The sequence below is a fragment of the Rutidosis leptorrhynchoides genome, chromosome 2 (genome assembly GCF_046630445.1).
Source record: "Rutidosis leptorrhynchoides isolate AG116_Rl617_1_P2 chromosome 2, CSIRO_AGI_Rlap_v1, whole genome shotgun sequence".
Taxonomy (NCBI): Eukaryota; Viridiplantae; Streptophyta; class Magnoliopsida; order Asterales; family Asteraceae; genus Rutidosis; species Rutidosis leptorrhynchoides.
The window spans coordinates 415,754,199-415,826,287 of record NC_092334.1 but is presented as its reverse complement, the minus strand read 5'-3'; the positions used below and the strand labels follow the sequence as shown (position 1 = coordinate 415,826,287).

Genomic DNA, 72,089 nt, shown 5'->3' with positions numbered 1-72,089 from the left:
TCATATAGATATAGAACATGTGTTTAGTTGATTTTAAAAGTCAAGTTAGAAGGATTAACTTTTGTTTGCGAACAAGTTTAGAATTAACTAAACTATGTTCTAGTGATTACAAGTTTAAACCTTCGAATAAGATAGCTTTATATGTATGAATCGAATGATGTTATGAACATCATTACTACCTTAAGTTCCTTGGATGAACCTACTGGAAAAGAGAAAAATGGATCTAGCTTCAATGGATCCTTGGATGGCTCAAAGTTCTTGAAGCAAAATCATGACACGAAAACAAGTTCAAGTAAGATCATCACTTGAAATAAGATTGTTATAGTTATAGAAATTGAACCAAAGTTTGAATATGATTATTACCTTGTATTAGAATGATAACCTACTGTAAGAAACAAAGATTTCTTGAGGTTGGATGATCACCTTACAAGATTGGAAGTGAGCTAGCAAACTTGAAAGTATTCTTGATTTTATGAAACTAGAACTTTTGGAATTTATGAAGAACACTTAGAACTTGAAGATAGAACTTGAGAGAGTTCAATTAGATGAAGAAAATTGAAGAATGAAAGTGTTTGTAGGTGTTTTTGGTCGTTGGTGTATGGATTAGATATAAAGGATATGTAATTTTGTTTTCATGTAAATAAGTCATGAATGATTACTCATATTTTTGTAATCTTATGAGATATTTCATGCTAGTTGCCAAATGATGGTTCCCACATGTGTTAGGTGACTCACATGGGCTGCTAAGAGCTGATCATTGGAGTGTATATACCAATAGTACATACATCTAAAAGCTGTGTATTGTACGAGTACGAATACGGGTGCATACGAGTAGAATTGTTGATGAAACTGAACGAGAATGTAATTGTAAGCATTTTTGTTAAGTAGAAGTATTTTGATAAGTGTATTGAAGTCTTTCAAAAGTGTATAAATACATATTAAAACACTACATGTATATACATTTTAACTGAGTCGTTAAGTCATCGTTAGTCGTTACATGTAAGTGTTGTTTTGAAACCTTTAGGTTAACGATCTTGTTAAATGTTGTTAACCCAATGTTTATAATATCAAAAGAGATTTTAAATTATTATATTATCATGATATTATGATGTACGAATATCTCTTAATATGATATATATACATTAAATGTCGTTACAACGATAAACGTTACATATATGTCTCGTTTCAAAATCATTAAGTTAGTAGTCTTGTTTTTACATATGTAGTTCATTGTTAATATAATTAATGATATGTTTACTTATCATAATATCATGTTAACTATATATATAACCATATATATGTCATCATATAGTTTTTTTACAAGTTTTAACGTTCGTGAATCACCGGTCAACTTGGGTGGTCAATTGTCTATATGAAACCTATTTCAATTAATCAAGTCTTAACAAGTTTGATTGCTTAACATGTTGGAAACATTTAATCATGTAAACATCAATCTCAATTAATATATATAAACATGGAAAAGTTCGGGTCACTACAAAGAGGAGGAGCACTCACCTCACACACACTCTAGTGTTCTTGGTGGAAAGCCTCAACTACAAATGAACAAGGAAAACTCTATTTATAGTGTCTGTCATCTGTCATATCACACGTACGGTTGAGGTCTCAACCGTACGGCTGACAGTTATCACTCGTACGAGTGACTTCAGTCACTCGCGTGACAGACCTATATTACACGTTTGGTCACATATGCTCCTGCTGTAGTGACCCGAACTTTTCCATGTTTATATATATTAATTGAGATTGATATTTACATGATTAAATGTTTCCAACATGTTAAGCAATCAAACTTGTTAAGACTTGATTAATTGAAATAGGTTTCATATAGACAATTGACCACCCAAGTTGACCGGTGATTCACGAACGTTAAAACTTGTAAAAACTATATGATGACATATATATGGTTATATATATAGTTAATATGATATTATGATAAGTAAACATATCATTAATTATATTAACAATGAACTACATATGTAAAAACAAGACTACTAACTTAATGATTTTGAAACGAGACATATATGTAACGATTATCGTTGTAACGACATTTAATGTATATATATCATATTAAGAGATATTCGTACATCATTATATCATGATAATATAATAATTTAAAATCTCTTTTGATATTATAAACATTGGGTTAACAACATTTAACAAGATCGTTAACCAAAAGGTTTCAAAACAACATTTACATGTAACGACTAACGATGACTTAACGACTCAGTTAAAATGTATATACATGTAGTGTTTTAATATGTATTCATACACTTTTTAAAGACTTCAAGACACTTATCAAAATACTTCTACTTAACAAAAATGCTTACAATTACATCCTCGTTCAGTTTCATCAACAATTCTACTCGTATGCACCCGTATTCGTACTCGTACAATACACAGCTTTTAGATGTATGTACTATTGGTATATACACTCCAATGATCAGCTCTTAGCAGCCCATGTGAGTCACCTAACACATGTGGGAACCATCATTTGGCAACTAGCAAGAAATATCTCATAAAATTACAAAAATATGAGTAATCATTCATGACTTATTTACATGAAAACAAAATTACATATCCTTTATATCTAATCCATACACCAACGACCAAAAACACCTACAAACACTTTCATTCTTCAATTTTCTTCATCTAATTGATCTCTCTCAAGTTCTATCTTCAAGTTCTAAGTGTTCTTCATATATTCTACAAGTTCTAGTTACATAAAATCAAGAATACTTTCAAGTTTGCTAGCTCACTTCCAATCTTGTAAGGTGATCATCCAACCTCAAGAAATCTTTGTTTATTACAGTAGGTTATCATTCTAATACAAGGTAATAATCATATTCAAACTTTGGTTCAATTTCTATAACTATAACAATCTTATTTCAAGTGATGATCTTACTTGAACTTGTTTTCGTGTCATGATTTTGCTTCATGAACTTCGAGCCATCCAAGGATCCGTTGAAGCTAGATCCATTTTTCTCTTTTCCAGTAGGTTTATCCAAGGAACTTAAGGTAGTAATGATGTTCATAACATCATTCGATTCATACATATAAAGCTATCTTATTCGAAGGTTTAAACTTGTAATCACTAGAACATAGTTTAGTTAATTCTAAACTTGTTCGCAAATAAAAGTTAATCCTTCTAACTTGACTTTTAAAATCAACTAAACACATGTTCTATATCTATATGATATGCTAACTTAATGATTTAAAACCTGGAAACACGAAAAACACCGTAAAACCGGATTTACGCCGTCGTAGTAACACCGCGGGCTGTTTTGGGTTAGTTAATTAAAAACTATGATAAACTTTGATTTAAAAGTTGTTATTCTGAGAAAATGATTTTTATTATGAACATGAAACTATATCCAAAAATTATGGTTAAACTCAAAGTGGAAGTATGTTTTCTAAAATGGTCATCTAGACGTCGTTCTTTCGACTGAAATGACTACCTTTACAAAAATGACTTGTAACTTATTTTTCCTACTATAAACCTATACTTTTATGTTTAGATTCATAAAATAGAGTTCAATATGAAACCATAGCAATTTGATTCACTCAAAACGGATTTAAAATGAAGAAGTTATGGGTAAAACAAGATTGGATAATTTTTCTCATTTTAGCTACGTGAAAATTGGTAACAAATCTATTCCAACCATAACTTAATCAACTTGTATTGTATATTATGTAATCTTGAGATACCATAGACACGTATACAATGTTTCGACCTATCATGTCGACACATCTATATATATTTCGGAACAACCATAGACACTATATATGTGAATGTTGGAGTTAGCTATACAGGGTTGAGGTTGATTCCAAAATATATATAGTTTGAGTTGTGATCAATACTGAGATACGTATACACTGGGTCGTGGATTGATTCAAGATAATATTTATCGATTTATTTCTGTACATCTAACTGTGGACAACTAGTTGTAGGTTACTAACGAGGACAGCTGACTTAATAAACTTAAAACATCAAAATATATTAAAAGTGTTGTAAATATATTTTGAACATACTTTGATATATATGTATATATTGTTATAGGTTAGTGAATCAGCCAGTGGCCAAGTCTTACTTCCCGACGAAGTAAAAATCTGTGAAAGTGAGTTATAGTCCCACTTTTAAAATCTAATATTTTTGGGATGAGAATACATGCAGGTTTTATAAATGATTTACAAAATAGACACAAGTACGTGAAACTACATTCTATGGTTGAATTATCGAAATCGAATATGCCCCTTTTTATTAAGTCTGGTAATCTAAGAATTAGGGAACAGACACCCTAATTGACGCGAATCCTAAAGATAGATCTATTGGGCTTAACAAACCCCATCCAAAGTACCGGATGCTTTAGTACTTCGAAATTTATATCATATCCGAAGGGTGTCCCGGAATGATGGGGATATTCTTATATATGCATCTTGTTAATGTCGGTTACCAGGTGTTCACCATATGAATGATTTTTATCTCTATGTATGGGATGTGTATTGAAATATGAAATCTTGTGGTCTATTATTATGATTTGATATATATAGGTTAAACCTATAACTCACCAACATTTTTGTTGACGTTTTAAGCATGTTTATTCTCAGGTGATTATTAAGAGCTTCCGCTATCGCATACTTAAATAAGGACGAGATTTGGAGTCCATGCTTGTATGATATTGTGTAAAAACTGCATTCAAGAAACTTATTTTGTTGTAACATATTTGTATTGTAAACCATTATGTAATGGTCGTGTGTAAACAGGATATTTTAGATTATCATTATTTGATAATCTACGTAAAGCTTTTTAAACCTTTATTGATGAAATAAAGGTTATGGTTTGTTTTAAAATGAATGCAGTCTTTGAAAAACGTCTCATATAGAGGTCAAAACCTCGCAACGAAATCAATTAATATGGAACGTTTTTAATCAATAAGAACGGGACATTTCAGTTGGTATCCGAGCGTTGGTCTTAGAGAACCAGAATTTTGCATTAGTGTGTCTTATCGAGTTTGTTAGGATGCATTAGTGAGTCTGGACTTCGACCGTGTTTACTTGAAAAATGATTGCTTAACAAATTTTGTTGGAAACTATATATTTTTAACATGTGAATATTATGTGATATATTAATCTCTTAACACGTTTGATATTATGTGATAGATGTCTACCTCTAGAACAAGTCCCATTGACTCACCTAATAATAATGAAGAGTCAAATGTAAATTGGAATGATTCGTGGACTGATTCACAAGTTCCCGAAGAGGAACCGGAAGAAGAGTCGGAACCGGAAGAAGAATCGGAACCGGAAGAAGAATCGGAACCGAATGAAGAAATAGAACCGGTGGGGGAAATAATAAAACGATTAAGTAAAAGAAAATCATCAACCAACCGACCAAGGTTAATTATGGTCAATGGTGTTTCCGCCAAGGAAGCAAAATATTGGGAGGATTACCAATTCTCCGATGAATCAGATTCCGACGAGAATTCCAATGATGTTATAGAAATTACCCCAACTGAATTTAAAAAGGCAAAAGAAAATAATAAGGGAAAGGGCATAAAAATAGAGAAATCTAATTCCAACCCCGATGAACTTTATATGTATCGTCAACCCCCGAAGTTCTTAAGTTGTAACAATGACCCGGGAACCTCTAAACCACCAGGTTTTTCTAAACCAATGTGGACAACGATGGCTCGTATTAGGGGAACATCATATATCCCTAGAAACTTGGCAAAACGAACCAAAACCGAAGAAGAAGAAACGAGCGAGTCGGAATAAGATAGTTGTATTCGTGTGGTGTAATATATGTAATATAGTGTTCTTATGCTTTATGATATATGTAAAAATTGCTTGTATTAATAAGTATTTTTTTATGAATCTAACTCTTGTCTATTTTACAGTTTAAAAACACAAAATGGATAGACAACCCAATATTTTAAGAGACCTACCCGGAGACATGATTGATGAAATCTTGTCTAGAGTCGGCCAGAATTCCTCGGCACAACTATTTAAGGCGAGATCAGTTTGTAAGACATTCGAAGAACGTTCCAAGAATGTCTTGGTTTATAAGAGACTTTCGTTTGAAAGATGGGGGATATCACAATGGGAAACCCATAAGTTACGATGTGTTTACTTTGACGCATATATTGCGGGGAACCCAATTGCTATTTTACGCAACGGGTTAAGAAATTATTTTGACTCAATATATCCGAATATTGGACTTCGTGATTTAGAAAAAGCGGCTAACATGCAACATAAAGAAGCATGTTATGCTTACGGATTAGTAATGTTCGCTTCTCACCAAAGTGAGAACAAGAACATCGGGCTACAACTATTAAACAAAACGTTTCCACAAGTGACGGAGTCGGTAATTGGGGTAAGAAATGAGGTTTTTAGATTATTACGGGACTGTTGGACATTACGTAACCCTCGTCCCTTTGACGACGTTACAACACGCTGTCTTATCAACGGCCATAACGGTTATGTTGCACAAGACCAAGGATGGGAAGTAGTCCTAGTAAAACCAGAATGCATGACTTGTTTCTGGACGTATGAATTACGTGTCTTTATTGCCTTTGCTGAACGACTTGTGTACTAGCTAGAATTATCTTCACAACTATCTTGTATCAAAGTTATTGTGTGCTATATTTCATGCTTTATGTAAAATAAGCGGTATTGTAAGTTTGTAAAATATTGTATAAAAGTTTGAACGCGAAATATTATTATAATCAGTTTTTCATATAGAATTGTAGTAGTTGAATTGTATATTAGCTACTAAGTATGAACTTAACGGGTAGGTACTACCCGAATTTAAACTTATAAAACGCTAATATGAAGAAAAAGCTTTTATAAATGAGTTCATATTATGCTACGAAATACTATTAACTACTCTTAATATTCTGTATGATTAACTTGTTCCATTTAACTATTTTTAAGGAAATGGCACCGACTACTCGACACACCGTGAATATGAATGAAGAGGAATTCCGTACTTTTCTAGCTTCAAACATAGCCGCAGTACAGGCTGCGCTACATACCAACAATAACCTTGGATCTAGCAGTACAGGAAATCGTGTAGGATGCACCTACAAAGAATTCACTGCCTGCAAACCTTTGGAATTTGATGGAACCGAAGGACCGATCGGATTGAAACGGTGGACCGAGAAGGTCGAATCGGTGTTTGCCATAAGTAAGTGTACTGAAGAGGACAAAGTAAAGTGCGCTACGCATACCTTCACAGGTTCTGCGTTAACATGGTGGAATACCTATCTAGAGCAAGTGGGATAAGACGATGCGTACGCACTACCGTGGTCAGCATTCAAGCACTTGATGAACGAGAAGTACCGTCCCAGAACCGAGGTCAATAAGCTCAAGACAGAACTTAGAGGGTTACGAACCCAAGGATTTGATATTACCACGTACGAAAGACGATTCACAGAATTGTGCCTATTGTGTCCGGGAGCATTCGAAGATGAGGAAGAGAAGATCGACGCGTTTGTGAAAGGATTACCGGAAAGAATCCAAGAAGATATAAGTTCACACGAGCCCGCCTCCATACAACAGGCATGTAGAATGGCTCACAAACTCGTGAACCAGATTGAAGAAAGAATTAAAGAACAGACTGCTGAAGAGGCCAATGTGAAGCAAGTCAAAAGAAAGTGGGAGGAAAACGGTGATAAGAATCACCAATACAACAACAACAGCAATTACAACAATAATCGCAACAATTATCCCAACAATCGCAACATCAATCGCAACTACAACAAACGGCCCAACAACAACAACAACAACAACAACAACAACAACTACAACAATCATCCCAACAACAATAATAACCGCAACAACAACAACAATCAGAAGCAGCTATGCCAAAGGTGTGAAAAGAATCACTCGGGGTTCTGTACCAAATTTTGCAACAAGTGTAAAAGAAATGGTCATAGCGCGGTGAAGTGTGAGGTCTACGGACCAGGGGTTAATAGAACGAAAGGAACAAATGGTGTCGGAACGAGTAATGGCGGAGCAAGTAGTGTCGGAGCAAGTTATGCCAATGTAGTTTGTTATAAATGTGGAAAACCGGGCCACATTATTAGAAATTGCCCGAACCAGGAGAACACGAATGGACAAGGCCGTGGAAGAGTTTTCAATATTAATGCGGCAGAGGCACAGGAAGACCCGGAGCTTGTTACGGGTACGTTTCTTATTGACAATAAATCTGCTTACGTTTTATTTGATTCGGGTGCGGATAGAAGCTATATGAGTAGAGATTTTTGTGCTAAATTAAGTTTTCCATTGACGCCTTTGGATAGTAAATTTTTACTCGAATTAGCAAATGGTAAATTAATTTCAGCAGATAATATATGTCAGAATCGAGAAATTAAACTGGTTAGCGAAACATTTATGATTGATTTGATACCAGTAGAGTTAGGGAGTTTTAATGTGATAATCGGTATGGAATGGTTGAAAGAAGTGAAAGCAGAGATCGTCTGTTACAAAAATGCAATTCGCATTATACGAGAAAAAGGAAAACCCTTAATGGTGTACGGAGAAAAGGGCAACACGAAGCTACATCTTATTAGTAATTTGAAGGCACAAAAACTAATAAGAAAAGGTTGCTATGCTGTTCTAGCACACGTCGAGAAAGTACAAACTGAAGAAAAGAGCATCAATGATGTTCCCATTGCAAAAGAATTTCCCGATGTATTTCCGAAAGAATTACCGGGATTACCCCCACATCGATCCGTTGAATTTCAAATAGATCTTGTACCAGGAGCTGCACCAATAGCTCGTGCTCCTTACAGACTCGCACCCAGCGAGATGAAAGAACTGCAAAGCCAATTACAAGAACTTTTAGAGCGTGGTTTCATTCGACCAAGCACATCACCATGGGGAGCTCCTGTTTTGTTTGTCAAGAAGAAAGATGGTACATTCAGGTTGTGTATCGACTACCGAGAGTTGAACAAACTTACCATCAAGAACCGCTACCCACTACCGAGAATCGACGACTTATTTGATCAACTACAAGGCTCGTCTGTTTATTCAAAGATTGACTTACGTTCCGGGTATCATCAAATGCGGGTGAAAGAAGATGATATTCCAAAGACTGCTTTCAGAACACGTTACGGTCATTACGAGTTTATGGTCATGCCATTTGGTTTAACTAATGCACCAGCTGTGTTCATGGACCTTATGAACCGAGTGTGTGGACCATACCTTGACAAGTTTGTCATTGTTTTCATTGATGACATACTTATTTACTCAAAGAATGATCAAGAACACGGTGAACATTTGAGAAAGGTGTTAGAAGTATTGAGGAAGGAAGAATTGTATGCTAAGTTTTCAAAGTGTGCATTTTGGTTGGAAGAAGTTCAATTCCTCGGTCACATAGTGAACAAAGAAGGTATTAAGGTGGATCCGGCAAAGATAGAAACTGTTGAAAAGTGGGAAACCCCGAAAACTCCGAAACACATACGCCAGTTTTTAGGACTAGCTGGTTACTACAGAAGGTTCATCCAAGACTTTTCCAGAATAGCAAAACCCTTGACTGCATTAACGCATAAAGGGACGAAATTTGAATGGAATGATGAACAAGAGAAAGCGTTTCAGTTATTGAAGAAAAAGCTAACTACGGCACCTATATTGTCATTGCCTGAAGGGAATGATGATTTTGTGATTTATTGTGACGCATCAAAGCAAGGTCTCGGTTGTGTATTAATGCAACGAACGAAGGTGATTGCTTATGCGTCTAGACAATTGAAGATTCACGAACAAAATTATACGACGCATGATTTGGAATTAGGCGCAGTTGTTTTTGCATTAAAGACTTGGAGGCACTACTTATATGGGGTCAAAAGTATTATATATACCGACCACAAAAGTCTTCAACACATATTTAATCAGAAACAACTGAATATGAGGCAGCGTAGGTGGATTGAATTATTGAATGATTACGACTTTGAGATTCGTTACCACCCAGGGAAGGCAAATGTGGTAGCCGATGCCTTGAGCAGGAAGGACAGAGAACCCATTCGAGTAAAATCTATGAATATAATGATTCACAATAACCTTACTACTCAAATAAAGGAGGCGCAACAAGGAGTTTTAAAAGAGAGAAATTTAAAGGATGAAATACCCAAAGGATCGGAGAAGCATCTTAATATTCGGGAAGACGGAACCCGGTATAGGGCTGAAAGGATTTGGGTACCAAAATTTGGAGATATGAGAGAAATGGTACTTAGAGAAGCTCATAAAACCAGATACTCAATACATCCTGGAACGGGGAAGATGTACAAGGATCTCAAGAAACATTTTTGGTGGCCGGGTATGAAAGCCGATGTTGCTAAATACGTAGGAGAATGTTTGACGTGTTCTAAGGTCAAAGCTGAGCATCAGAAACCATCAGGTCTACTTCAATAACCCGAAATCCCGGAATGGAAATGGGAAAACATTACCATGGATTTCATCACTAAATTGCCAAGGACTGCAAGTGGTTTTGATACTATTTGGGTAATAGTTGATCGTCTCACCAAATCAGCACACTTCCTACCAATAAGAGAAGATGACAAGATGGAGAAGTTAGCACGACTGTATTTGAAGGAAGTCATCTCCAGACATGGAATACCAATCTCTATTATCTCTGATAGGGATGGCAGATTTATTTCAAGATTCTGGCAGACATTACAGCAAGCATTAGGAACTCGTCTAGACATGAGTACTGCCTATCATCCACAAACTGATGGGCAGAGCGAAAGGACGATACAAACGCTTGAAGACATGCTACGAGCATGTGTTATTGATTTCGGAAACAGTTGGGATCGACATCTACCGTTAGCAGAATTTTCCTACAACAACAGCTACCATTCAAGCATTGAGATGGCACCGTTTGAAGCACTTTATGGTAGAAAGTGCAGGTCTCCGATTTGTTGGAGTGAAGTGGGGGACAGACAGATTACGGGTCCGGAGATTATACAAGAAACTACCGAGAAGATCATCCAAATTCAACAACGGTTAAAAACCGCCCAAAGTCGACAAAAGAGCTACGCTGACATTAAAAGAAAAGATATAGAATTTGAAATTGGAGAGATGGTCATGCTTAAAGTTGCACCTTGGAAAGGCGTTGTTCGATTTGGTAAACGAGGGAAATTAAATCCAAGGTATATTGGACCATTCAAGATTATTGATCGTGTCGGACCAGTAGCTTACCGACTAGAGTTACCTCAACAACTCGCGGCTGTACATAACACTTTCCACGTCTCGAATTTGAAGAAATGTTTTGCTAAAGAAGATCTCACTATTCCGTTAGATGAAATCCAAATCAACGAAAAACTTCAATTCATCGAAGAACCCGTCGAAATAATGGATCGTGAGGCTAAAAGACTTAAGCAAAACAAGATAGCAATTGTTAAGGTTCGATGGAATGCTCGTAGAGGACCCGAGTTCACCTGGGAGCGTGAAGATCAGATGAAGAAGAAATACCCACATCTATTTCCAGAAGATTCGTCAACACCTTCAACAGCTTAAAATTTCGGGACGAAATTTATTTAACGGGTAGGTACTGTAGTGACCCGAACTTTTCCATGTTTATATATATTAATTGAGATTGATATTTACATGATTAAATGTTTCCAACATGTTAAGCAATCAAACTTGTTAAGACTTGATTAATTGAAATAGGTTTCATATAGACAATTGACCACCCAAGTTGACCGGTGATTCACGAACGTTAAAACTTGTAAAAACTATATGATGACATATATATGGTTATATATATAGTTAACATGATATTATGATAAGTAAACATATCATTAATTATATTAACAATGAACTACATATGTAAAAACAAGACTACTAACTTAATGATTTTGAAACGAGACATATATGTAACGATTATCGTTGTAACGACATTTAATGTATATATATCATATTAAGAGATATTCGTACATCATTATATCATGATAATATAATAATTTAAAATCTCTTTTGATATTATAAACATTGGGTTAACAACATTTAACAAGATCGTTAACCTAAAGGTTTCAAAACAACATTTACATGTAACGACTAACGATGACTTAACGACTCAGTTAAAATGTATATACATGTAGTGTTTTAATATGTATTCATACACTTTTGAAAGACTTCAAGACACTTATCAAAATACTTCTACTTAACAAAAATGCTTACAATTACATCCTCGTTCAGTTTCATCAACAATTCTACTCGTATGCACCCGTATTCGTACTCGTACAATACACAGCTTTTAGATGTATGTACTATTGGTATATACACTCCAATGATCAGATCTTAGCAGCCCATGTGAGTCACCTAACACATGTGGGAACCATCATTTGGCAACTAGCAAGAAATATCTCATAAAATTACAAAAATATGAGTAATCATTCATGACTTATTTACATGAAAACAAAATTACATATCCTTTATATCTAATCCATACACCAACGACCAAAAACACCTACAAACACTTTCATTCTTCAATTTTCTTCATCTAATTGATCTCTCTCAAGTTCTATCTTCAAGTTCTAAGTGTTCTTCATATATTCTACAAGTTCTAGTTACATAAAATCAAGAATACTTTCAAGTTTGCTAGCTCACTTCCAATCTTGTAAGGTGATCATCCAACCTCAAGAAATCTTTGTTTCTTACAGTAGGTTATCATTCTAATACAAGGTAATAATCATATTCAAACTTTGGTTCAATTTCTATAACTATAACAATCTTATTTCAAGTGATGATCTTACTTGAACTTGTTTTCGTGTCATGATTTTGCTTCATGAACTTCGAGCCATCCAAGGATCCGTTGAAGCTAGATCCATTTTTCTATTTTCCAGTAGGTTTATCCAAGGAACTTAAGGTAGTAATGATGTTCATAACATCATTCGATTCATACATATAAAGCTATCTTATTCGAAGGTTTAAACTTGTAATCACTAGAACATAGTTTAGTTAATTCTAAACTTGTTCGCAAATAAAAGTTAATCCTTCTAACTTGACTTTTAAAATCAACTAAACACATGTTCTATATCTATATGATATGCTAACTTAATGATTTAAAACCTGGAAACACGAAAAACACCGTAAAACCGGATTTACGCCGTCGTAGTAACACCGCGGGCTGTTTTGGGTTAGTTAATTAAAAACTATGATAAACTTTGATTTAAAAGTTGTTATTCTGAGAAAATGATTTTTATTATGAACATGAAACTATATCCAAAAATTATGGTTAAACTCAAAGTGGAAGTATGTTTTCTAAAATGGTCATCTAGACGTCATTCTTTCGACTGAAATGACTACCTTTACAAAAATGACTTGTAACTTATTTTTCCGACTATAAACCTATACTTTTCTATTTAGATTCATAAAATAGAGTTCAATATGAAACCATAGCAATTTGATTCACTCAAAACGGATTTAAAATGAAGAAGTTATGGGTAAAACAAGATTGGATAATTTTTCTCATTTTAGCTACGTGAAAATTGGTAACAAATCTATTCCAACCATAACTTAATCAACTTGTATTGTATATTATGTAATCTTGAGATACCATAGACACGTATACAATGTTTCGACCTATCATGTCGACACATCTATATATATTTCGGAACAACCATAGACACTCTATATGTGAATGTTGGAGTTAGCTATACAGGGTTGAGGTTGATTCCAAAATATATATAGTTTGAGTTGTGATCAATACTGAGATACGTATACACTGGGTCGTGGATTGATTCAAGATAATATTTATCGATTTATTTCTGTACATCTAACTGTGGACAACTAGTTGTAGGTTACTAACGAGGACAGCTGACTTAATAAACTTAAAACATCAAAATATATTAAAAGTGTTGTAAATATATTTTGAACATACTTTGATATATATGTATATATTGTTATAGGTTAGTGAATCAGCCAGTGGCCAAGTCTTACTTCCCGACGAAGTAAAAATCTGTGAAAGTGAGTTATAGTCCCACTTTTAAAATCTAATATTTTTGGGATGAGAATACATGCAGGTTTTATAAATGATTTACAAAATAGACACAAGTACGTAAAACTACATTCTATGGTTGAATTATCGAAATCGAATATGCCCCTTTTTATTAAGTCTGGTAATCTAAGAATTAGGGAACAGACACCCTAATTGACGTGAATCCTAAAGATAGATCTATTGGGCTTAACAAACCCCATCCAAAGTACCGGATGCTTTAGTACTTCGAAATTTATATCATATCCGAAGGGTGTCCCGGAATGATGGGGATATTCTTATATATGCATCTTGTTAATGTCGGTTACCAGGTGTTCACCATATGAATGATTTTTATCTCTATGTATGGGATGTGTATTGAAATATGAAATCTTGTGGTCTATTATTATGATTTGATATATATAGGTTAAACCTATAACTCACCAACATTTTTGTTGACGTTTTAAGCATGTTTATTCTCAGGTGATTATTAAGAGCTTCCGCTGTCGCATACTTAAATAAGGACGAGATTTGGAGTCCATGCTTGTATGATATTGTGTAAAAACTGCATTCAAGAAACTTATTTTGTTGTAACATATTTGTATTGTAAACCATTATGTAATGGTCGTGTGTAAACAGGATATTTTAGATTATCATTATTTGATAATCTACGTAAAGCTTTTTAAACCTTTATTGATGAAATAAAGGTTATGGTTTGTTTTAAAATGAATGCAGTCTTTGAAAAACGTCTCATATAGAGGTCAAAACCTCGCAACGAAATCAATTAATATGGAACGTTTTTAATCAATAAGAACGGGACATTTCACCTGCGACATGAGTTTTTTAGTTCAAACCAATCCTAGGTGTACAACGTAGACCTAAACCATTCTTAGGTTGTTCGACAGCGATGGACAACTCCATTTCGTGCACTAACAACTCCCCCTTGGACATTGCTGGCGAATCTTGCTGTCGATAAGTCGTTGAAAACACCTCTTGCAATCTTCAGTCAGTCTATGCATTGGAACCGGGTCTTCTGAATCTCCAGTTTCATTAAAGATCTTCTTGAATGCATGTAATGCAGAACTTCGCACCTCAACGATTTTTGGTCATTGAGATTCCGCCTTACGAATTGCCGTTTGATATTCTCGAAGAGACTTCAAATCCACTTGCACATACCCACAGAACCAATTGCAGCAGTACTCCCCCTAAGACTGAAATGAGATCAATCTCCGACGAACTCCTCTGATAAAAGACACACTCAAAGTATCTTGACTATAGAATCTTCTTTCTCAGCGTTCAATGTATCCCATTCTCTCAACACTTTAATCAAGCATAAACGTCTTCATCACGACTTGCCTACTGTAATGGGCAAAATATCAGAGAAATCCAATCCACAGTTTATCTGATTCATCACACGTCGTCAATCTGGTATCTCATGATTGCGCATCACTCTCATCAATTCCCTTGACAGAGTGGAATCTTCTCAAATGCTCTATATACAGCGGAATTTCCACAACCAGCTTCCTTCACACAACGGAACTCTCGAAATTGGGAATTTAAAACGTTTCGGCCAATAAATAATCAGATGGTTCTGATTACCCCACAATAAAATTTCTTCATAACACTCGTGTCTCGTGTACTCATCTTACACGGACGATGCGGAAACAAACATGTCGTTGGCCCATAAACAGTCAGATGCTCCTGGCTGCCCCACTAATCTTCGCATAACACAAGTGCTTCATATTCATTTACTAAATCAGTTCAACGGAAAAAGGAGGTTGTCCACTAAACTTTGCATATCAATGCTTCAGTGAATAATAAACATCTTCTCACTATCAATAACGCTTGAGTAGGTCGATGTTGATTGTGCGTCTTATAATTACACCCCACGATTAAAAATCCAAAGTAGCTACGCACGAATCAAAATAAGATACGTGTGACACCACAACTGCTCATGATGTCGCGTTGGTACTTCTGGCGTGCAAACTGGTTGTTTTAGAAAGAACAGCAGCGGTCGACTTCAGATCTTGGTTGTTCAACTTTTGTGCGAATGCACTCAATTAACTACCACTACGGTCTGGAAATTAACCCACTAACACATTCCATACATCATAACCAGTAAGGACTAGATCCTCAAACGTGTAAGCTTTATTCATATTTCCGACACAAATCACCTCTCTTACGCTTCTCGATACGATCACATCTCAATCACACATCAATCGGTATTACTGACTTTGTTGGTTGACAAACACATAAGCACATGGGTTAATCGAGTTGCAGAACCAAATCCGGAAAGATAATCATGAACTTCCTTTGTTTCATGGCTATTTTGTTAAATCTTTAAGCATATAGGACCATGGATGAAAAATATAGTCACTTACAAGCTTTAAGGACCATGGTTGAAAAATTTACAAACTTAAGGGAACAAAACTGTAAAGTTTGAAACTTTAGGGACCAAAAGTATAAATTTTTCAAAGTTCAGGGGTTGAAAATAAAATTTTCAGAAAGTTGAGGGACCAAAAGTGAAAATTCTGAAAATATTTCAAAAGTTTTGCATTATTGGTCCCTAATAATTAACAGCCGTTAATGTATTTAACTGCAAGGACTACAGCCGTTAAATGTTTAATTGGGTAGCTGATGGGTAGGTTTCGGGTTGGATCCGGGTCGGATCCTGATCCGGTTGCTGGTTCACGGGTTGTTGGTTGCTGATGGGTCACTTATGAATTTGGTTAAGGAACATGTCCATGTACATGTATTAGTAGGTAAGGAAAATAGGGGACAAACTAGTAGTGGGGTCCACGTGGTTTTCTTCATTCCATTTAATCATCCGACATATTACAATATCACATGGGACCAGTTGACTAAAAGTTCCACCTATTTACTAAAATGCCATCACAATTTCACATGCTGGTGTCCTTTTTTTTTTAATTTAAGCCAATAATAAGATGTACTAGTGGGACCCGCTCAAAATGTTCCATTTTCCAATTTTCATCCGACAAATAAGTTTCCAGGAGGGACCCACTGGCCAAAAGTTCAAAGAAATTACAAACATGCCATCGTCACTTTTTCCAGTTTCTTGTCACTGTTTCTCTTCTTCTTCAAACGTACGTGACACCATTTTAACATCAAACTTCGAAATTTTTCACATGTTAACCGTACGTTTAACCAGCTTACTCGTGTATACTCAATCCCACACGTACGTTTGAGTGTTCTTCAACCTTTGAAGATTCCGGCAGTCCCTGTGGTGGTTCCATGGCGGCATACGGCGGCGATCATGGAAACTAGCTCAAAACTTCACCAAAATGCATGAAATTTGGCAGGGAGCATCCTTAGAACCCGCTAAACACTTCTCCATTCTCGGATTCTTCATACAAACTCTCAAATTCACAGATTAATTCGATTTCAGTCTCAAGAACACGAAAAAGAAAAATTCTTATAACTCGATGAATTTAATGAATTAGGACCTGTAATTTTGAGGATATCATCACTAGATGATTACAAAAAAATCTTCATTCTTATTTTTCTTCAAATCGGCCTAAATCATCAAAACCCAAATTTGGTCAACAAAAGTCAAACCGAAATTCAAACTTCAAATTCATCAAATTGCAACAGATTAATCTAATCTTGTTTGATCTTAGGCTCTGATACCAATGATGAAACATGACTAGGAACTTCGAGATCAACAGGTTTAATTCACACAATGGCGGAATTAGTGAATCAAACCAATCAAAGTGAATATGGGAAGCTTTTTGGGATTAAATTAGTCAAACCACAACAAGGATTGTGATTAGATTAATGCCTAGAGCTATTATTCACTACCTGGAGTGATTTGGGTTGAGAGAGAATCGGATCAGGTGAACCAGATCTCAGTGATTGTGTGTGAGAGAGGTTTAACCTAAAATGAAGAACATAAACCTTTATATACCCCAGCTGTTGACTCAACCGTACGTGTCATCCATCACTCGTACAAGTTGGCCTCATCGGCCGTACGGTTGATCACTCACTCGTGTCTTCTCATTTAGGTTATAATTGTGACTTAGCTCAGCATCAACCGTGCGTATGAGCCTGTCAGCCATACGAGTGATGCTTCACTCGTACGTCTGACTAAGTCTAACATAGTCAAACATCCTTATCGCGTTCCTGTAGTACCTGTAACCACATATAAACACAGATAGGATAATAACGAGCGATCATGGTATCTTGTAAACTGCTGCACCTGCAATGGACGTGGGTAGATGTCTAGGGACTTGCATAAAATGCATCAACAACTGCGCACCTCCTTTGTTACTTATTTTGTTTGTACTTCGGCATTACTTAATTGTTATCATTTCGATACAGATGATGGGCACGGTAGTAATGCAAGAGGGAGTGCGGATAGACCTCAACCATCTCCCATTCAGATTGACAGTGACTCTTCTGTTGAAAGGCAGCGCCCGAACTCGGCGGGTTCCTGTAAGGATAAGAAAGTCCAGAGTCCTAGGCCGAGCAATGAGTCTTCCGACGATGAATTCTTCGTGATGAGGGATACCATAATGCGCCTTTACGGCAAGCTTGATAAGGCGCAGCAGGCGATCAAAAGTGTTCAGGCGCAGCTAGATCGTGCTAACCTTCAGAACAGCGATCATGAGGAAACTATTAGTGTGCTACGCGCACAATGCGCCGAGTCGGAGTAGCGAGCGAGGTCGGCTGCTCACGATTTTGAGGTGCTAAAGGCAGGTCTTCCTCGTATAGTGGATCATGCTTTAAACAGCTGTGTCGTAAATGATCGCTATGAGAGCGCTTTAAAAGCTATACAGGATGTCGAGCGTCTTCACTTTTGGGATATCGTAAAGGAACATATTCAGGTGCCCACCATTCTTCCCAAAGCTATTCGAGACTGCCTCATTCCTGGGGCGCGAAAAGTCGCTAGGGAGGCCTGCAGAGCGCTACATCACATCCCTATTCCCCGACTTGAGGAGTTGTTACGCAACCCGCGAGTGTCGGCGCGAGAGTTGATAGATTTTGAGTTGTAATTTTGTTTTGTAATGCCATAATGCGTCACGACGCGTTTAACATTTTGTATTAAGTGTATTTTTCACAAAAAATGGAAAATGTGTTGTCACAATATACGCGCGTGATGTACTTCTCGTATTCTTGTTTCATTACTGGTAATTATCGTTGTTTTATACTCTTGGCGTGCCGTCGCTAACCTTCATGTGTGCTGATGTGCACTCAACACACACTTGGGTCGCGCGCTCGTAATCGCGTCGAAGAGTCTTCCAAATGTTAGTTTGGGACTGTGGTCAAGCGCGACCAACGCTTTTTTGTTTATAGTCATGACTTGCAGATCCCTAGGTCTGCTCGGGTGGAACTAGGTCAACCCAATGACAGTCGCTCTCCGGTAATAAGTCTAGTCTGTCGCCAAACAGACTTATGCCGCGCGAGAGCTAGGGAAAGTCATCCCTTAAGTAGGCAGGAACGCGCTAGTATTTTACTGTGCGCGTGCAGTTCAAATCATAAAGCTATTCAGCTCTGAGAGGCACATGAAATCGTAACCGAAAATGACTTAATGCTTTAATATAATCAAAAAACGAGCTTACAATAGTGCAGTACACGGTTGACCTACAAAGGCGCGTTGTTTAGTAATTACATGCAAGTCTAGACAAAGTAGGTGATTGATCAAGTCTCCTATTTTCTATATTACATGTAGCATTTTTTAAGCGCGGTAGCATGCCAGGTCCGCTTGATTGGATTTCCCTTAAGCTCTGCCAGTTTGTAAGTTCCGGTGTTACTGATCCCAACGACCTTGTAAGGTCATTCCCAGTTTGGCCCCAACTTTCCAGTGTTCTGGGCCCTGCTTGCTTGGTTGTCGCGCCACACAAGGTCTCCTACCTTGTAAGTTCTTGCCCTTACGCGCTTATCGTAATATTTTGCAATGCGCTGCTTGTTAGCGGCTTCTCGGATTGCTGCCATTTCCCTGCGCTCCTCCGCATAATTTAGGTTAGCAAGCAACCTTTCGTCGTTCTCGCCCTCGCTGTATGACAAAATCCTTTCTGTCGGAACTGTTATTTCCGCCGGTATTACCGCCTCTGAACCGTACACTAAACTGAACGGTGTCTCTCCTGTGCTGTTCTTGTGCGTTGTCCTGTGTGCCCATAGGACTTTTGGTAGCTCATCCACCCATCCACTGTGCTTCATTCCCAACCTTGCATTGATGGCGTGTACAATGTCTCTGTTTGTAACCTCACATTGACCATTGGCCTGAGGGTACGCCACGGAGGTGAAGTGTTGTTTAATATTCAAATCCTGACACCAACTGCGGAAGGGGTTGCCCTAAAATTGTGTACTGTTATCGCTAAAAATCTCGTTAGGTACGCCAAACCTGCATACGATGCTTTCCCAGAAAAAGTCTCCGACCTGCTTACTGGTGATAGTGCGCAGTGGCTTTGCTTTCACCCATTTAGTGAAGAAGTCGATGGCTACCACCAGGTACTCAGCATTTCCCGCACCCTTAGGGAAAGGTCCCACTATGTCGATAGCCCATCATGGCAATACGATAGGTATCATAGGATGTTGAGGCGCTCTGCTAACGGGCGCGTGCAACTGGCACTCCTGGCAAACTCTTATCCTTTCAGATGTGTCAGCGTACATTCTGGGCCAATAATACCCTAGTCGCTTAATCCTCTCGGTGACTGTCCTCCACCCAGAATGCAACCCGCAGGATCCCTTGTGAACCTCATCAATAATCATAGCAGCTTCTTTTGGTCCCACACAGCGCAGGGATGCGCCTAAATAAGACTTTCGATATAAAATTTCTCCTCGCAACTAGTAATTCTGTGGTTTTACTCTGATCTTCATCGCTTCCTTCTCCCCTTCAGGCAAAGACCAAGTTCGCAGGAATTCTATGATGTCTGTCATCCAAGTCGCTTCTTCTTCTTCAACGGACGCAATCGTCGTTTCTGGCTCTGTGGATTTCTTGGAGACTTGCTCCACCAGTATTTTCTTTTCCAGATGGTTGAAGGTGAGGGCCGCCAGCTTACTGAGCACATCCTCCTGCTTGTTCTGGCTCCTAGGGATTTGGCTAATCCCGAAGTCAGCGAATGTATCGGCTAGAGAGTGAACCAGAGCCAGGTATGATTGCATAGATTTGTCATTGGCGTCAAATGTGCCGTTTATCTGATTGGAGACTAGCTGTGAATCCACGTAAGCTTGTGACTTCTTTACTCCTAATTCTCGAGCTATACGCATCCCTGCTAGTAGCGCTTCATACTCTGCCTCATTGTTTGTTACTTTAAAGTTGAACCGCAACGCCTATGTATGCTCTTCCTGATGCGGACCGGTGAGGATTAGCCCTACGCCAGCACCCTCAGAGCTTGCTGCGCCGTCTGTGTAGAGCTCCCAGAGCTCGAGCGGAGGCGCGGGTGGTTGCTCAGGGTCGAATATTGCCGGCATGTCAGTGGCTGTTTCAACCAAATAATCAGCCATCACCTGCCTTTTGATAGCGCTTCTAGCGCAGTACGCGATTTCATGTTCGCCTAGCTCTATTGCCCATTTGGTTAGCCTAACCGATATCTCGGGTTTATAGAGCAGTTTTCGAATAGGTTGATCAATGAGTAACGTAATTGGATGTGCTTGGAAGTACCTGCACAAACGTCTAGCGGTAACAACAAGCACGTGTACGAGTTTTTCTATGGGGGGATAATTCAGCTCGCTTCCTGACAGTGCTTTGCTGACGAAGTATATCGGCATTTGAGCATCCCCCCGTTCAGCGACTAAGACGGAACTAACGGCTTCCTTAGACACCGCGAGGTAGAGTATCAAGGTTTCGCCAGCGATTGGCGCTGTTAAGGTGGGGAGGTCTTTAAGGAGCGCTTTCATCTTCTGGAATGCCTTTTCTGCCTCGTCTGTCCATTTGAAATCTGACTTTTTAGCGCAATCCTTCAAGGTATGAAAGAACGGGAGCGATCTTTCAGCGACCTTAGACAGGAATCGCGCCAATGTGGCTAATTTTCCATTAAGGCTTTGAACTTGCTTTTTCATTTTAGGGGAGGGCATCTTTTCAATTGCTTCTATCTTCTTCGGGTTAGCCTTGATTCCACGCGGAGTCACGATGTGCCCCAGGAAATTTCCTTCTTCTTCCCCAAAGCTACACTTGGCAGGTTTGAGCTTCATGTTGATGCTCCTGAGTGTGTTAAACGTTTCAAGTATATCGGCTAACAATTGTTCTTCGGTATTGCTTTTAATGACGAGGTCATCAACGCATGCCTCAAGGTTGCGCCCGATATGCTTAGCGAATGCTGTATCCATAGTGCGTTGGTAAGTAGCGCCCGCGTTCTTTAATCCGAAGGGCATCTTGGTGTAACAGTATATCCCTTGGTCTGTGTGGAACGCGGTTTTCTCTTCATCTTCTTCCGCCATTTGTATTTGGTGGTATCCTTTGTAGACGTCTAGGAAGCACTTGAACCTAAAACCAGTGAGCGACTCTACTTTCCAGTCTATCTCTGGCAAAGGATAATTGTATTTGGAGCAAGCTTTGTTAATGTCTTTAAAATCAATATAGAGCCACCATGTTCCATCAGACTTGGCCACCAGCACAGGGTTGGCTACCCATGTCTAGTAGTTCACTTTGCGCAATATGTTGGCTTTAACCAGCTTATCCACTTCTCTGCGCAACCACTCACTTCTTTCGGGTGCCATGGGCCGCCTCTTTTGCTTGATTAGGGGTCAGATTGATGCTGGCGCGGAGGTGATGCTGCGCTATCTCTCGTGGTACTCCGGTCATGTCAGCATCGCGCCAACAAAACATGTCAGAATTGGCGATGAGGATGTTCCTCAGCTTCTCCTTAGTCTCGTGTGTGAGGCTCCCCCTATCTTTACCTTCTGTTCTGGATACTCGGGAATAACTATAACCCACCATTCATTCGCGCCCTTTTCTTCGGGAGTAGCGCTCCCCTTGTTAGAAACAGACGCGCACAAGGCGTCTAGCGGCGTTGACTCGAGGGTGGCAACTCCTTGATCCGTCAGGAATCGAACCATCCCGTGAATTGTGGATGGTATAGAGCCGAATTTCTGAATGAAAGTCCCTAGTATAGCATTGTATCTAGAGTACGAGTGCACAACGCAGAATTCTATGCTCTCAGTGCACTTTTTTAATTTATCTTTGCTGTCTCTCAGCTCTAGCTTCAAATCCAAGATTCCGATAGGCCACGCTGATATGTCTAATTAATTCATGCTCTTTTGATAATAGGAAAAGCGACAAGTGGAGATGGATCCTTTCTAACGATGGTATAGTGATCAAGCATAGAATATTCGGGTCGGGTTCGGTCCATGCTTGACATCACTAAGAGGGGATTTACGGGTCAATTGAGTTTAACTCTCCGGTCCGGAGTACCGTGAATAACCCCTTGCAAGATGAGGATCTCAACAGGGTGGTTAAACGTAGACCCACCATCGGCGGATAGTCCGGTCATAGATGGCTCACATCGGGAATAGGGTTTATGTTCAAGGAATGTTACCTGTATATCAAGGATGTCTAGTGTAGTGCTATGAGCCCGGTAGTGCGGGTATAATTCCGGTAGCGCGGGTATAAGGAGGCGCTATGTAAATAGCGCGACTGGTCTGTACGTGGATACTAAAAATAGTATGTGTGTAACTTCCCAAAATAGACCAACCCCTTGCCTTGTGATTCGAGTTCGTTATTTATAGCTACAGTGATGTCCGTTCATTGGAGCCACGTGTTCCATGTTGCTTTCTTGTCTGCACTACCCGGTTATTTCATGGAGGGGACCAGGGAACAGTACTATCACCTTTTTCGCTGGCTGTCGGCCCTTGTACATAGATCGTGGCAAGTACAGGACATGTCACCCTTATGCAGCACACCATCGTCAAAATGGTGCCCTCTAGCGCACATTTACTTGGGCCAGAAGTGCTATAGCGCGGAGGATATACACATGGTGCAAGTGTGATGCACAACACGAGTCAATCGGGTATGCGTATCATTATATACTTTTGGTCAAAAAACTAGCATCAATCATTCAGGAAAAGGTACTTTCACAATATGTTTCGGATCAGAAAACTGAGCTCAACAATCTAGTTCCAAAGAAAGTTGAAGTGTTCGTTTGGAGAGCATTGAGGAAAAGGCTTCTTGTAAGAATCGAGTTGGATAAGAGAGGAATAGACTTGAATAGTGTGCGATGTCCTATATGCGATGTCGACTTGGAGACAACCGAACATGCATTAATCTTTTGCAAACACTCAATGGAGATCTGGGTTTGGGTATTCAAGTGGTTGAACTTTATGTGCTTCACAAAACTCAGTATGAATGAAATTCTTCGAGGTAACACATCACAACAATTGTCTGATCGTGGTAAATGAAATGTCCCGTTCTTATTGATTAAAAACGTTCCATATTAATTGATTTCGTTGCGAGGTTTTGACCTCTATATGAGACGTTTTTCAAAGACTGCATTCATTTTTAAACAAACCATAACCTTTATTTCATCAATAAAGGTTTAAAAAGCTTTACGTAGATTATCAAATAATGATAATCTAAAATATCCTGTTTACACACGACCATTACATAATGGTTTACAATACAAATATGTTACAACAAAATAAGTTTCTTGAATGCAGTTTTTACACAATATCATACAAGCATGGACTCCAAATCTTGTCCTTATTTAAGTATGCGACAGCGGAAGCTCTTAATAATCACCTGAGAATAAACATGCTTAAAACGTCAACAAAAATGTTGGTGAGTTATAGGTTTAACCTATATATATCAAATCGTAACAATAGACCACAAGATTTCATATTTCAATACACATCCCATACATAGAGATAAAAATCATTCATATGGTGAACACCTGGTAACCGACAATAACAAGATGCATATATAAGAATATCCCCATCATTCCGGGACACCCTTCGGATATGATATAAATTTCGAAGTACTAAAGCATCCGGTACTTTGGATGGGGTTTGTTAGGCCCAATAGATCTATCTTTAGGATTCGCGTCAATTAGGGTGTCTGTTCCCTAATTCTTAGATTACCAGACTTAATAAAAAGGGGCATATTCGATTTCGATAATTCAACCATAGAATGTAGTTTCACGTACTTGTGTCTATTTTGTAAATCATTTATAAAACCTGCATGTATTCTCATCCCAAAAATATTAGATTTTAAAAGTGGGACTATAACTCACTTTCACAGATTTTTACTTCGTCGGGAAGTAAGACTTGGCCACTGGTTGATTCACGAACCTATAACAATATATACATATATATCAAAGTATGTTCAAAATATATTTACAACACTTTTAATATATTTTGATGTTTTAAGTTTATTAAGTCAGCTGTCCTCGTTAGTAACCTACAACTAGTTGTCCACAGTTAGATGTACAGAAATAAATCGATAAATATTATCTTGAATCAATCCACGACCCAGTGTATACGTATCTCAGTATTGATCACAACTCAAACTATATATATTTTGGAATCAACCTCAACCCTGTATAGCTAACTCCAACATTCACATATAGAGTGTCTATGGTTGTTCCGAAATATATATAGATGTGTCGACATGATAGGTCGAAACATTGTATACGTGTCTATGGTATCTCAAGATTACATAATATATAATACAAGTTGATTAAGTTATGGTTGGAATAGATTTGTTACCAATTTTCACGTAGCTAAAATGAGAAAAATTATCCAATCTTGTTTTACCCATAACTTCTTCATTTTAAATCCGTTTTGAGTGAATCAAATTGCTATGGTTTCATATTGAACTCTATTTTATGAATCTAAACAAAAAAAGTATAGGTTTCTAGTCGGAAAAATAAGTTACAAGTCGTTTTTGTAAAGGTAGTCATTTCAGTCGAAAGAACGACGTCTAGATGACCATTTTAGAAAACATACTTCCACTTTGAGTTTAACCATAATTTTTGGATATAGTTTCATGTTCATAATAAAAATCATTTTCTCAGAATAACAACTTTTAAATCAAAGTTTATCATAGTTTTTAATTAACTAACCCAAAACAGCCCGCGGTGTTACTACGACGGCGTAAATCCGGTTTTACGGTGTTTTTCGTGTTTCCAGGTTTTAAATCATTAAGTTAGCATATCATATAGATATAGAACATGTGTTTAGTTGATTTTAAAAGTCAAGTTAGAAGGATTAACTTTTGTTTGCGAACAAGTTTAGAATTAACTAAACTATGTTCTAGTGATTACAAGTTTAAACCTTCGAATAAGATAGCTTTATATGTATGAATCGAATGATGTTATGAACATCATTACTACCTTAAGTTCCTTGGATGAACCTACTGGAAAAGAGAAAAATGGATCTAGCTTCAATGGATCCTTGGATGGCTCAAAGTTCTTGAAGCAAAATCATGACACGAAAACAAGTTCAAGTAAGATCATCACTTGAAATAAGATTGTTATAGTTATAGAAATTGAACCAAAGTTTGAATATGATTATTACCTTGTATTAGAATGATAACCTACTGTAAGAAACAAAGATTTCTTGAGGTTGGATGATCACCTTACAAGATTGGAAGTGAGCTAGCAAACTTGAAAGTATTCTTGATTTTATGAAACTAGAACTTTTGGAATTTATGAAGAACACTTAGAACTTGAAGATAGAACTTGAGAGAGTTCAATTAGATGAATAAAATTGAAGAATGAAAGTGTTTGTAGGTGTTTTTGGTCGTTGGTGTATGGATTAGATATAAAGGATATGTAATTTTGTTTTCATGTAAATAAGTCATGAATGATTACTCATATTTTTGTAATCTTATGAGATATTTCATGCTAGTTTCCAAATGATGGTTCCCACATGTGTTAGGTGACTCACATGGGCTGCTAAGAGCTGATCATTGGAGTGTATATACCAATAGTACATACATCTAAAAGCTGTGTATTGTACGAGTACGAATACGGGTGCATACGAGTAGAATTGTTGATGAAACTGAACGAGAATGTAATTGTAAGCATTTTTGTTAAGTAGAAGTATTTTGATAAGTGTATTGAAGTCTTTCAAAAGTGTATAAATACATATTAAAACACTACATGTATATACATTTTAACTGAGTCGTTAAGTCATCGTTAGTCGTTACATGTAAGTGTTGTTTTGAAACCTTTAGGTTAACGATCTTGTTAAATGTTGTTAACCCAATGTTTATAATATCAAAAGAGATTTTAAATTATTATATTATCATGATATTATAATGTACGAATATCTCTTAATATGATATATATACATTAAATGTCGTTACAACGATAAACGTTACATATATGTCTCGTTTCAAAATCATTAAGTTAGTAGTCTTGTTTTTACATATGTAGTTCATTGTTAATATAATTAATGATATGTTTACTTATCATAATATCATGTTAACTATATATATAACCATATATATGTCATCATATAGTTTTTTTTTACAAGTTTTAACGTTCGTGAATCACCGGTCAACTTGGGTGGTCAATTGTCTATATGAAACCTATTTCAATTAATCAAGTCTTAACAAGTTTGATTGCTTAACATGTTGGAAACATTTAATCATGTAAACATCAATCTCAATTAATATATATAAACATGGAAAAGTTCGGGTCACTACAGTACCTACCCGTTAAATAAATTTCGTCCCGAAATTTTAAGCTGTTGAAGGTGTTGACGAATCTTCTGGAAATAGATGCGGGTATTTCTTCTTCATCTGATCTTCACGCTCCCAAGTGAACTCGGGTCCTCTACGAGCATTCCATCGAACCTTAACAATTGGTATCTTGTTTTGCTTAAGTCTTTTAACCTCACGATCCATTATTTCGACGGGTTCTTCGATGAATTGGAGTTTTTCGTTGATTTGGATTTCATCTAACGGAATAGTGAGATCTTCTTTAGCAAAACATTTCTTCAAATTCGAGACGTGGAAAGTGTTATGTACAGCCGCGAGTTGTTGAGGTAACTCAAGTCGGTAAGCTACTGGTCCGACACGATCAATAATCTTGAATGGTCCAATATACCTTGGATTTAATTTCCCTCGTTTACCAAATCGAACAACGCCTTTCCAAGGTGAAACTTTAAGCATGACCATCTCTCCAATTTCAAATTCTATATCTTTTCTTTTAATGTCAGCGTAGCTCTTTTGTCAACTTTGGGCGGTTTTCAACCGTTGTTGAATTTGGATGATCTTCTCGGTAGTTTCTTGTATAATCTCCGGACCCGTAATCTGTCTATCCCCCACCTCACTCCAACAAATCGGAGACCTGCACTTTCTACCATAAAGTGCTTCAAACGGCGCCATCTCAATGCTTGAATGGTAGTTGTTGTTGTAGGAAAATTCTGCTAACGGTAGATGTCGATCCCAACTGTTTCCGAAATCAATAACACATGCTCGTAGCATGTCTTCAAGCGTTTGTATCGTCCTTTCGCTCTGCCCATCAGTTTGTGGATGATAGGCAGTACTCATGTCTAGACGAGTTCCTAATGCTTGCTGTAATGTCTGCCAGAATCTTGAAATAAATCTGCCATCCCTATCAGAGATAATAGAGATTGGTATTCCATGTCTGGAGACGACTTCCTTCAAATACAGTCGTGCTAACTTCTCCATCTTGTCATCTTCTCTTATTGGTAGGAAGTGTGCTGATTTGGTGAGACGATCAACTATTACCCAAATAGTATCAAAACCACTTGCAGTCCTTGGCAATTTAGTGATGAAATCCATGGTAATGTTTTCCCATTTCCATTCCGGGATTTCGGGTTGTTGAAGTAGACCTGATGGTTTCTGATGCTCAGCTTTGATCTTAGAACACGTCAAACATTCTCCTACGTATTTAGCAACATCGGCTTTCATACCCGGCCACCAAAAATGTTTCTTGAGATCCTTGTACATCTTCCCCGTTCCAGGATGTATTGAGTATCTGGTTTTATGAGCTTCTCTAAGTACCATTTCTCTCATATCTCCAAATTTTGGTACCCAAATCCTTTCAGCCCTATACCGGGTTCCGTCTTCCCGAATATTAAGATGCTTCTCCGATCCTTTGGGTATTTCATCCTTTAAATTTCCCTCTTTTAAAACTCCTTGTTGCGCCTCCTTTATTTGAGTAGTAATGTTATTATGAATCATTATATTCATAGATTTTACTCGAATGGGTTCTCTATCCTTCCTGCTCAAGGCATCGGCTACCACATTTGCCTTCCCCGGGTGGTAACGAATCTCAAAATCGTAATCATTCAATAATTCAATCCACCTACGCTGCCTCATATTCAGTTGTTTCTGATTAAATATGTGTTGAAGACTTTTGTGGTCGGTATATATAATACTTTTGACCCCATATAAGTAGTGCCTCCAAGTCTTTAATGCAAAAACAACCGCGCCTAATTCCAAATCATGCGTCGTATAATTTTGTTCGTGAATCTTCAATTGTCTAGACGCATAAGCAATCACCTTCGTTCGTTGCATTAATACACAACCGAGACCTTGCTTTGATGCGTCACAATAAATCACAAAATCATCATTCCCTTCAGGCAATGACAATATAGGTGCCGTAGTTAGCTTTTTCTTCAATAACTGAAACGCTTTCTCTTGTTCATCATTCCATTCAAATTTCTTCCCTTTATGCGTTAATGCAGTCAAGGATTTTGCTATTCTGGAAAAGTCTTGGATGAACCTTCTGTAGTAACCAGCTAGTCCTAAAAACTGGCGTATGTGTTTCGGAGTTTTCGGGGTTTCCCACTTTTCAACAGTTTCTATCTTTGCCGGATCCACCTTAATACCTTCTTTGTTCACTATGTGACCGAGGAATTGAACTTCTTCCAACCAAAATGCACACTTTGAAAACTTAGCGTACAATTCTTCCTTCCTCAATACTTCTAACACCTTTCTCAAATGTTCACCGTGTTCTTGGTCATTCTTTGAGTAAATAAGTATGTCATCAATGAAAACAATGACAAACTTGTCAAGGTATGGTCCACACACTCGGTTCATAAGGTCCATGAACACAGCTGGTGCATTAGTTAAACCAAACGGCATGACCATAAACTCGTAATGACCGTAACGTGTTCTGAAAGCAGTCTTTGGAATATCATCTTCTTTCACCCGCATTTGATGATACCCGGAACGTAAGTCAATCTTTGAATAAACAGACGAGCCTTGTAGTTGATCAAATAAGTCGTCGATTCTCGGTAGTGGGTAGCGGTTCTTGATGGTAAGTTTGTTCAACTCTCGGTAGTCGATACACAACCTGAATGTACCATCTTTCTTCTTGACAAACAAAACAGGAGCTCCCCACGGTGATGTGCTTGGTCGAATGAAACCACGCTCTAAAAGTTCTTGTAATTGGCTTTGCAGTTCTTTCATCTCGCTGGGTGCGAGTCTGTAAGGAGCACGAGCTATTGGTGCAGCTCCTGGTACAAGATCTATTTGAAATTCAACGGATCGATGTGGTGGTAATCCCGGTAATTCTTTCGGAAATACATCGGGAAATTCTTTTGCAATGGGAACATCATTGATGCACTTTTCTTCAGTTTGTACTTTCTCGACGTGTGCTAGAACAGCATAGCAACCTTTTCTTATTAGTTTTTGTGCCTTCAAATTACTAATAAGATGTAGCTTCGTGTTGCCCTTTTCTCCGTACACCATTAAGGGTTTTCCTTTTTCTCGTATAATGCGAATTGCATTTTTGTAACAAACGATCTCCGCTTTCACTTCTTTCAACCAGTCCATACCGATTATCACATCAAAACTCCCTAACTCTACTGGTATCAAATCAATCTTAAATGTTTCGCTAACCAGTTTAATTTCTCGATTCCGACATATATTATCTGCTGAAATTAATTTACCATTTGCTAATTCGAGTAAAAATTTACTATCCAAAGGCGTCAATGGACAACTTAATTTAGCACAAAAATCTCTACTCATATAGCTTCTATCCGCACCCGAATCAAATAAAACGTAAGCAGATTTATTGTCAATAAGAAACGTACCCGTAACAAGCTCCGGGTCTTCCTGTGCCTCTACCGCATTAATATTGAAAACTCTTCCACGGCCTTGTCCATTCGTGTTCTCCTGGTTCGGGCAATTTCTAATAATGTGGCCTGGTTTTCCACATTTATAACAAACTACATTGGCATAACTTGCTCCGACACCACTTGCTCCGCCATTACTCGTTCCGACACCATTTGTTCCTTTCGTTCTATTAACCCCTGGTCCGTAGACCTCACACTTCGCCGCGCTATGACCATTTCTTTTACACTTGTTGCAAAATTTGGTGCAGAACCCCGAGTGATTCTTTTCACACCTTTGGCATAGTTGCTTCTGATTGTTGTTGTTGTTGCGGTTATTATTGTTGTTGGGATGATTGTTGTAGTTGCTGTTGTTGTTGTTGTTGTTGTTGTTGTTGTTGTTGGGCCGTTTGTTGTAGTTGCGATTGATGTTGCGATTGTTGGGATAATTGTTGCGATTATTGTTGTAATTGTTGTTGTTGTTGTATTGGTGATTCTTATCACCGTTTTCCTCCCACTTTCTTTTGACTTGCTTCACATTGGCCTCTTCAGCAGTCTGTTCTTTAATTCTTTCTTCAATCTGGTTCACTAGTTTGTGAGCCATTCTACATGCCTGTTGTATGGAGGCGGGCTCGTGTGAACTTATATCTTCTTGGATTCTTTCCGGTAATCCTTTCACAAATGCGTCGATCTTCTCTTCCTCATCTTCGAATGCTCCCGGACACAATAGGCACAATTCTGTGAATCGTCTTTTGTACGTGGTAATATCAAATCCTTGGGTTCGTAACCCTCTAAGTTCTGTCTTGAGCTTATTGACCTCGGTTCTGGGACGGTACTTCTCGTTCATCAAGTGCTTAAATGCTGACCACGGTAGTGCGTACGCATCATCTTGTCCCACTTGCTCTAGATAGGTATTCCACCATGTTAACGCAGAACCTGTGAAGGTATGCGTAGCGTACTTCACTTTGTCCTCTTCAGTACACTTACTTATGGCAAACACCGATTCAACCTTCTCGGTCCACCGTTTCAATCCGATCGGTCCTTCGGTTCCATCAAATTCCAAAGGTTTGCAGGCAGTGAATTCTTTGTAGGTGCATCCTACACGATTTCCTGTACTGCTAGATCCAAGGTTATTGTTGGTATGTAGCGCAGCCTGTACTGCGGCTATGTTTGAAGCTAGAAAAGTACGGAATTCCTCTTCATTCATATTCACGGTGTGTCGAGTAGTCGGTGCCATTTCCTTCAAAATAGTTAAATGGAACAAGTTAATCATACAGAATATTAAGAGTAGTTAATAGTATTTCGTAGCATAATATGAACTCATTTATAAAAGCTTTTTCTTCATATTAGCGTTTTATAAGTTTAAATTCGGGTAGTACCTACCCGTTAAGTTCATACTTAGTAGCTAATATACAATTCAACTACTACAATTCTATATGAAAAACTGATTATAATAATATTTCGCGTTCAAACTTTTATACAATATTTTACAAACTTACAATACCGCTTATTTTACATAAAGCATGAAATATAGCACACAATAACTTTGATACAAGATAGTTGTGAAGACAATTCTAGCTAGTACACAAGTCGTTCAGCAAAGGCAATAAAGACACATAATTCATACGTCCAGAAACAAGTCATGCATTCTGGTTTTACTAGGACTACTTCCCATCCTTGGTCTTGTGCAACATAACCGTTATGGCCGTTGATAAGACAGCGTGTTGTAACGTCATCAAAGGGACGAGGGTTACGTAATGTCCAACAGTCCCGTAATAATCTAAAAACCTCATTTCTTACCCCAATTACCGACTCCGTCACTTGTGGAAACGTTTTGTTTAATAGTTGTAGCCCGATGTTCTTGTTCTCACTTTGGTGAGAAGCGAACATTACTAATCCGTAAGCATAACATGCTTCTTTATGTTGCATGTTAGCCGCTTTTTCTAAATCACGAAGTCCAATATTCGGATATATTGAGTAAAAATAATTTCTTAACCCGTTGCGTAAAATAGCATTTGGGTTCCCCGCAATATATGCGTCAAAGTAAACACATCGTAACTTATGGGTTTCCCAATGTGATATCCCCCATCTTTCAAACGAAAGTCTCTTATAAACCAAGACATTCTTGGAACGTTCTTCGAATGTCTTACAAACTGATCTCGCCTTAAATAGTTGTGCCGAAGAATTCTGGCCGACTCTAGACAAGATTTCATCAATCATGTCTCCGGGTAGGTCTCTTAAAATATTGGGTTGTCTATCCATTTTGTGTTTTTAAACTGTAAAATAGACAAGAGTTAGATTCATAAAAAAATACTTATTAATACAAGCAATTTTTACATATATCATAAAGCATAAGAACACTATATTCCATATATTACACCACACGAATACAACTATCTTATTCCGACTCGCTCGTTTCTTCTTCTTCGGTTTTGGTTCGTTTTGCCAAGTTTCTAGGGATATATGATGTTCCCCTAATACGAGCCGTCGTTGTCCACATTGGTTTAGAAAAACCTGGTGGTTTAGAGGTTCCCGGGTCATTGTTACAACTTAAGGACTTCGGGGGTTGACGATACATATAAAGTTCATCGGGGTTGGAATTAGATTTCTCTATTTTTATGCCCTTTCCCTTATTATTTTCTTTTGCCTTTTTAAATTCAGTTGGGGTAATTTCTATAACATCATCGGAATTCTCGTCGGAATCCGATTCATCGGAGAATTGGTAATCCTCCCAATATTTTGCTTCCTTGGCGGAAACACCATTGACCATAATTAACTTTGGTCGGTTGGTTGAGGATTTTCTTTTACTTAACCGTTTTATTATTTCCCCCACCGGTTCTATTTCTTCATCCGGTTCCGATTCTTCTTCCGGTTCCGATTCTTCTTCCGGTTCCGACTCTTCTTCCGGTTCCTCTTCGGGAACTTGTGAATCAGTCCACAAATCATTCCAATTTACATTTGACTCTTCGTTATTATTAGGTGAGTCAATGGGACTTGTTCTAGAGGTAGACATCTATCACATAATATCAAACACGTTAAGAGATTAATATATCACATAATATTCATATGTTAAAAATATATAGTTTCCAACAAAAATGTTAAGCAATCATTTTTAAAGAAAACACGGTCGAAGTCCAGACTCACTAATGCATCCTAACAAACTCGATAAGACACACTAATGCAAATTTTCTGGTTCTCTAAGACCAACGCTCGGATACCAACTGAAATGTCCCGTTCTTATTGATTAAAAACGTTCCATATTAATTGATTTCGTTGCGAGGTTTTGACCTCTATATGAGACGTTTTTCAAAGACTGCATTCATTTTTAAACAAACCATAACCTTTATTTCATCAATAAAGGTTTAAAAAGCTTTACGTAGATTATCAAATAATGATAATCTAAAATATCCTGTTTACACACGACCATTACATAATGGTTTACAATACAAATATGTTACAACAAAATAAGTTTCTTGAATGCAGTTTTTACACAATATCATACAAGCATGGACTCCAAATCTTGTCCTTATTTAAGTATGCGACAGCGGAAGCTCTTAATAATCACCTGAGAATAAACATGCTTAAAACGTCAACAAAAATGTTGGTGAGTTATAGGTTTAACCTATATATATCAAATGGTAACAATAGACCACAAGATTTCATATTTCAATACACATCCCATACATAGAGATAAAAATCATTCATATGGTGAACACCTGGTAACCGACAATAACAAGATGCATATATAAGAATATCCCCATCATTCCGGGACACCCTTCGGATATGATATAAATTTCGAAGTACTAAAGCATCCGGTACTTTGGATGGGGTTTGTTAGGCCCAATAGATCTATCTTTAGGATTCGCGTCAATTAGGGTGTCTGTTCCCTAATTCTTAGATTACCAGACTTAATAAAAAGGGGCATATTCGATTTCGATAATTCAACCATAGAATGTAGTTTCACGTACTTGTGTCTATTTTGTAAATCATTTATAAAACCTGCATGTATTCTCATCCCAAAAATATTAGATTTTAAAAGTGGGACTATAACTCACTTTCACAGATTTTTACTTCGTCGGGAAGTAAGACTTGGCCACTGGTTGATTCACGAACCTATAACAATATATACATATATATCAAAGTATGTTCAAAATATATTTACAACACTTTTAATATATTTTGATGTTTTAAGTTTATTAAGTCAGCTGTCCTCGTTAGTAACCTACAACTAGTTGTCCACAGTTAGATGTACAGAAATAAATCGATAAATATTATCTTGAATCAATCCACGACCCAGTGTATACGTATCTCAGTATTGATCACAACTCAAACTATATATATTTTGGAATCAACCTCAACCCTGTATAGCTAACTCCAACATTCACATATAGAGTGTCTATGGTTGTTCCGAAATATATATAGATGTGTCGACATGATAGGTCGAAACATTGTATACGTGTCTATGGTATCTCAAGATTACATAATATATAATACAAGTTGATTAAGTTATGGTTGGAATAGATTTGTTACCAATTTTCACGTAGCTAAAATGAGAAAAATTATCCAATCTTGTTTTACCCATAACTTCTTCATTTTAAATCCGTTTTGAGTGAATCAAATTGCTATGGTTTCATATTGAACTCTATTTTATGAATCTAAACAAAAAAAGTATAGGTTTCTAGTCGGAAAAATAAGTTACAAGTCGTTTTTGTAAAGGTAGTCATTTCAGTCGAAAGAACGACGTCTAGATGACCATTTTAGAAAACATACTTCCACTTTGAGTTTAACCATAATTTTTGGATATAGTTTCATGTTCATAATAAAAATCATTTTCTCAGAATAACAACTTTTAAATCAAAGTTTATCATAGTTTTTAATTAACTAACCCAAAACAGCCCGCGGTGTTACTACGACGGCGTAAATCCGGTTTTACGGTGTTTTTCGTGTTTCCAGGTTTTAAATCATTAAGTTAGCATATCATATAGATATAGAACATGTGTTTAGTTGATTTTAAAAGTCAAGTTAGAAGGATTAACTTTTGTTTGCGAACAAGTTTAGAATTAACTAAACTATGTTCTAGTGATTACAAGTTTAAACCTTCGAATAAGATAGCTTTATATGTATGAATCGAATGATGTTATGAACATCATTACTACCTTAAGTTCCTTGGATGAACCTACTGGAAAAGAGAAAAATGGATCTAGCTTCAATGGATCCTTGGATGGCTCAAAGTTCTTGAAGCAAAATCATGACACGAAAACAAGTTCAAGTAAGATCATCACTTGAAATAAGATTGTTATAGTTATAGAAATTGAACCAAAGTTTGAATATGATTATTACCTTGTATTAGAATGATAACCTACTGTAAGAAACAAAGATTTCTTGAGGTTGGATGATCACCTTACAAGATTGGAAGTGAGCTAGCAAACTTGAAAGTATTCTTGATTTTATGAAACTAGAACTTTTGGAATTTATGAAGAACACTTAGAACTTGAAGATAGAACTTGAGAGAGTTCAATTAGATGAATAAAATTGAAGAATGAAAGTGTTTGTAGGTGTTTTTGGTCGTTGGTGTATGGATTAGATATAAAGGATATGTAATTTTGTTTTCATGTAAATAAGTCATGAATGATTACTCATATTTTTGTAATCTTATGAGATATTTCATGCTAGTTTCCAAATGATGGTTCCCACATGTGTTAGGTGACTCACATGGGCTGCTAAGAGCTGATCATTGGAGTGTATATACCAATAGTACATACATCTAAAAGCTGTGTATTGTACGAGTACGAATACGGGTGCATACGAGTAGAATTGTTGATGAAACTGAACGAGAATGTAATTGTAAGCATTTTTGTTAAGTAGAAGTATTTTGATAAGTGTATTGAAGTCTTTCAAAAGTGTATAAATACATATTAAAACACTACATGTATATACATTTTAACTGAGTCGTTAAGTCATCGTTAGTCGTTACATGTAAGTGTTGTTTTGAAACCTTTAGGTTAACGATCTTGTTAAATGTTGTTAACCCAATGTTTATAATATCAAAAGAGATTTTAAATTATTATATTATCATGATATTATAATGTACGAATATCTCTTAATATGATATATATACATTAAATGTCGTTACAACGATAAACGTTACATATATGTCTCGTTTCAAAATCATTAAGTTAGTAGTCTTGTTTTTACATATGTAGTTCATTGTTAATATAATTAATGATATGTTTACTTATCATAATATCATGTTAACTATATATATAACCATATATATGTCATCATATAGTTTTTTTTTTACAAGTTTTAACGTTCGTGAATCACCGGTCAACTTGGGTGGTCAATTGTCTATATGAAACCTATTTCAATTAATCAAGTCTTAACAAGTTTGATTGCTTAACATGTTGGAAACATTTAATCATGTAAACATCAATCTCAATTAATATATATAAACATGGAAAAGTTCGGGTCACTACAGTAAAACAATATGGCGGGCGGTGAAATGGTCTTGTGCGTATTTAATATGGAAGAACCCAAACAACAAAGTGTTTCGTGATAAAAGCTTAACTGTTCCAATGGCTATCAACGGGATTCAAACTATTTCATTTGATTGAATTTCGAGAAGAATAAAGTCCATAAAGATCGATTAGCAACTATGGCTAACAAAACCCTGGGATTAATATTGTATAATTCAAGTATAATTGGGTCGTCTCCTCTACAACTCATTATGTATTTGTAGGGATATTAGTATTGTTGAGTTAGTGTCTACTTGCGGTTTGTACACTTCGTTTGTGTTTGTACAGACATGTATGCAGGCATGTACAGTAGTGATATAATAAAACTTTACTTTCTTTAAAAAAAAAGGTAATATGACAATTGAGCAATGAGTATATTATTCAATTATAAAATTCCAAATGTATTTCACTTTTTTAAATGAAAATATTTTAAACGCTTTATAAGTGCATCGAGATAATCTATTGAGCATATAAGAAATATACCCCCAATCTTTTCATTATTCATATAAATAAAGTCATAAGTTACTACTATGTAATATTAACTTTTTGCTTACACTTCGATCTATCATCGGCTTTTTATCTAAGGATTTATTCGAACCATTTTCATCTTCTTTGTCAAATTTCATCTGGATCATCACTTCCATTTTACCCCACATGAATCTATCTTTAGCAAGCCACCGTTGTATTTTACCCGACGTCGTTTTGGGTATACTTCCACTCTTCACAAGTGCAACCATTTCTACCTTAATACCTTCTTTTTTCATCACAAAATTTCTTATCATTTCACAAATTCTCCTCAATACACTTCCATCCTTCTCATCACTCTTTTGCATCTCCGCGACAATGATTGTCGTGTTCTCATGAACCTTAAAAGCTGCGATACACCCTCCTCGTAGAAACCTTGTACACGATTCATATGCCGCAGTTTCAAGATAATGAGCGTGAGTTTCAAGTCCATTTTCGTATTTTATTATGTCCGCACATCGTCCTAACACAAAGAGGAATCTTTCTCTGCTTTTGATGATCCCTCGGTCACCTGTTCGAACGAAGTGTTGATGGGTGAAACATCCTTCTAATCTGCTTTGAAATACTTCTTTGGTTAGATTAGGGTGGCTCAAGTAACCGGAGGCATTACTTGGAGAACAAGCAATCCATATCTCGCCCTCAAAGCCATCTTCTACTAGCTCATTTGTTTCCTCATTAACAATGACTAAGTTTATTCGATCCGCTTCATTATCTTCTTCATTGTAATCTAGTCTTGCACTTGGTATTAGTCTCTTATGGACAGGAAAATTAGTTCCTTGCGCTTTAGATCTCCATGATGTGGAGACAAATGTACAATTCTCAGCTAGCCCGTAGGACGGGCTAATTGAGGAAGTGTTCAGACCAAAAGGTTTGAACACTTCCACGAACTGCATAATATCTTCGTGATATATAGGTTCGTTTATTATTATTAAGTTTTTCATTGTGGTTAGATTTATAGGGAGGAATTTTTTGTCAAAAGCTTGACCTCTTTTTACAACTAATGGTAATGTGAATGAAGGCACCGGAGTACATGTCGCTTTGAAAGTGGTTATCAACTCTAGCCAAATCCTAGGGCGCTTGATGAATGTATTTGGTGAGGTTAACACACAAGTAGCACCTGAAACGATAGTTAGCAAGAGAAACATAAGCCCACAATCATGATATTGAGGTAGCCATGACGTTATAATGCTATTTGGGTGAAGATCATAGGATCTTCTAGCTACTCTAACGTTATGAGCCGCTGATCCCGTAGTCACCAAGACAGGCTTCGGGATTCCGGTTGTACCAGAGGTGTACTGGACTAAGTACACCTCATCTGGCTTGCAACCGTGATAAGGTGATTGTGAGTTGTTGTCCAAGATTGCATTTTTCTCAATAAGACTTTCACTAGAGATCCATTTAAGATTGCATAATAGAATATCAAGGGGATTTCCGGTATGAGAAAGTTTGATATATTGTTGAACCTTTTCAATATAACTCTTGTCTGCAATAGCCGCTTTTGGTCGTGTTTGAGACAAAACACGAACAAGGTGACGATGATCGTCGTTCAAAAACTTAGGATCTGGAGGTATGATTGGCACTCCCATAAGTCCAGCTCGTTGGAATCCAAATAGGATTTCAACGAGCTGAAGCCCAGGGGAGCATAAGATGATGAGGGTGTCACCTCTTTGAAAAGATGATGACAGGTGGGAGGAAACCGTGTGTACGGAAGTATTCAGCCCTTCATAAGTGAGACTAGAGCATTTTAAGGAACCGGATGGACCATCTTCGGCCCAAATGAAAGCTGGCTTGGACCGAAAGGAGGGAAGACTAGCCCAAACCGGAAGGTATTGATCAACTACCGGTTGGTCCGGGAAATATGGATCATAATTTTCAAAACTCATTGCTTCTTCTTTTAGTTAAGTTGCATGAAACAAATGTTTGTTTTGCTACTTCTTATATGGAAACCAAATAAGGGGTTAAAATGTATCTTATGCATAAGTAAAAGAGCCAAAGAGTAATTAATTATCTTTCTGATAAGATTAAAACTCGTTTGATCAGCAATCACGTACAATACAATATGCTAACCAACAAAATTTATGATATGAAACACATTAAGAAAAAGACGTCCAATCTTGACACCAGAATATTACTTGAGCAATGTAATTTTCTACTCTTTTTTGAATAATATTCCTTAAGAATATCCTTATACAAGTGTGACGCGTTGTTTGATCGAAGTTGAATGGAACAATGCAACACTTATTTCTGAATCGTTCAGCAATACTTTAGAATCTATAAAGGCAATCAAATTTATATAAACTAGCCATAAGCTAGTAGATACAACGACTGAAAATCACAAAACAACCACCTTAACACGAGACGAAACAACCCTAGCACGAATTTCTGTAGATGAGAATGAATATTTACGTTGGGGAGTTGTAATACTAATTGAAAAAAATGGATAAGCGAAATATTATAAAGTTGTTAATTGAGATATATGGTCAAGTTACAACGGTTTTTTTTTCCTAATACTACGGAGTAATTTTTTACGGATAACTCTGAATAATATTTTGTATAATATGCTTAAGGATTAAAAGTCATATTGAAATCAAAAGTACTAAACATTTTTTCCACACGAATAGGGACATAGGGTAAAACAAGAAGCAAGATAAAAAAAACAAGAAGACAATTTAGGTTGCATATACTTTATGGAATATACTTTGCTTTTAACAAGGGATAGTTGTTACTTTGCAATGTCAAGTAAAATATATTGACCTGTAGAAAACAAAATGCTGGATTTCGTAACTATATGCTTCCGTACGGGCAATTTTTTTTATTTTTATTTTAAGTAATCATTGTAATTGTAATTGTAATGTAATTGTATGGAATATGATATATGATATGAAACGAGGGGATTGACATGCCGGTATGGTATATGATATATGATATGAAATGAGGGGATTGGTATGCCCTCTCGTTAATAGGCCTATCTTGAAGGTTTAGAGGACCCGGACTGGAAATACAACTTTCACTTCAGATAACTGCTTTCTTCGGCTCCCAGACTAAAGGCATTTGAGTGATTGCAGAACGTTTCTATACAATTGTGATGGTAATCCTGTAACTCGACCGCAACCTCCAGCCACCAAAAAGAGCAGCCATAATTTGAAGTATGTGCTGGCAGGAAGTTTTTGGTGGACTTGGTATCATTGAGCAATCTCTAGTTATAGATGAAGACCTAATGGACTATAGGTGTGGGCTGTAGCCATTGTTGCCAAGTCTTGCCTAAATCCAAAACCAGCAAAACGTCCTCAAATGGCTCATATCTTGAAAGCATTGTAAAACCCTTTTAAGGAACCGAAACCAAACAAATAAAGATGGTACCAACGGTGCAAAGCAAACAAAAGATTATAGATCAATCTTCTTCATATAACAATCTAAAACTTGTACAAAGAAAGGGCTTTGATACTATACCGACTGCTTAAGTGGAAATCGATGATACTAGTTTCACTACTAACATGACTAAAACTAGCAGAACGAAAGCTAATTAGCCAAGTTGACTAAACCTCTCAACGAAAAATTATATCAATGCGCCAATAGCTTCAAACCCTTTAGTCCTCGTGACCCATTTAAACCGAACCCATAGTATTTTTGTCTCAGAATATCATCATTTATGGAGGACCAAGTAAGTCCTCTGGCTATGCTCCCAACCCACATAAACCTGTCTGAAAAAGGATTAACCAAACTCCTATGAAATTCTTCTGCTCCTTCACACATAATTCCCTGTAAATTTTGATAATATGAGTGTAACGGTTGCAACAAAATTATGAGCAAAAAATAAATAAATAAAACGAAAATTTATGGAGTGATGGGGGATGTACTTCTGCCATGGCTTTGATCTTAAGCGTGAGATTGTTGCTAAGAATTATGATGTTTCGATCTGTAATTTCTGTACGTAAACGGATCGCAGTTTCAAGGACTTCAGATTCTAGATCGGATGAACGAATGATTTCATCGTCCATGTGAATCCACCATCTTGTTCTAGCCATACATTCTTCAATCCATTTCAATGCTAACGAGACCTTTTCTGCGTTTCGTTTCAATATAATATCTTGGCACTGTATGTTCATGAGTTCCCTTATGACTGAAATTAATCAAACATCAATGAACATTGTCAGCCTATTTAACCACACCATGGTAATCTTTTATGTGCAGCTTATTTTTAACAAAAAAAGGACTTATTACCAATTGTGGGTATGATAATCTGAGTCCCTTTGAGGCCTTCCAGAAGTTTTAAACGCTTCAATGATTCCACATGTAAAAGGCTGTTAGCATCCACAACCATGGTCCATCTTTTCTTTTCTCCACCCTGTATGTCCTAAAGATCAAATAGCATGAACATTTTCAATTAAAGTATAATACATAATAATTACATACAAATGAGAGCAATTGGCTATGTCTATTTAAATCATCATACTTGACTTTTTGCTGTTAAAGTGGTATAATAAATATTCACTCGAAGAGAAGTAAGCAAAGTATCTAATCATCATAATATGTTACAAAACTTACATGAGATGAATCAATGACGTTTTGAACGGTTTGAGGGTAGCAGCTTCCTTCCGTTTTCAGTTGTGTTGTTTTAATCTCTTTTTCTGATGAAGAAAACAATTGTTCTTCACAATAGACAAACGGATCAACCTTTTCTACATCATTCAGTGATCCATGAAGAAATTCACTATAATTCTCATCTACACTGTTTATTAACTGTTCTGAAAAACTAATATTGTTGTTTTCTTTATTGACAACAGGACTACTAACATCTTCCATCGGACCTTCTTTCAAAGATTTTACAGAAAAAGCATTAGGATCTTTGTTCTCTTCGTCTGGAGTATAAATCTCCAATTCAGTAATATTTTCAGCAGGCGTATTTCGTGGGCTCAATTGATCTAACTCAGTATCATCACAGAAAGACTTTGAGCTGTTTAGCACAGAAAACGGATCTTCGTTGATGCTCCCGTTAATTTCAAGATCAAATTCGTTGCTCAAATTATCTCTCAACCAGTCCGACCCATCTGATTCAGATGACGGAAAGTTTAGCACGGAAGATGGATCTTCATTGATGCTTCCATTATTTTGCATCTTAAATTCATTGCTCAAATTATCCATCAACCAATTCAACTCGTCTTCTGAGAACTTTAGGTTGACAGAATACTGCATATTAGATGTAGTTTCTGACACAAGTGAAGGCTGATACAAAGCAGTATCATCTTTATGAGTTTCATGGTTCGCCATCTTTAATTCATCGTTCAGACCATCAGAATCTTCTGTTGCAGATAGATTAGATGGACTTGTGCATTCAATCTTGGTATCATCACATGAAGAAGTCAAACAATCTGGATCAGAAGATGTCAACAGGTTCGATATCTTCACAGGCGAATCATGACATAAAGGTTTTGAGCAGTTCGGCTCAGAAAATGGATCGTTTTTGATGATCTCGTGATTTTGCAGCTCAAATTCTTGATTCAAATTATTCCTTAACCAATTCATGTCATCTTTTGATTCAGATAACAAGAAATTTGGCTCGGAAAATGAAATTTCTTCAACGATTCCATCGTTTTGCAACTCAAATTCGTTTATCATATGATCCGCCAACCAATTCAACTCATCTTTTGATTTATTTAGGCTGACTGAATCTTCAATTGCAGATATAGTTTCTGAGACAGTATGTGTAGGCTTAATCAAAACCTTGTCATCACAGAATAACAGGCCGTCTTTATCGGTTTCGCGATTGAGCACCTTCAACTCAGATCTCATATTGTCATTTGACCAATCAGACTGAACCTCTGATGCGTTCAGACCATCAGAATCATCTATTACAGATATAGCTCCATCGCCTGCTTTCAGACCATCAGTATCATCACTCGAAAACGTTAAGCAGCCCGGATCAGAAGACGTCAATAAGTCCAACTTTTTAACAGGCGAATCATGATGAATCACGTCGGATAATGACAACTCAGAACGCTCCAACTCATCTTCCGATACGTGATATTTAAGTTCCTCGTCCTATTGCAATCAAGAAAAAGTTCACACGTAAATAGGCATTTCATCGAACACCTTACAGGCACAAAATAATCACCCCAAAGTAAAAAGTAACAACAGTAAATGCAACTCATAATCACCTGATTTGTTTCTTCTTCTTCTTCACCTTCTTTAATTGTGTTCATCATAGACATAAACTGTCCATCATCATCGAATGCACGACTCGCAGGAACCCAATGCAACTCGTAAACCCTACTCGAACCACCCAGTTTCATTGTATCTCCCTCTTTTAATTCCACATGAACCCCTGGTTCAATCCTCTTCCCAGACACCCAAGTTCCATGAACTACAAATTCAAATAACCAAATAAGTAACCATTTCCCATAATTGAATAAACAGATGATTTTAAATTTTACCTGATGATAGATCGAATACAGAGAGCGAACGTGTAGACGGATTCGAGTGGATACGGAGATGGTGTCTGCTGATACTTGGGTGTTCAAGAGTAATGTTGCAATCAGGGTGGCGTCCAACAATCAAGATCTGATCGTCAGAATCTTGATTACTTGGTGATTGTTTACTGTGTAAGAGATATATGTTCTTGAGGATTGAATTGCTTTTTAGTACAGTGAATACTGGAATTTCTTTCATTTTGATTTTGGAATTTTGATTATCTTCCATCGATGTGTGTGCGCTTTGAATTGAAATCAAGAAGTGTGTGTGCGTTTTGCAGAATGAAAAAGTGATGATGATGATGATTTGGGGTTTTGGTTATTTTGGAATTAAAATTAATAAAATTCTACCGTTTAATTTTAAAGAGTTACGTTAGGCCCGTTAGGAGGTGGGTTTACGGACAATTTTGAAATTCAAAAGGAGGGAAATTGTACCAGAAACGATTGATTTTATTCCATTAAATTCGGAATTTAAGTACAAAATGCATCCCTTTTTTTTTTTTTTTTTTTTTTTGGCAAAAAACAGGAATTGTTATAATTTAGTAGTTTATAACTACTTGTAATACCTATTTTGAAGAAATATGAAAGAAGAAAGAAGATAGTAGATTCTTATTCAAGAATGGTGTACCTACTGGTTACAATCGATAACATACTTATAGTACAATAATTCACTGTGCAGTTGGGTGGAACAGTAATATCCGTGATTCACCAAATATATTGATTCACCAAATTTTACTTTATCAAAAGTGTCGGCCACTACACCATGACACTTGACTTATAACACTCCCCCTTGGACGACAATTTTGTTTCACTAGAGATCAACTACAAGTTACTGCCTCGTTAAAAACCTTGCTAAAGAAAAACCCAGTGGGATAAAAACTTTAGCCAAGGGAAAAAGAGTGCAGCATATAGTTGACTCCCCCTCAAGTAGACATCGCTAAGTCGTTACATCTTTTGATCTTGCCTCATGCCAATATTGTGAACATGTGTTTTTTGATATATCCTTCTTTCATTTGTGCTATGCAAGCTGCATTATCTTCATAGATAGTTGTTGAATTTTTATCGCGTTCTAGTCCACAAGAATCAATAATGAGTTGTGTCATTGATCTTAACCAAAAACATTCCCGAGTGGCTTCATGTAATGCAATCACTTCGGCATAATTTGATGATGTTGCAACAAGTGTTTGTTTTTGAGAACGCCATGATTTTGTGGTACCTCCATTTAGTAATACATATCGAGTTTGAGATTTATCTTTATGAGGATTTGATGAATGACCTGCATATACATAATCAACCAAATCTTGTTTTAAGCGTTAGAATAAAATAATTTTAAATTGGCAGTTCCTCAAGGGTATCCAAATATGTGTTTGATCCCGTTCCATTGTCATTTGGTAGAAGTTGAGCTGAATCTTGCCAACAAATTAGCTGTAAGAAAAATGTCAGGTCTTGTACAATTTATAAGATACATAAGAACCTCAATTGCACTAAAATATGGAACTTCCGATCTGTTAAGATTTTCATGATCTTCGCAGGGATGAAATAGATCAGTGTCAATATTGAGTGATCTAACAACAATAAGTTTGTCTTTAAAAAATGTTTTAAAATCTTTTCGGTATAAGTTGTTTGATGTACAAGTAAACCATTAGGCATATGCTCAATATGCAATCCAAGGTAATACTTGGTTTTTTCAAGATCTTTCATTTCAAAATAATTCTTTAGAAGTTGAATGATTTCATAGATCTCTTTATTTGTTCATATGATTTTAAGAACATTGACATAAATAACTACGATATATATCCGATCATTGTTTTTCATAACAAAAACACATGTGCAAATAAGTTTATATGTATACACTTTTCTTATCAAGTAATCACTTAATCAGTTATACCACATACGTCCCGATTGTATATACCCATATAAAAAAAAATCTTTGTGATTTAATAGAATACATTCCCTTGGGTTTTGCATTAGATGCTTGTGATACCTTAAACCCTTCAGGTATATTCATGTATATCACTATCAAGTGATCCATACAGATAAGTAGTTACAACATCCATGAGATGCATTTAAGTAACTACCAGGTTGATTAAGTATCTAATAAGTAATTGTATCCATTATAGGAGGATAAGTTTTCCTCATAATTCATTTCCAGTCTTTGTGGGAAATCTTGAGTTACAAGTCTAGTATTGCCTTGTAACTTCACTTGCACATTTCTTTTTCGGATAAAAATTCATTTGTATCTCATACGTTTCACATCTTTAAAAGTGATAACGATCGATCCAAAAACTTTTCTTTTATTGAGCGATTCTAATTCAGCTCGTATTGCTCCTTTCCATTGAGCTCAATCATATCTATTTTGATATTCAATGATAGATTTTGGTTCTAGATCATCATCTTTATTCATGATGTCATTGTAATATTATATGAAAATATCTCATCAAGATTTTTCATTTCATTTCGGTTCCATAATATTGCATAATTTATCGCAATTTATGTATTTACATTTATCAATATCCTCTGCAGAAGGAATATTGATTTGTTGTTCTTCTTGAACACTTTCTTTTACCTCATTATCAGCTGATTTTATTTTTCGAGGATTTTTATCTTCAGAATTAGTTGATCTTCCACGTTTGATGCGTGTCAAAGACTCAACAGTGACATTATTGCCAGCTTTTGGAATTTCAGTTCGAGTTGGAGCATTTACTGCTGGTATATATGATTTAGTCACTCTTTTTTTTTTATATCTGTAAATGCATCAGGTAATTGATTTATAAGTTCTTGCATATGCATTATTTTTGAACTTTCATTTCGCATTCTTTTGTGCGAGGATAAAATACCTTAATTGATGTTCATACTATGAAATATCAAAATGGTCCACATGATGGATGAATTGGTCCATATATATCCTTTTACCATATGCATTTTTTAATCATATGTGCTGCGCTTTTCATCATATGCACTTTTCATCATATGCGCTTTTAATCATATGCGCTGCGCTTTTCATCATATGCGTTTTTCATCATATGCGCTTTTAATCATATACACTGCGCTTTTCATCATATGCGCTTTTCATCATATGCGCTTTTAATCATATGCGCTACGCTTTTCATCATATGCGCTTTTCATCATATGCGTTTTTCATAATCCTAAATCATCAAATCATTATCTATCATTACAACCACTTACATAATCATCAACATCTTCATCATCGTTCCATTTATCAATCCATCTATCATCATACGTATCACCATAACCAATGTCATCGTATAACATATCATTATATATCTCGTCTGGCCTAAATTGTTTTCGGCCCAAAATCAGTTTCTTAAGCACAACTATTCACTAGCCCAATTAGAAAATCAGAATAGATTAATACGGTCCAAGGTGCAACACTTTTGTATTCCATAAACATTCAGTAACAATAAAATGGGATGTGTACGTATACTTTGGGTTTCGTTTGTTCCAACAATCAATTAAAGTTTAATAGCAACTGCCATCTAATTGTTTGGAATAATAAAATACACAACAATTAGCTGGAAAGAAAAATATGTCGGTTTATGTTTGAGGTTAGTAGTGATCAACATTTTCTTCAATGGGACCTTCCATCCACCAACTTATTTTAACATCATTCATATTCCCACTATCATACATCTTATCCTCTATTAACTCATCACTCTAAATATTGTATTTATTTATCATATGATCATAATGATAAAGATACACAATTAGCTCAAGTAATTAATGGACACTCTAGTTGAATATTTACGCTCATGTAAATATTATCTATCACTTTCACACACATATATTATAATATCATTCCATTCAAGTTGGGTATTTATTCTCGTGTAAATTTTTGTACTATTATTTTCTTTTGCTTTATGTGATTGGAATCACAAACCCCACTTGCCCATTTGCATCCGTGATTTAGGGAATTATTGTGATAATTATATAAATATACTGTTAGACAAAGTTTGAAAGTGACATTTACTATTTCATTTGTCCTTCATAGTCATTTGTAATTTTTTCATTTTTTTTATTCATATTTTAACCAACCAATTGTCTGCATTTGTCCACCAGAAACATAAAAATGACAAAATTGTCCCTTAATTTATATCCTTTATACTCACCTCTTTAACCTTCCCCTCAAACCTTTGCTATATTAACCTTTGTTAAATAACTATTTGTCAGAAAGAAAACAAGCAATATCTATCCACCCGTATTCCAACCAGGATCCATTTAGACCCGATTTTTCTAATTACTCACTTGACATAAAGTAAAACTTTTAGTCTGAAACATGTGATACTCGAGTGAGCTAAAGGTCTTTTTTCTTCTTAAAGTTTTAAATATTTTACATTTTCTTTATTCAATTTGAATTAGAATGATAAGAGTGTTATATATTTTAACGTACATAATAGCAATTATTATCAACTTTTACAAACAGTTTAGAAAAATAAATTATGTGAAGTTAATTGATTAAATTATAGAAACTGACTTAAGCGAAGATGATAGGTTTAAAGTTCCTTTTTTTTGTAATTTTGTTAAGCACAATACATTTAAAACAATTTAATGGCATACTTATGATTTTGTACAACAATAACCATTCCAGCCGCTTTAATTTATTTTCGTTTCACTGGCCCAGCGGCCCGACCATCACTAGTTGTTACTATTTTCATTAGCAACGTCACTTTTAATGGTCATCTTGGTTGGCCATAAAATATCACTTTGTCCCACTTGACTAATTATTAAAACGCCATAATTGAATACTCCTAAAAATGTCGCCATGAGTGGTAATTGTTTTACATGCACAACATTTCCTAATTTAACTTCACTAATAGGTGGTGGGGTTATATGATGATGAATTGGCTTTGTGGGGTTCGGTTATAAAGAATTAATCAAGTTAAAGCCATGAACCATCATCCTTTTTCCTTTTTGACTATACTCATAAATTAACAAGTGGTTTACTTGCTTGTAATCTGTCAGTAATCAGTGAGTATATCACTTTATATGTTTTGGTAATATTAAAATAATAAGGTTAATGATGATGATACTTGGTAACCAACGAAATTCAACAAACCAAGTTGAAACAAATGTCTATACATAGGCCATGCCTTTTTTTCGGAAACTAATGAACTACGTGGTTGACAAGATCCTATTTACAATAAAGTCTCTTAGTTTGGTTCTTTGTTGAGGGCTCATAGGCAGAATCTCAAGGAAGATTATTTATATTTAAATTTTGGTATTAAAGGAGTTAAGCAATATCTTTAAAATTTGTTAAAAAAAAAAATACTTCCAAGTAAAATTAACAACGATTCTACTTTGACGGAAAAAGATGAATGAAAAATATTGTAAACGCAAACCTATATTATAAACCTATATTATAATTATGTCAAGTAAATTGTTATTTATTATTTTGCGACAATTCTAGTGTGTCTAGTGCAAAGTGCAAACAGATGCGATTTCTTTAACTATCATTAAATAATAGACCATGTATAATTATATAATTTAGGCTTTGTGTTTGTTAATATTCTATATTATTTAAGTGTTTTTCTTAAAAAAAAAAAACAGGGTAACTGGAATCACACGCGTGTACCACAATTGATTCAATATTGGCCCCTCCAATAATCCGGTCGCCCCACCAGTTTAAAGTGATTGACAAAGTAATAGAAACAACAAGCACATCCTTTTCTTCCTTTACATCTAATCATCCACTAAGCTAGCCTTTAAAAACTCCTCATCCCATTACGAGTACTTATTCACTACAAATGCATCCTTTCTATCTTAATCACCTTTTTGTTTTATTGTTTAAAGGTAGGAGGGAAACGTACCAAAAATAATAAGTTTTTGGTTATATGTCAAGAAAGGGTGGTTTCGTTTGATAAAAGAAGAGACGAAAGAAGAAAATAATAATAATAATAAGGTTGATGATGGTTGTAGACGAGAAACAAGAGTACATAAATGGATGATGGTTAGAGTGAAAAGGTGATGAAGCTAAGGTTGATTTGTTTCTCGGTTTAGTGTTCTCGAACCATTACAGCAGCTTACGAGCAACAATTTGTCGAGCATTTCAGAGTGATACCCGAGGTGGGTTTTTAATTTAGGTGTAAGTAATATATGTATATCTATCTTAATATATATATCTCTCTCTCTCTCATTTTAGTTTGTATTTATTTTAAGTAGTTATATTATAAGTAGAGTAGATATAGATTAAAAGGTAGGAGTATACAGAGAGACAACACTCAAATTCATCTTCATATTTCTCAGTTCTATTTTCATATCGTACGAAGTTTTAATAAATGTAATTAAATAAATAAGTTGAAGTATTATAAGTTTGGGTTTTTATTCGCGTGTACGGATGTAATATTTAAAGTTTCTTTTGGAATACCTGATGAGTATAACTCAGTGGTGGAAGAACCCTAGCTGATAAATTCTTGATCAGAAGACAATTTAGAGGTTTCAAGTTTTTCCGGCGGTTTCAGCGGCGGAAGACGGTGGCCTGTGGGAATCTTTAGAGGTGGAAGTGGTGGTTGAGCAACTCGAAGAATTACCTTAATTATACGTAGCTCTTCGTGCTGATAACGTGTTATAATTTAGTAGTTTATAACTACTTGTAATACCTATTTTGAAGAAATATGAAAGAAGAAAGAAGATAGTAGATTCTTATTCAAGAATGGTGTACCTACTGGTTACAATCGATAACATACTTATAGTACAATAATTCACTGTGCAGTTGGGTGGAACAGTAATATCCGTGATTCACCAAATATATTGATTCACCAAATTTTACTTTATCAAAAGTGTCGGCCACTACACCATGACACTTGACTTATAACAGGAATAATATTCTCTACCTTTTACAAACCGTAAAGGTCAAGTCCGACTTGTCACACTCACATGTACTCCTCATCAGTTATGCCACGTGTATTTTTTCAATTGAATACTACTTTTTCATTTTACTCCTTAAAAATGACACCTGGCCCAATGAAAATCTCCTCTCTCTCAAAGATTGAAAAACTGCAACACCCCTCTTTCTTTTTCTGTTGACAAGAAAAACCCCATCGTCGATTACACCGACGATCATGGTCTGTAGCCGCCGTATTGTATGTCTCCGTAATCACCGCTTAATCCGTCGCCTTTTTCTGCACAATAACGTATAAATTTTGTAATCGTTTATGCCAGAAAGTGTAACTATGCTTTGCAGCGATTTAGGGTTTGCACGTTGTTCATCGCCGGTTTGAATTTATGATTTGCCAAAATCAAGTTAGGATTTGGAGATTCACTGACGCGATTTAGGTAACACGTATTTATTTTCTCGCTGATTGTGAATAATCGATTCTAATTGTTGGCAAATATTAGGGATTTAGTTGACTGATAAGTTTTTGTATAAGTTTTTATTGACATTAATAAGCTTCTGTATAAGTTTTTGTTGACTGATCTCGGATATAATTTCTTAATTGTAGCGAGATTGAAAAAGTTGAAGCTTTCTGACATGACCTGCCGTCAAGGAGTTACTGAAGTGGCAAAAATGTGAGTCTATTTCTTTACCTACAATTGTTAAATCCCCTAATTCACATATAGACATAAACACGTTAATTTCTCATTTATATGTGCAACATGTATTTTTCTAAAGTGTTCCATCTTACTTCCATTATAGCAGTTTCGTTTTTTGGAATTTATACAACTTTCCATCCCTTTTGGCATGCACTACATCACTTTGTTTTTACTACCTTTTTGGGTCCGACCTTTAATAGTTTAATCTTTTGGGTAGTTCACCGACACTTTGTTTTACTGCCTTCGGTTGATTTTTTAATTAACCGACTTCTTGCATTTGTGTAGATTTTTTTCCATTGAAACCTTGGTTAAGATAACTGTTCGAAAAGATGGAACAATGTCACAACTAAGAACCTCTTGATTTTAAAACTAGAGAAGAGTACATCCTAGCCAAGGTGATTTCTCAACAATTTTGGATAAGATTACTTTGTTAGTTTGTTAAATAGCTTCCTAAAAGTTGATGTTAATGGGTATATTTGGGCTTTGGGTTATCACTAATGGGTCAAACAAAGTTAACTAAAATGGTAACTCAACTGGGTCAAAATATAATGGAGGTGTATTATTTATGTTTACAGCCTTTACGAGTTTATTATTATATAGGTTTAGTTTATTATCGTACTAAAGTCATTTTTGTAATCATATGTAAAGTGTTGAATTAATTCAGGGGTTCGCGTATCAACTGGAAGCCCATGTTGACAAGTATTAATATATCTATATCGGTTACAATATCTTAGTTGCTTAATAGGTCACAAAAGTCATGGGTGATCATTGGTTTAATAAGCCTCATTCTATAGACTAATCGAAAACTAAAATATGACTCATCTATAATAAGGGGATTAGGTCGAAATGGCTACGTTGATATAGTACGCCCATATCATGTTACTATTTTCCGACGTTCATTATAGGGATTGTCTATAGAAAGACAATCATATTGCTTCTTAGATGTTTATACATTAAAATTTGAACATGTATCATATTTGAAGGTTCATAGAATTGTATAAGTGTTTCGGGTTGTAGCTTAAGGAAAGACGACTTTGCTTCGACTAAGAGAGGGAAATGTAGATATAGGCTATAGCCAAAGAATCCACTGAAATCAACATATTAGCATCCTTATTTGATTTCAATACAACTTTTACTATTAATATACTTAGTTTTTTTATGACATAAGCTGAAATCAAGTTGACCTTATTTTTGGTGATTCTTTGTTTTATCTAGGTGAAAAAGTAATTAGAATGCGTCGTTTTTGAATTAATAAAAAACATGAAATTTAGTCTATACATTGTTTGAGTTTTCACTTTTCAGGGTTGAATTTAAATAGTGAAATCTCAGGTAACGTGACTGATGGTTACAAGGGCGAGATACCTCATCTTATATGTAATTTCACGCTCAAGTAAGATTGTCAAAAATTCGGATGATTATCTTAGTTTTTTACTTTTTGTGATGTACAAAATTACTCTTATGAGTTTCAGTTGAATAAAATCACTCTTATATTGGTTTTGATTTTGACTAACCTTTAGTTGCTATTATATCCAATAAAATAAATCACCAGTTTAAAAGGTAATGTTTTATGAATTGTATGAAATGTACTTAATATGTGGTAGTATTTCTACATATAGGTTAGGATTACTTGGCCATCGACTACTCCATTATTTTGCTTTGTGGTAGTATATCTAAGTAAAGTTTTGCATATTAAGTATGCTGTTAGTAATGTTTGTAAAAACAGTCAACTTTTGTTTTATTTTACTAATATGAAATAAAGTCTGCAATTTTTTTTCACTATCATGGTTATCATATTTTTGGTTTTCTCCGATCATTGTTGTCACCATTTGTTCTATAGTATCGTGTGATAGAGTTTCTAAACCACGTTTTTAAATTGGCACTCATGTTGCCTATTCAAGTCCCCCACTCTCTTTTAGAATCATCTTCAAATTTGACTAAAATGGAAACCCTACTTCATCACAAATTTGACTAAAATGGAAATTCGACATAAATGGGCATAATATGTAAGGTTATGATAAGTATTAGACAATTAACAGTTGTTGTATTTTTTACTTTAGTTTGCAGGAGAGAAGGCGTTTGATTGGTCGGGCAAGGGACGAGGTCAGCAACAATCGGTTTTATACGGGTTCACCTTAGTCATATTTTCACCCGTCATGTGAATACGTACTCACTTTAATTTTATCAAACTTTCAAAGTTCTCCAGGACCTAGATAAATGGGTAGAGTATTTATGAAGAATTATCTGACCTCATGATGTTTTGTGTTAACGCAGGATGAATTTTGGATAGATGTTCGATTTCCAATACGTATGAATAGAGGATGTTTCGTCTCGAACATGCCAGGTGATACCTTTAGATCCTGAACGAACAATAATATGATTTGTATTCTACTGTAAATATGGAAATTACATACCACTCATAAATAATTTGGCCGTTCTCGATTCAAATGGGTATAATGGGTCAAACTTGAATAAAATAGATAAAATGGAAATGGGTTGAAAGTTGAAACTGAATACAAGTGTTTTTAAAATGCATCGAGTCTTCAATTACCTTTTATTTAGAAAGTTAGATCATGTGATAATATTGTGTTTGTACAAAATAAGGTGTATGATTTCGTATTTGATTGTTGGATTTAATTTGGGTGTTCCGTTTTTTGATCTGCAAGTTTTTTTTTGTTTGATTTTCATGTATGTTAAAGTAGTTCTAAAGTTTATATATTTTTGGTGTCATACGATACAATATGTGGCTGCATTAATTTACCCTTATGCTTAATTAACGGATGCTTCTTATGTAATTTTACATTAAAATTAATTTAGCAGTTGCTTTCAGGCTATACGATCTTAGACAAACTGATTTAATGAAAGAGAAGAGGTTAGTTTTATTTGCTTGTTGGATCTCGATGGTGAAGTCAATGATTACCCAAACTGAACCTTATGGTGCTTTGTATTTCTAATATTATTTTTTTGGTATACAGTTAAATGAGATGGTAATAGCTCTATTACACGAGTCAGATTTGGTATTCTCCGAAGACGTTATTAAAATTATAGTCGATAAAACGTTCAGTGATGCAGACACAAATGGGGATGGAATGATATATGAAGAAGAATGGAAACAATTTGTATCAAAAATTCATTTCTCAAAAAGAACATGACCCTCTGAAGTAAGTGTCAAACCGGCCGCGCCTAACCTACATATACTCTTTTAGCCATCTTTTTATAATTTTTTTGTGAGATCATTTGCATTAAAATAAAATTAAGGCAACTCCCTCCCTGCTGTTTGACCCTTTTCGCTCTCAGTTAGTTTTTATTCGGCCCGTTTGATATCAAACACAACCAAAGTTCGACCCATCTATAAGTATTTGGAACAAATTGATCTTGGTAAATTGATCTCGGTAATTTGATATCGAACACAGCCAAAGTTCGACCCATCTATAAGTATTTGGAATAAATTTATCTTGGTAAATTGATATCAAACACAGCCAAAGTTCGAACCCTGTTTTTTATTCGACCTTAGATTTGTTTATGATACACGTTGAAATTCATCTTGGTAAATTTTACTTTGCTTAAAGTAACTGCTTATACATATAGTTTGTTTTTATTCATATGTATTATTCTACACACCCTCAGCCCATTTTGACACCTGAAATGTTTATTGATTTTTTTTTAATAGTACTTTTTTGGCCATATTTTACAGATCCGGATTTTATTTACTAGGTTTTAAGTAGTTTGATTAAGAGTCATCGTGCAATGCACGGGCTCTTAAAGTCTAGTGTATTATAAGACAATTCACAATATGTATTACAAAATGCATCCTTGGTAACAAAGTAGTTACATTAATAATACTAGTTTTTTAGTACATGTATATCCGACTCACTATATGAGCACTAATCTCATAACGACTAGTTACTTTATGATTAGTCCGAAGTCGAGAGGTTTTAGGAAAAGCATTTTTTAAGAATAGTTGTTAGTAACTGTGGTGGTTGTAAATTTTCTACGATAATATTTGTATACATTATACTTTTGTGAGTTTATCTAAAGATAGCCCTAAGGGCTATCCGTAACACCTTCGAACATGCATAATATGGTTGTACTTTATTAATAACTATCCACTCTCTACACATAACCACCTCAAAGTACAATATATTCATGCTTTAATTTATTTGTTATGCATAGCCTTTAGGATTATGTTTAGAAAAACTCTTGTATTTAATAATGGTCATATCTATGTAAATGTTAAAATGTAAAGAAAGGATAAGAGATAAAGTAAGGAAAAAAACTTAAGGAAAAAAAAAAAAACGTTAGACTTGGTATTAGAAAATAGTAAAACGTTCTTTGAAGTATTTTTTAACGGGAACTGTAACGACCCGCCAAAATCGTTATTGACGCAGTACGTTATTCACCGGTTTCATTGCGAGGTATTGACCTCTATATGATACGTTTTGTAAACATTGCATTCTTTTGAAAAGACACACCATAAATGAATATCTAAATCCAAGGCTTTCGACATCTGATGATTTCTACATATAGACAATCACCGTAAATAATAGTTTACAATAATACATCCGTTGACAATACAGTCAAAATAAGATACATGGTGATGATTTTGTGAATGCAAAGTTTTCTCTAATAAAGCATGTATGACTCCATGCACATAGCTTGTATAACGTATAAGCAAACAGCGGAAGACTTCTAGAGACCTGAGAATAAACATGCTAAAAAGTGTCAACACAAAGGTTGGTGAGTTCATAGTTTTAATATTGTGCATAATCTGTATGTAAAGGTGGATCACAAGATTTCAGTTGTTTCATCCAAAAACGTTTATCAAAATATTCTACAAGATTGAGCACCCTGGTAACTAAACTTTAACGTATATCTAATAAGTACCCCTGTTTTAACATACATGCAACCAACATGTACAATACACGCAAACCAACGTGTACTAAACTCAAATAGCATACATCTGTTTTATAGTTCAGGCTAGGGTTTCTATACCTGGAACAGACGGGGATGTCAAGCCCTGTGGATCCATATACAACTACTCGCGCCCACCAGTTCTTATAACCGGCAGTTACTAGTTACCAAAGCTAAGGGATTTTCGGTTCAAACTCAGTGTAGAATTAAGTATGTACTTGTATCCATTGTGTTTAAAATAAAGTGCATGTATTCTCAGCCCAAAACTATAGATTGCAAAAGCAATTAAAAATGGAGCAAATGAAACTCACCTGACAACTTCAGAAATAAATCACAGAGACGTGACCGAATATCGGAATGCAAGTAACCGTAGACCTCAACCTAGAGAACATATGTTGGTCAATAAGTGTCTAATAAGCTAGGTCGGTCCATAGGGTAAGTATAGTCCTATTGCTCAAGTCCGACTCATAAATTTAGCAAAGTTTAGCAAAAGTCAACAGAAGTCAAAGTAAGTCAAACGCAAGTCAAACACAGTCAACATGGTCAACACAAATAAACAATCTCATAATATTACCCAAGTTGGTCAAATAGTCAAACATAAGTCAAACTTAGGTTATCTATTTTTACTTGGAAAAAAATATTATTTACATATATGTATTTTTTAGGTATTTTGCAGCTGATTCCGGGTCCCACCAACTTTGATATAATACCTTAGGTCATGACCATTGGAAAGTATATCATCCCACCTTTCTATAGACAGTTTATTTGATGAAAACGGAGTTACGGTTTGAAAGTTATGGCCTCGCGAAAATAGCCTCCCGAAACATAAACTGCTGATAAAATGTAAACTGCTGATAAAATGCCGTGTTCAAAATCAGCAACGATTACCCATTTGCACGCTTGTTTTAAACCTGTTTAGACTTAACAAAATCATACATATAATATATCGTTTTAAAGCATGTCGTAAATACTTTCAATACCAATTAATAGTTTTTATCCAGACTTAACTGATTTCAACTTACGAGTCCGCAAAGTAGACCCAAGAGTCATTTTTGACACTTTACCAAAACTAAAAGTCAGCTCCAACATCCTGTTTTCAGGCTCGTTTTAAACTAGTTTTGACTCAACAAAATCATACATATCTTATATCATTTTGAAGAATCTCATATCTACTATCTGACCCAATTAATAGCTTTCGCCATAACTTAATCATTTATAATTTACGAGTCTACAAAGTGAGCCTGAGAGTCATTTTGACACTTTCACTAAAATAATAAAAATTTTTCATTGACAACTCAAATTCCAAACCATAATACTTGAGCATGTAAAAATCATGTCATAAGTTTAAAAATGATATTTTAGACGTGTTACATACCTTTGATCCTCAAAATTTCGCATATTGGTCAAAGTAGACGCGTATGACTCAAATGGGTCATAAATACCCATTTTGATCAAAACATGCCAAAAATCATTTTTAAAACATTACAAACTTCAAACTTACTTAAATTGATATATCGGACGTGTCCTCGGTGCCCGTTACCCATTTTGACACTTTTTGACTTAAACGGGTTAAATGTCCAAACGGACGGTTTAAATTACATGGTTTATACATATACAAAATTTCCACTTTAAAACACCTCACACTATATAAAATAGTTAATATAAGTGTATTAAGTTCATACAAAAAGTTTCAAGTCTCAAGTATTGGTCATTATTTTTATAACCCGAAACATTTGCAAAAACACAAGTTTAAAACAAGGTTTACAGCAGCAACTTCTGTAATTTTTAGAAAAATCATCGCAACTCCAAATCAGTCACCGTCAATTGGAGATGCGGAATTTTTAAGTGGAGAATCTACTCAATTTTTTGTATAGTCTGATTTGTCCCAGAAAAGCCCCAGTTACAGAATACGTTAAACTATGTTCGTGCAGTTTTCAGAAATCAAACAGCATTTTTATTAACATGTACCAAACTTTGAACGAGCGTAAAAGTCTAAAGAAAATTCGAATCGACCCAATTCTTGAGTCTAATATCAGTGGTTTTTCAAGTCCAACAACCCTTTGAACTTATATTATCAGTTATATGTCATTTAGCATGCCAAAAACGTTCACCTTTAATCATACAAAAACATAACTTCAATAATTCATAACTTAAGTTCTATAAATCGAAAACATATGATATCTAAACGAAAAGTTAATAATTTTTCAAGCTCTTTTCAAATATTATCATGCCAAGAACAGATTCTAAACTCAACTTTTCCAGATTAGCAATATTAAATACGAATTTTCAAACCAAAATCAATTAATCACAATTTTTGATCTAGAAATCGAAATCGCACAATATCTATATGAAAAATTAACTACTTTTCGATAGCAATTCAATTATGAACTTTGATTAACTGTATTTAACATGTAAGAATTAGTTCATATCAGTTCAAAAATGGGATTTCATTATAACTACTCAAATGATCAATTAAACACCATTTCATTTGTAAATATTTAAGGACTTGATCACTAGACACTATATGTACCCCAATATGTATCAAAAACATGAAAACTCAAAAATTAGAGTTTTTAAAACTTACCCTAATCAAGAAATTATTGGTATAGATGTGTAGAGCTCTTCGAGAGGAGTCCGAATATGTAAACGATTTTATGATCAAGTGATTTCTTGAAGGTGTTTTTGAGGAAGGAAGATCGATGAAGATGATGAATAGTAGATGGGTGTTCTTAAGAGAAAAATTGTGTATGTGGTTGTTTGATGAAATGAATCTGATATAGATAATATAGATAAGATAGAGTCACGGGTAAATATCTATCTCAATAATAGATATCACGGGTATTAACTGTATAGTCACGGGTATAGATATATCATGGGTGTAATATTAAATAAACACGGGTTATAAATTTTTGTAGTCACGGGTTTAATAGTAAGGAAATATAGATATAATATATAGTCAAGGGTAATTAACAATGGCATTTTCGGGTATCCCTAAAATATATATATATTAGATATTTATTAGATTTTTATCCGTTATCTAAAACCCAATGTATTTTGCCTTAACATGTTTCTGTGATTGATAAATTTTATATTTAAAAAAAATACATCTATGTATATTGTTCGAAACCTTTTATATTTAATTCCGGTCAATTATTAAGATTATTTTTAAATATCACTATAATATTTAAATTATATGATAGAGTAACTATAATGTTTATAAGTCATGTGTTACGTAAATTATGGGAGTAGTTGGCAAGTGGGTTACGAATTTTTATATCCATTATATAATATAAAATATTATAATAATAAACTGAATTATTAGTTTGAATTATTAAACCGAATTATTAATTTGAATTAGTAATTCATTTATTAGTTTGAATTATTAGTGTATAAAACTATATATCTAGAAACGTTCATATAATACGCGTATAAATACTTGTTGAATACAAATATAAGTATCATCATCCTACTTAATTCAAATGATTTTCAAAACTCGATTGTTATATAACCTTATTATTAAAATTAATAATCATACATTTTGTTGTCTTAAAATATATTTTGTTTTCGTTTTCACTAACCGTAGTGTTTTCAAAAAAAAATGTAACCAATATTAATAGTAGTATATTATTAAAAAAAAATTACATATAAAATTGTAGATTTTAAGTAACGATTGTTATGTTTTTTTAACGGAAAGTTAACGAAAAAAGTCGGGTTATTACTGGAACTCTTAAAATCTCATTTACATTCACAGAAGTATGATACGTAGTGGTTATTTGTTTATTTAAAAATCACGGTTATTGATTTGTACAACATTTATATTCACGTTAATGAAACTTGTTGTGAGAATAAAAGAAAAGATTATAAAGTTTAGAACTATTTTAATGACAGTTATAAATGTCCGTCTTTAAAAAATTCGGACATACTTAAATTGTTTCTAGAAAATAAATTTCCTTCAATTGCCAATGTACTACTAATTATTGCATATTTTGTATTTTTAATGATAACCTCATTAGAAAATTTCTAAAGTTCAATTTTTAAAAAAAATTTCCAAAGAAAATTGAAAGATCAATTTTTCATGCTATAACTATAGTCTATAAGGTGGAAATTGTTAAGATTTAGGAGTTTATAACTACCTTTAGTGACGTGTTATAATTCAGTAGGCTTATAACTACCTTTAGTGACGTGTTATAATTCAGTAGGCTTAAACTACCTTTAGTGACTGGCTTTTGGCTATAAACTATTAATGATTATTAAAGAGAGAAGAGGGAATATATTTTTATGTATATATGTAAAAATTGGTGTGTAATTGGTGATCATATTTAGGTACATATATATACTACAAATATTTACTATTGTAGAGTAGAAAAATTGGCATCCATTCATACTATACATTCACGGACTCTTGTCCACTTGATGAATTATTGATAGATATATAACACTCCCCCTTGGATGACAATTTTATTATAGAGCAACTAGTACTGCCTCGTTAAAAACCTTGCTAAAGAAAACCCAGTGGGAAAAAACTTTAGCTAAGGAAAAAAGATTGCAGCATAGAGTTGACTCCCCCTCAAGTGGACATCGTTGAGTTGTTATATCTTTTGAACATGCCTCATGCCAATATTGTGAACATGCGTTCTGAAAATAGCAGTTGGAAGTGCTTTGGTGAAAAGATCAGCAGAGTTTTTGTTGGATTGGACATACATCATTTCAATCTGGTTGTTCTTAATGAGATCTTGAGTGTATGAGAAGAATCTAGGAGGTATGTGTTTTGTTCGGTCACTTTTGATATACCCTTCTTTCATCTGTGATATGCAAGCTGCATTATCTTCATAGATAGTTGTTGGACTTTTATCACGTTCTAGTCCACAAGAATTAGTAATGAGTTGTATCATTGATCTCAACCAAAAACATTCCCGAGTAGCTTCATGTAATGCAATCACTTCGGCATGATTTGATGATGTTGCAACAAGTGTTTGTTTTTGAGGAAGCCATGAAATTGCCGTACCTCCATTTAGGAATACATATCCAGTTTGAGATTTAGCTTTATGTGGATCAGATAAATAACCTGCATCTGCATAACTAACCAAATCTTGTTTTGAATTGTTAGAATAGAATAATCCTAAATCAGTAGTTCCTCGAAGGTATCGAAATATGTGTTTGATCCCATTGCAGTGTCTTTTGGTAGGAGCTGAGCTGAATCTTGCCAACAAATTAACTGCAAAAGAAATGTCAGGTCTTGTACAATTTGTAAGATACATAAGAGCTCCAATTGCACTAAGATATGGTACTTCTGGTCCCAGAATATCTTCATGATCTTCACTGGGACGAAATGGATCAGTGTCAACATTAAGTGATCTAACAACCATAGGAGTACTTAATGGTTTTGCCTTGTCCATATTGAAACGTTTTAAAATCTTTTCCGTATAAGTTGTTTGATGTACAAGTAAACCATTAGGCATATGCTCAATCTGCAAACCAAGGCAATACTTGGTTTTTTCGAGATCTTTCATTTCAAATTCTTTTTTTAAAAGTTGAATGGCTTCATGGAACTCTTTATTTGTACCTATGATATTAAGATCATCGACATAAACGGCTATGATCACATATCCGGATGTTGTTTTCTTAATGAATACACATGGGCAAATAAGATTATTGGTATACCCTTTGGTTATCAAGTAATCACTTAATCGTTTATACCACATGCGACCCGATTGTTTCAACCCATATAAAGACCTTTGTAACTTGATTGAGTACATTTCTTTGGGTTTTGCATTAGTTTCTTCTGATACCTTAAATTCTTCAGGTATCTTCATATATATATCACTATCAAGTGATCCATATAGATAAGCAGTCACAACATCCATGAGATGCATTTCTAAATTTTTAGAAACTGCCAGACTGATTAAGTATCTAAAAGTAATTGCATCCATAACAGGGGAATAAGTTTCATCATAATCAATTCCCGGTCTTTGAGAAAAACCTTGAGCTACAAGTCTAGCTTTATACCTTGTAACTTCATTTTTCTCATTTCTTTTTCGCACAAAAATCCATCTATATCCCACTGGTTTCACATCTTTAGGTGTAAGAACGATAGATCCGAAAACTTTTCTTTTATTGAGCGATTCAAATTCAGCTCGTATTGCTCCTTTCCAATGATCCCAATCATATCTATTTTGACATTCCATGACAGATTTTGGTTCTGGATCATCATCATCATTCATGATGTCATATGCAACATTATATGAAAATATCTCATCAATATTTTTCATTTCATTTCGGTTCCATAATATTTTTGAATGTGCATAATTGATTGAAAATTCTGTATTGACATCATCAATCTCCTCTGCAGAAGGAGTATTGATTTGTGGTTCTTCTTGAACACTTTCTTTTACCTCATTATCAGCTGATTTTCTTTTTCGAGGATTTTTATCTTTGGAACCAATTGGTCTCCCACGTTTCTGGCGTGGCAAAGATTCAAGAGCGACATTATTGCCAGCTTTTAGAATTTCAATTCGAGCTGGAGCATTAGCTGTTGGTATATATGATTTAGTCACTCTTTTTGTATCTGTAAATGCATCAGGCAATTTATTCGCAAGTTCTTGCATATGCATTATTTTTTGAACTTCGGTCTCGCATTCTTTTGTGCGAGGATCAAGATACATTAATTGAGGTTCACACCATGAAACATCATTTTCTTTATTTTTTATTTCTCCCCCTAATCTAGGGAACAATGTTTCATTAAAGTAACAATAACAAAACGTGCTGTAAAAACATCACCCGTCATGGGTTCAATATATCTTATGATTGAAGATTTTTCATATCCAACATATATTCCCATCCTTCTTTGAGGACCCATTTTAGTGCGTTGTGGTGGTGCGATAGGAACATAAACCGCACAACCAAATGTCCTAAGGTGGGAAATATTTGGCTGGTGGCTAAAAGCAAGTTGCAAGGGAGAATATGTATGACTTGCACTTGGTCTAATGCGAATTAATAATGCAGCATGTAAAATTGCATGACCCCATACAGATACTGAGAGTTTTGTTCTCATTATCAATGGTCTAGCTATTTGTAACGTCCTCCCAATAGGGTCTGGAAGAAACGTTACTAATATCAAATAAACCAACATATTATAATACGAGAACAATACTAAATGAGAAAATTTAACTTTATTGAGTACGCAGCGGAAAATGAAATGTCATTAGAATAATGGAAATAACGATAAAGTAATTGTTCATATGCAGAAGTAATAAATGCGATATCTCTTGATCCTAAGTCCAAGTAGCATCACATAAGTAGTAGATAAGAAAGCTTGAATCAAACGGCACCTGAGACAAAACATGCTAAAGTGTCAACCAAAAAGGTTGAGTGAAGTTCATAGGTTTAACAAAAGTAGTTATTGTTATTTTAGACCACAAGATTTAGTTTGTAACGTTGATCTCCCGCAGGATCAAAAGTTATGCCAGTGCGTGATATTTAGACTAAACGTTCAAGTTTGCCCCATGACAAGTTGTGTCTGTCCTTGTCGGTTTAAATTTCATTATCAAGTAATACAAAGACTGAGTCAAATGTATCGGGGACGTTACTCCCGGTAGGCCTACCCTCAATAAATAAGCATGCCGCAGCACTTAAAAATATCACTGTAGGGACTTAGTCGGACATAGCCGGGTATAGCATAGTTTTAGCAGTTGGTACTTGTGTCTAGATTGTAAATAGTAAAAGCATGTGTCTCACCCCAATAAAAGTAAGTAAGTTTGCTAGCAATAAAGAGTGGGGCTATGAATTCACCTTAGTAAGTAGAGAGAGAGTTATTCCTCGGAATAAAGAGTTGAACGAGTGAGCAGGAAAGTCAACCTATTGACATTTAAGAGTAGTTAAGTGTTTTGCCCATGTTTAAGTTTAAGTATGTGTTTAATTATAGTTTGTTTTACTAAGTTTCTATTCCTAGTAAGTTACTATTTTTATAAAGTTTCCATTTTTAGAAAGTTTCTTATTTTACTAAGTTTCTATGACTAGAGAGTTTCTACTTTTATGAGTGTTTTCCATTTTAGGATACTTGCCGTATTAGATAAGCTTCCAATCACCCCTTTCCCTTCGAATGGCTAATTTAGATCTAGGGGCTTGAGCCATAGGACCCTTTAAATCGGAAATCCAAACCCTCTGCCTAGAATCTCGTAGAAACCATTCGTCAAGAAAGTTCGAAGATCTATACATCTCTAATACATATCCCAAAATATTTGTGTGCTACAATATAAGTAGTAGGTTATAGGTGCTAGTAATAGTAATAGTGTATACATGTTAAGTACTAGTATAAGTAGTATTAGGGTTTAAGGTTTTATCATGTATATGTATATATAATTTATATATATATATATATGTATATATATATATATATATATATATATATATATATATATATTTTACATGTATATATAAATCTAGGTGTGTTTATGGATAACAAGTTTATAATATGAATATGAATTAACAAAGATTAAAGTTTATGTAAATAGTTTCGGGTTTATGTTATACCTTTGAAGATTCAAGATAATTAACAAAGAAAAGATGAACACGATGAAGATGGAAGATCAAAGCCTTGAAAATCTTGAAGAACTCCTTGAAGATTCTTGAAGAACACGAAGAACAAGCTTGAAGATCCGAATACCACAAGAGAGGGAGAGGGAGAGATTGTTTTTTTAGAGAGGATTTTGGTGTGATTTGTGAATGAGAAACTAGGAGTTTATATAGTGCAAGTATTAGAGTGTTAGTCAACATAAGGATGTTCTAATTAATGATTTTATTTTGTTTTATATTTTTTAGTCAACAAAAGGTGGTACTAGTTTATAATTAGTCAACATAAGGATGTACTAGTTTATACTTTATTTTTAGTCAACATAAGGATGTAATTGTTTAAGATTCTTTAGTCTCATTATTATTATTATTATTATTATTATTATTATTATTATTATTATTATTATTATTATTATTATTATTATTATTATTATTATTATTATTTTTACATTTACTACATGATAATTATTATTTTCTTTTTACTAATTCATGACTTGTATTTATTTTTATTTAGTTCCCAATTGTTTTATTATTTATATAAATGACACTTTTTATTTATTACTTATAGATTAATAGTTATAAATAATATTACTGAAATGCATAAATTTTAATTAGCAGTGAGTGTCGAATAAAAGTTTATTATTTGGTCAACGTTAAATTGATTGTGTATATAACAACCCTTAAATAATTAATACGTATAGTCAGACAGTAAACCCTAGGGTTATTTCAGTAATTTCAGAAGTCAAAAAGTGAGGGTTGTTATAGTACCTCCCCGTTAATAAAAACTCCGTCCCGAAGTTTTAGGTAGACTTCTCGGATGCATCAACAGTTGAGAAGAGATGGGGATATTTCCGTTTCATATGGTCTTTGCGTTCCCAGGTATATTCGGGGCCTCTACGCGAATTTCAACAGACTTTAATGATAGGTATGTTGCTTTTACGCGTTTGTTTGACCTCTCCTTCCATGATTTCTATAGATTCTTCAACGAAGTGCATTTTATCATTAATGCGAAGATCATTCAAAATGATGATGTTATACAAGTCATTTCAGTAAATTGGATACATGAAATGTGTTATGAATAGTATTGAGCTCATTTAAAACCTTGAGCATTTTATGCCACAATATTAGGGCAGACAAACACAGAGGAGTTCGTGAAAACCACAGTCATGAAATTTGATAGAGATCTTCATTGTTTACAACAAGAATATTTTAATGATGAATATAAGTTGAAAAATAAAGTTTTATCACTATTGAATAATATGGATAAAACGATTCGTTTATAGGAAGAGTATAAACGAAGCTATCATAAAAGAGTGAAATGAGAAAATTAAATGTTCGCCTTAACTTTTGACGTAGTCACGATTGATTTCCTGAATTCAAGGAATTAAAAGAAATCTTCGTAATCTATAAGATTTGATTATCCAGTAATTAAGGAATTTGAGATTTTCTTTGATTAAATGCGGTGGATTGTCTCGATTGTTGTGTTTGGAATTTTTCTATAAATTAGCTTCTTCCGTTTCATTATCTTCACCACTTCTATACTTTCTTCCTCATTTCAAACTTCCAAAAGATTAAGAAAATGCTTAATCCAGTTCTGATCCTGGTTATTATATTGACCATATTTGCAGTCATTCTTCTTTTACTTTTACCGCCAGAGGAATATGTTTACTTCTACTATGCTCTTGGGGTTATAGTGTTTTTAATTATCCCGTGTCTTTATATTGCTATACGTATTGATATACACGGTTTGTAATTTCGGAGTCGTTATCGGGCTTTATATTTTCCCTTATATGTCGGAGCTTTATGCTTTTGTTTCTTCTTCCCGACTTCAAGTCAAGCGAGTAATGGTCCAAAATTCATAGGTATGAAGTTTCGAATGATCATAATATATAAAGTAGAAAGGAAAGGTAATAGCACGATTTGATTTGTCATATTACCAGAATATCCGAAAAAGACCGAATCATCAAGAAAAATATTTTCTTGATATGTTTAGAGGTTAAACAGAATGTAAGAGTCGTGTAACATGGCAAATGATGATTATAAAATCTATGAATCATCATCTTCCATTAAAAACTTAGCATGACTTACTGTAATATAATCACGTTGGCCTGATGTCTTTATATTATACTAACTCATGCTTCAATTGCCAACACTTCTTCAAAGCATTTATAATTTAAACTCGAATTTTACAGAATATAGAAACTAAAACAGTTTCCTTTATAAAGATATCGCAAAGAGATACTTAATTGCGGACATGAATCGTTATGAAGATATCTTCTGAAATATAGAGGATATTTATGATGATATTTTGGAATTTCTAAGTTCGAAAGTTGATGAAGAAAAATTTTCCGCAAGCTTTTAACATGACTTCGGAGCAAGATATTCTCTAAAGATTTCACCGGATCCAGAATTACCTGGATTCTTTGAATATAGGGTTTGGCCCTTGTGTTTGTCCTTGGTCTCCTCCATGGTTAGCTCAATCCGTTTTTCAGTTCCAAATTTTCTTTTGAGCTTTTCCAACGTACCATTCTTTATTATCAAACTGTTGGCCCTTAAGACCATCTACAATTTTTCTGTTTCCTCTGCATTTAATGCAGCCATATTTGAATCATCGGTTATCAATCCGAGATGGTTTCAAGAAATTTAGTTTTTAGATGATTAAACGCTAATTATGATCGTCAAGATTCAAAGGATGTTTTTAAGAATTTTGAATTTGAAGTGTTTAAGTGTAAGATGCATCCATCAATGGATCTAACGGTTGATGAAGAAATGTTGTGATTTTCAAAAGTAAGGAATGGTAAGTTCGGTGGTTTGATGTGATAATTCATCATACAATACGAATGAATATAATTCATGAATGTAGTGATCTTTAGGAAGATAACACTTGCTAAAGCTTTACTTAAGTTCTGATATGTCAAAATCAGAATATGTAACTGAATTTGTATGAAAATGGTTGTTCTTTGGTGAACATATACATATATCATGTGAATGTAAGTAGTATAGTTAACAACTGCTGAATCAGAATGGAAGAATGTACAATGTAACATATTTATATGAGATATGAATATCTCTCGGGTTTTACCTACCCGTTAAAATATTTTTCACAATTAACAGTTTGTACAAAAGAGAAGATATACGTTCATATATGTATTCTTCAGATGTAATCATGGTTTTAATGAGTTAATATAATATTAAACTCATTTGATTTGCTGTTGAAACGAGAATAAATAATCTCTAAAACCTTTAGAGATTTCATAATTGTCGTGAAATATTTCGCTAATGAAGTTATGAATCAATACTTCATCATTCATTGTTATTGATATACTTCGGTATATGATGTTGGTGCTCGTGGAATTCTTGTGAAATTCATAAGGCACTAATGATGTTTTCTAGAAAGTTTCGAGTACATCGAAAATTAAAGTATACAATCAATCATGTATTTGAGTAATACACTTGGTTTATTACGAAATGAAGTTTATTGTGTTGAAGCAATGATTAACGATTGTTAAGTTATTAACAAAAGATGTACATCATAGCATATTGTGATATGAATTAACCATGTAGTACATACTAGTTAAGATATACACGTAATAGCTTAGCACGAAAAGATTTATTATTGTTCCAACCCATATATATAAAGTATACATATGTAATTCTTCAGGAAGAATGAGTCAATACATCTTAACTCATTATTACTAATATTCCTTGGTATCTATGGGGCGTATGATGTTGATGTTTGAGGTACTGAGTGTGATGTTGAGGCGTGGAATGCGGATGTTGTCGTTGGTGAAGCTGGTGATGTTGGTGGTGATGCCGATGGTACTGGTGGTACTGGTTATGCTGCTGGTGCTACTGCTGGTGTTCGTAGGTTTCGCACCATATTCTCCAGAGCCACTACTCGAGCGCGAAGCTCGTTGACTTCTTCTATTATTCCGGGATGATTGGCGGTTCGAACAAGTGGATAAATAAGATCTAAAATTTTAGATATTATATATTCGTGACTGGATATCCTGGAAATGAGGGTGAAAATAGTGTTCCGAACGGGTTCGCTAGTAAGTGCTTCAGGTTCTTCACCAAGAGGTGAATTCGGTTGGTGGAAGGGATCACCTTCTTCTTGTCTCCATTGATTAAGTTTACTACGAACCCATCCCCAATTCATCCAAAATAGATGATGGCTGATTGGTTGGTTCATTCCGGTTACGCTGCCATTGGAGCTCGAAGAGTTCGAGGAATCCATATTATGTGTTTGGAATTAGGGTTTTTGATATGAGATTAGTGTTGAATACTGGATGATATATTCGTCTCCTTGAATACGTGTATATAGCAAAAAGATTTCCATAATTTACGGAGGGAATTTAGGAAAAGTGTTTAGAAAAAATCTATTGGGATAGATACGATAAGATATAATAAGATATGATGTGTCTATACTTTAATAATGGCAGTAGGACGTGTCGAGATCATAAAGTGATAAGTATGTAATCTAATAATCTTTTGATTAAAGACTTTCAATTCGTATACTGTGATAACCCAAATGACATTTTTTGATTCGTAAACCGATGCATAAAGGCATAAGGCATATAGGTACGTGATATAACAGAAAGTTATATACATTTGAGTGTGAGTAGTAACAATTATAGGAGTTTCAAAATCATGGATAATATTTCATGTAATACATATGTAATACACATAACCATGATAGATGACTTATGAATGTCAAGAATTTCTGAAATCATTGTGTCGCATTTAGATGCGGTGGTGTAATTGGATAGTACTTAGGAAAGTGAGCAAAGTTCTTAGAATAGCTCGGCATTCTAAGATAAGTAAAGTTTCTAAAATATAGTGTAGCATTTAACAGTTAAAGGCAACAATTAAAGGCAATATGGTCAAGAAAAGTTGTAGTCCTACATTAGGAAAGAGACTTTGATTAGAATCTTTAACTCAAGTTTGGTAAAGCATGATTGTTAAGATTATAAGGCAATCCTAAGTGCTTTAAGTCTAAGGAAAGGTTATAGTTTCCTAGATTGCTAAGGCACCCTAGCTAGCAAGTAAGGCACACATAAAAATGCAATCCTGGTTCTCTATAACAGCCTGGTTATGCTCTGATACCAATCTGTAACATCTCAGGTAACACGTTCCCCATAGCATGATATTGTCCGCTTTGCCCGTAGGCGCACGGATTTTTCTTGGCAACCACACACGACGAGCACTTTCCCAGGAGGTCACCCATCCTGGTAGTGCTCTCGCCTGAGCACGCTTAACTGCAGAGTTCTCATGGGATCTGCTGCGCTTGTGGTCCCAAAACGCGTCATGCTAGGAAAGGTCTCCACACCCTTATAAGGCATGCTTCGTTCCCCTCTCCAACCGATGTGAGACGGATGTAACACGGATGTTACAATATTTGAAACATCTCAGGTAACACGTTCCCCGTAGCATGATATTGTCCGCTTTGCCCGTAGGCGCACGGATTTTTCTTGGCAACCACACACGACGAGCACTTTCCCAGGAGGTCACCCATCCTGGTAGTGCTCTCGCCTGAGCACGCTTAACTGCAGAGTTCTCATGGGATCTGCTGCGCTTGTGGTCCCAAAACGCGTCATGCTAGGAAAGGTCTCCACACCCTTATAAGGCATGCTTCGTTCCCCTCTCCAACCGATGTGAGACGGATGTAACACGGATGTTACAATCCTCCCCCTAATGGGACACAGCATCCTCGCTGTGCACGTTTGGTCCGGGGCCTGGCTCTGATACCATTTCTGTAACGTCCTCCCAATAGGGTCTGGAAGAAACGTTACTAATATCAAATAAACCAACATATTATAATACGAGAACAATACTAAATGAGAAAATTTAACTTTATTGAGTACGCAGCGGAAAATGAAATGTCATTACAATAATGGAAATAACGATAAAGTAATTGTTCATATGCAGAAGTAATAAATGCGATATCTCTTGATCCTAAGTCCAAGTAGCATCACATAAGTAGTAGATAAGAAAGCTTGAATCAAACGACACCTGAGACAAAACATGCTAAAGTGTCAACCAAAAAGGTTGAGTGAAGTTCATAGGTTTAACAAAAGTAGTTATCGTTGTTTTAGACCACAAGATTTAGTTTGTAACGTTGATCTCCCGCAGGATCAAAAGTTATGCAGTGCGTGATATTTAGACTAAACGTTCAAGTTTGCCCCATGACAAGTTGTGTCTGTCCTTGTCGGTTTAAATTTCATTATCAAGTAATACAAAGACTGAGTCAAATGTATCGGGGACATTACTCCCGATAGGCCTACCCCCAATAAATAAGCATGCCGCAGCACTTAAAAATATCACTGTAGGGACTTAGTAGGACATAGCCGGGTATAGCATAGTTTTAGCAGTTGGTACTTGTGTCTAGATTGTAAATAGTAAAAGCATGTGTCTCACCCCAATAAAAGTAAGTAAGTTTGCTAGCAATAAAGAGTGGGGCTATGAATTTACCTTAGTAAGTAGAGAGAGAGTTATTCCTCGGAATAAAGAGTTGAACGAGTGAGCAGGAAAGTCAACCTATTGACATTTAAGAGTAGTTAAGTGTTTTGCCCATGTTTAAGTTTA

General features: G+C 35.2%; 3 protein-coding genes and 1 long non-coding RNA gene across 10 annotated transcripts; 1 reads left to right on the top strand and 3 right to left on the bottom strand.

The window, feature by feature from the left end:
- Positions 1-19,780: 19,780 nt before the first annotated feature.
- On the bottom strand, positions 19,781-20,716 carry LOC139889168 (uncharacterized). Its single transcript, XM_071872130.1, has 2 exons — positions 20,522-20,716; positions 19,781-20,272 (listed from the first exon to the last, which is right to left on the bottom strand). Exons 1-2 carry the CDS (start codon positions 20,714-20,716, stop codon positions 19,781-19,783), a joined length of 687 nt encoding a protein of 228 aa, XP_071728231.1.
- A 17,287-nt stretch (positions 20,717-38,003) lies between these two features.
- On the bottom strand, positions 38,004-39,896 carry LOC139889167 (uncharacterized). Its single transcript, XM_071872128.1, has one exon. It carries the CDS (start codon positions 39,894-39,896, stop codon positions 38,004-38,006), a length of 1,893 nt encoding a protein of 630 aa, XP_071728229.1.
- A 1,555-nt stretch (positions 39,897-41,451) lies between these two features.
- LOC139889166 (uncharacterized) lies at positions 41,452-44,222 on the bottom strand. Its single transcript, XM_071872127.1, has 5 exons — positions 44,169-44,222; positions 42,559-44,052; positions 42,235-42,367; positions 41,871-42,133; positions 41,452-41,772 (listed from the first exon to the last, which is right to left on the bottom strand). The coding sequence occupies exons 1-5, from the start codon at positions 44,220-44,222 to the stop codon at positions 41,575-41,577; spliced, it is 2,142 nt and encodes a 713-aa protein (XP_071728228.1). The 3' UTR covers positions 41,452-41,574.
- Positions 44,223-51,497: 7,275 nt separating this feature from the next.
- On the top strand, positions 51,498-55,658 carry LOC139892328 (uncharacterized). Of its 7 annotated transcripts, none has more exons than XR_011774038.1 (7): positions 51,537-51,770; positions 51,938-52,004; positions 52,314-52,423; positions 54,086-54,191; positions 54,300-54,369; positions 54,856-54,897; positions 55,001-55,658. It is a non-coding gene; the product is annotated as an uncharacterized lncRNA (long non-coding RNA). The 7 variants fall into 7 exon arrangements; XR_011774040.1 differs by having other exon boundaries at positions 54,846-54,897; XR_011774039.1 differs by having other exon boundaries at positions 51,498-51,577; positions 51,679-51,770; positions 54,300-55,658.
- Positions 55,659-72,089: the final 16,431 nt, after the last annotated feature.

What these genes read in the sequence shown, in the direction of transcription:
- LOC139889168 (XM_071872130.1), bottom strand. Translation starts at nt 20,716, where the DNA reads ATGATTATTGATGAGGTTCACAAGGGATCCTGCGGGTTGCATTCTGGG. An exon ending in AACATCCTATGATACCTATC is followed by an intron (nt 20,273 to 20,521) that starts GTATTGCCATGA and finishes AGTTGGTGTCAG; the next exon opens with GATTTGAATATTAAACAACA.
- LOC139889166 (XM_071872127.1), bottom strand. Translation starts at nt 44,222, where the DNA reads ATGTCTATGATGAACACAATTAAAGAAGGTGAAGAAGAAGAAGAAACA. An exon ending in AAGAAGAAGAAACAAATCAG is followed by an intron (nt 44,053 to 44,168) that starts GTGATTATGAGT and finishes TGATTGCAATAG; the next exon opens with GACGAGGAACTTAAATATCA. An exon ending in ACGTCATTGATTCATCTCAT is followed by an intron (nt 42,368 to 42,558) that starts GTAAGTTTTGTA and finishes TTTGATCTTTAG; the next exon opens with GACATACAGGGTGGAGAAAA.
- LOC139889167 (XM_071872128.1), bottom strand. Translation starts at nt 39,896, where the DNA reads ATGAGTTTTGAAAATTATGATCCATATTTCCCGGACCAACCGGTAGTT.